A 72,089-nucleotide genomic window follows, 5' to 3' on the forward strand; every position below is an offset into this window, starting at 1 on the left:
AACTACGAAGATATTTGCTCTTATCAAAATTGAAAAAAAAAAGGTCATATATTAAATTTCCAGCTGGCTTGAATTCAAGCTTTTTGACACGGGTAGCTGGTTACCCTAGGAACTGAGTCTCTTTTCAGATGCACGCTCAGCATTTACCAATTTGTATGCTTCATTCTCTCTCTTGATATCTTAGAACCACACACAAACCTACTAGAATTATAGATGCTTAACAGCTGGACATGATTCAGGAATTTTTTTTGTATTACATGACTGAAGCCCCCACTCAGGAGACCCTTGCTTATCTAAAATTTAGTTCAGGACTCATAACTGCAGCTTTGTAGAACTATTTAGGACTGAGCCTTCCTAGCAACATGGCACATTCAGTTCTTAACTCTTGAGAACTATCAGCTGATTATCCCTACATCCTAGGGAAAGATTTTGCTCAAAAATGGGTAACTAAGAAAGCCTGGAAAACATCTCAAAAAAATGAGGTCAGAATCTTTGGCCTAGGGAAAACATGAGGAATAATAACTGTAGTTACCTAGAATATTGCAGGGCAGGTTTCTCCAGTGCGATGACATTAAAACAATAAATAACCTCAGTAAAGGCCATTTTCTTATCACAGTTCTTTGATTGGTTTAAAACATTTCTTTTAGACTTATTTTTAAAATTGTATGTACTTGTATGTGTTTATGTGGAAGTATGTGTACATGAGTGCAGGTGCCTAGGGAGGCCAGAACAGGGCATTGGACACCAGAACAGCAGTGTATTATTAACCACTGAACTATTTTGTCGTAGTGAGATGAAACAAAATTTTCCTGTTATCCTTGTCAATACATGAAATTAAGACAATTGTTTTGTTGTAACATAATTTTTGCTCTTTAAATAGAAGTCAATACTGTGTGGCTCCCTTGATACATAGTGCTTGCTCAGCACTCACAATCCCCTGGGTTTGATCTCAGCATTACATAAATTAGGCAAGGTTTTACATGTCAATAATCCCAATCCTAGGGGAAGCAGGAAGATCAAGTGTTCAAACCTGGGGCTGGGGAGATGGTTCAGCAGTTCAGAGCAATTACTGCTTTTCCAGAGTTCCTGGGTTCCACTCTCAGCATCCATATGGTAGTTTATAATCATCAGTAATTTCTTTTCCAGGGATCCAATGCCCTCCCTTGATTTCTGAGGGCACCAGGCAGTGGTGTGGTGCACATGTCTATGTGCAGGCAAAAACATTCATATATACAAAACAAATACATCAATCTAAAAACAAATGAACTGGCTGGAGAGATGGCACTGACTGCTCTTCCAGAGGTCGTGAGTTCAATTCTCAGCAACGGCATGGTGGCTCACAATCATCTGCCAGGGATCTGATGCACTCTTCTAGTGTGTGTCTTAAGACAGTGGTAGTGTCTCATATAAGTAAAAATAAATAAAAAAAACAAATGAACAAACAAACAAACCAAAAGCCAAAAGAAATAGTTCAAGGTCATCCTTAGCTGTACACTGTTGCAGGCCAGTCTAGACTCCAAGAGACCCTGTGGGGAAAAAAAAACTGTGAACAAAAAAACTGTGTCTGGCTGTGAACAAAAATAACAATAAACGTGGAAAAAAAAAAGTCTGGAATGAATCTTTGTCCTCAGAGACTGATGGATGAATTGGAATTTCAGTACTGTGATGAGGTTGGAAATTTATAAGTTCACAGGCTAGTTACTTTATCTTGGTCTAGTTTTAGCCTTCAGGAACAGCCAGACATTCCTTGCCCCACTGTGTATCTGTGATTTAAACTGACATGACTGCTCCACGGTGTGAGTAAGAGGAAAGTTTTTATTGTAGAGAGAGAGAACAGCCAGAGGCATCTATAAGAGTTCACAGGAAAGAAAGAAGACTGAAGATGGCCAGGGCTATCTGTGAGAAAGGGGAGAATAGCAGGAGTCAGAGAATAGAGAAAACTGTGAGAGAAGCAGGAGCAGCACATAGGGAAAACAGTGAGGATACCAGGGATATAAGGAGATTGAGTAGCTAGGGAGAGGGAAACTGGGAGCTGGAGGAATTTAGCATTGGGCAGAGGTTAGGATGCTAGCTTTGATTTTGAAATGTGTAACAGGTATGCTGATAGGCACCATAGGTAGGCATATGTCCTTTCTGCCAGAAGTAAGGGAAATAACCCCTTTTGGTAAATGGGGGGGGGGGGGGGGGGCCGCTTCACAAGTTCCTGAGGAATGTTGGCTTTTATTTAAGTGCCAGAAATCCTCCTATAGCCCATGTTGAATTCATTTCTGGATATTCAAACTACCCTTTGGAGTTGGGAATTGGAATTTCAGTACTGAAATTTCCTTTGGATGTGACCATCTGTACTAATGCCTTGTGATAATAATAATAAAGCCTCTTAAAAGCTATTAACATAGCAGACATTAGCTTCTTACTAATCCAAGAGCTGAGAATGTCATCAGATAAGATCTTGGCCCTATAGAATAATCTTCCCTTCCCATCTCAGTGTATCTGTCTTTTGGGTGTACTCATTAATGTATTTTAAGGTTGCCTTGATTCATTTATTGTTTTGTAAAACTATAAATAAATAAATAAATAAATAAATAAATAAATAAATATTTTACGAAGCTGCTTCCACTTGGAACATAGAATTTAGGGTCCTCAAAATCCAAGTTCCTTCGGTCATAGCCATTCAAAATAGCTCCAGAATAAACTCTTATCCCCTTTAAGATAAGAACTGTGGTTTTACTTCACACAGCAACAACAAAACCAAACAAATACACAAACATATTCAAATTCAGACTTCACAAGGTACATGGTGTGTGTTTATACTTCCATCTACTTCAGAGGCAGAGACAGGATGACAGACAACCTAGTGCTGGATCACCTCAGAAACAAAAACGGAACAAAGGAATCCATCTCCCTAGGCCATTTGAGAAAGTTTTACTGTAGGCAGATAGGGCTCATCTTCACTTGGTCATCTTTCTGATTCTAATAAACTCTAAATTTACATTCTTGAACACTGTGAAATACTACAGGAAAGTGGCTTTGTTTTGACTCCCTTTCCATTCCTTTAAAAGTAACATGGAATCATGGTTCGAAATTAGTTTTAATGATACAAAATACGGAAGCATAAGACTGTTATTTTGTATAAGTCCTTAAAGTGTACTTTAAAAAACTGCTCAAATGAGGTCATAGTGACATGAAACAATATTTTTATTCTGAAATTTTTTCATTATATCGTTGTATCACACGTGAAAATTGGAGGCAAAGGAAACTGGAGTCTCAGCAACTTTAATTTTACCTTTCGACTTGTAAGCTGAGAAACACTAAAAAGAACTAGATCCTAGCAGAGGTTGGAAAAAAAGCAAACAGCTGTTGGACCACATGTCACCTTTTAAACTCCAGACAACCTCCGCAGCTGGCACAGCGCATCGGAGCCCCTCCTCCAGAGGCGACGCGTCGTAAACCGCGCCGGGACCGGAAGTGACGCCAAGCCTGCGACGGCAGCGCAGGCCGCTACGGAAGCGGGGTTCTGTTGCTGCAGAGACGACCGGCTGTCGCTGATGATTGTAGCGCGAGGACCATGACGGGGAAGAAGTCTTCCCGGGAGAAGCGGCGCAAGCGGAGTGGGCAGGAGGCAGCCGCGGCGCTCGCGGCTCCGGACCTGGTGCCCGTGTTGAGCGGGAGCGCGGGTGGGTGCGGGAGCGGCGGCTGCTGCGGGGTCGCCGGCAGCGGGACGAGTGTGGCAGGTGGCGCGGAACGAAGCGAGCGCCGAAAGCGGAGGAGCACCGATTCGTCCTCCAGCGTCTCGGGCTCCCTGCAGCAGGTGCGTGCCTCGCCTCGCGCCGCCTCCCGGAGCTGCGGCCCCTCAGAAGAGCCGGGCTGCAGAGCCGCGCGGGCGCGGGTAGAAGCTCATTGTTAGTGCCGGAGTCCCTTGGGCCGCCGGTACTATTCTGAGTCCGTTTGAACCCGTTCCCATGTATTGAACTTCCAACTTTCTGGATTTACTGATCAGTACCCCTTCCCCATTAAACTTTCTCCGTTTCTTTTACTTGTGGGTTTTCCCTATCTCCCTAGAGGATCTGTGGGTCGGGAAGTAGTTACAAATGCTAGTGTAAGCATTGATCATCCTTACTTCTTAAATGGATTCTGATTATTTTCACATTACACACATATTAAAAAAAAAAACCCACACAACAAACTCCCGAGACCCAAGTTCAGGAGTTTTATTCACAGTCACAATCGCAAGAATTTCATAGTTCCTACATTTGAATTCAACATCTGGGACCAAAATGTGTTTCTTATGCATCATCAACCTGCCGGGATACCACTATTTAAAACAATAGTTTGTAACTTACTATAAAAAAGATGAATGTGTTCTTAAAAATCATCGAACACAGAAGTAAAGGCAGGAGTTGAAAGCCCTTCGTACTGCCACTTGGTATGTATACCTTCTGTGGATATATAGTCACTTTTCATTGTTTACTTTCACGGATGTAATTGAGTATTTGCCCGAATCGAATGGGTCTCCTACCATACATGGTGTGTTTTAGGTGTCCCAGTATACTTGTATCTTTATTGCTGAAATTTAGGTTTTCAGTTGTATTGATTTTACATACAATACTTAATGGAACACACTGTTCATAGATCTTGTGCAATAATTACATAGGCTTGGACTTACAGAAGTGAAATTACAGTGTCAAAATATATACATTAAAAAATCGATGAATTCCTCTTTGCATACCGGCAGCATATGCTATATTGGCCAAATGCTTCATGTTCGTGCCACTGGGGGCTTCACAGCACAAATGAACTAAACCCTAGATATGCGAATCCAAACTATTCTCTTAAAATAAAACAGATATATTTGAAATAGAACCAAATGCCTTTAAAGCAAGACTTCACTGATTTATAGTTGAAATAGTATGGATATTCATCTCTGCCAGTCTTCACAAGCATGTTATCTTCCTACCATCCCTCCCCTCCCCTACTCGTGTAGCCTTGGCTAGCCTGGAACTTTCTGTATGTATGTTCCATAGACTGTGTTGGCCTCAGACTTAGCATCTACCCTTCTGCCTCTGGCCTTGGAATGCCAACATCACAGCTGTGCCCCACCCCCATCCCTGTTTTTGTTTGTTTGTTTGTTTGTTTTTTGTTTTTTCTTTTTTAGAGAGCTGTCAGGCTGACAGACCAAGTAATTATTACTTGTTTGTTTTTTTTTGTTTTTGAGTCAGGGCCTCACTGGTCTGGAACTCCAAACAAATTTTTTTTTGCCTGCCTCTGTCTTCTGAGTACTGGGATTATAGGCATGTGCCACCGACACCACACTTGGCTAACATGTTTTAATATGTATTTTCCTGATGAATAGTGGTACTGAACATTTCTACATTTTTATTTACCCTTTGATTCCTTGTGTAGTTGTATAGATTCTTGTTTTCTCTTTTATTCAGTGTTTCACTGAGAAGTCTCATACATATTTCAGTTAAGTGTTAGTTTTAAACTTGTGTAGCATTTACAGCAGATGGTTTAAAGCAGTACTTCTGCTGTCCTCATGCTGCGACTCTAACAGGTCTTCATGTTGTGACCCCTAACCATAAAATTATTTTCCTTGCTACTTCATAACTGTAATATTGCTACTGTTATTGTAAATATCTGTGTTTTCCCATGGTCTTAGGTAACCCTGTGAAAAGGTTATTAGATCACTCCCCCAGGGGTCTTGACCCACAAGTTGAGAACTGCTGGTTTAAAGTGTGTTGGAGAGTTTGATTTTTTTTTTTTTTTTTTTTTGTAGCCAGAGCTGGTATTATTTCTTTTGTTTTCCAGATTTTGTGTTTTGGAAGATTGTAAAATTTATAAAAATTATTCTGTATTTTTTAAATACTTAACACATTATTTCACATTTATTCATTTGATGGTATGCATACCACAATGCATGTGGAGTCAGAGGACAGCTTGAAGGTATTCTTCTAACACATGGGTTCCAAAGGATTGAGCTCTCATGTTAGGATGGTGTCCAGCACCCTCACCTGCTGAGACTTACCTGCACTTGCCAACTCCTTTCCCATACGTTTTATATTTAAAACAGTTTAGTTTTTAAAAATGTATTCACCTTTATTTTATGTGCTTTAATGTTTTGCCTGCATGTGTGTATGTGTAAGAATGTCAGATCTTCGATTTACAGACAGTTGTGAGCTGCCATGTTGGTGCTGGGATTTGAACCCAGGTCCTCTGGTCAATTTCCTTAACCACTGAGCTATCTCTCCAGCCCCTTCTAATACATTTTTAATATTAAAATTATTTATTTATTTATTTTTTAATGTGCATTGGTGTTTTGCCTGCATGTTTGTCTGGGTGAGGGTATCAGGTCTTGGAGTTCCAGATAGTTGTGAGCTGCCATATGAAGAGAGCTCCCGTCCTCTGGAAGAACATCAAGTGCTCTTAACTGCTGAGCCGTCTCTCTAGACTCATACTTTTTAACATTACAACTTTAAATTAGGACTTGTGGATTCAACTACTTGTATGATTTTCTCCTAGCTAGTCACATTATGTGTTATTAGTCATTTTCTGTAATATTTCTGCGCACACTGAAGTTTGAGATTTTTAGCACTTTTTTGTTGTTCATTTTGTATTATCAAAGTCTAGGATAGTGTTAAATAGTAGTTAGGTAATAGGCATTCTCTTCCCATTTTGTTTTTAAAATATGACTCCCTCTTCCCTCCTTCTTCCCTCTTCCCTCCCTTTTCCCTCTCCCCTCCTTCCTCCCTCCTTCCCCTCTCCCTCCTCATCTTTTTCTTTCCTTTCTATATTGAACCCAGGGCTTTGAACCTGTTAGGCAAATGTTCTAGCACTGAACTACACATCCGGCTCCAGTAGGAACAGTAATAGTGTTGTACCAATAAGTGTATTTGTGATAGAATGTGAAGGTAACTTGGCTCAGGTCAAGAAAATTTCTTCAACTCTTGGTTCTATGGATTTAGTTTTCTCTTGTGGCTGCTTGACATGGTGTTGATGTGATTGTATCAGCTAGTTAGTGTAATTATATTGTTTAAGTATTGGTGAGTTAGTTGATAGTAAACTAAATTTGCTGTCTTGGGAAAAGCCCTCTTTGGTCTGTTGGACTTATGTGTTGTATGTAGTAGTCGTACTTTGGAGTAGATACTTTTGTTTATTTTTAGAGACAGGGCCTCTATTTGTGTTCCTGGCTGTCTTGATGTTCAGTATCTAGACAAAGATCTGCCTTCCTCTGCCTCCTGAGTGCTGGGGTACATCATAAGTTAGGTTCGCCTATAGTTTCAGTTTTTGTAGTGAATTGAGTTTATGTATATTTGATAAGTAGTTCATAATTTTTCCTTATATGCTTATCAAGGCTTTTCAGGCTTTTTAAATAGGTTTTTGTTTGTTTTTGTTTCCAGTCAGGGTATCACTGTAAACCCCTGACTATCCTGGAAGTCATTTCATAGGTTAGCCTGGTCTTGAACTCACAGAGACATATATCTGCCTCTCGCTCCCAAGTGCTGGGATTAAAGGTATACACCTTCAAGCCTATCCTAAAAAGAAGTTTTAAGAGTCTGAGATGGCTCAGTGGACTGCACAAACCTTACACCCAAGTTCCATCCTTAAAAGTGTTGGGAAAAGAGAAAATCTACTCTTAAAAGTTGTCCTTCAACCTCTGCATGTGTAAAACTCACACATGAAATACTCACCTAATAACAATAAACTAAATCTTAAATTGAAAAAAGAAAATTATAGATCTTTCCTGCTTTCCCACCCCATTTGGACTTTCAAATTTGTATCTGATAAGCATGTGCACTTGTTAATAGTGTGATGTAGTGTAGTATAGGGGAAGGAAAGAGAAAAGACTGTCTTACACAGAATGTATACAACATGAGACCTAGTCTATAAAATTCATCTTGCTAATAGTAAACAAAACTAAAATCTCATGCTGGATTCGGAGAACCTAGCTCCATGGCTATTATAATCTAGGAAAGGTTATGGCCAGCATTTTGATAGTAGATTTAGAAAGACTGACTAGTTATGGGAGATAGAAGTAAAATTGTCAGACATGCCTTAAATTATTGAAACTACTTGAATCTTTTGATATATGATTTAATCATATGACAGTTTGAAAATGATACCTTGTGGTTGGAATATGGCTTTGTAATTATGGTTTGTAACATTTGCTGCTGTTTTGTTTCTTTATATGAGTTTAAGTAGAATGACAAAGCATTTCTAGCTTTTGAATAAATGACCCATGAAGGAATCTCCTAGTTCTTCAAGTCTAAAATTTTAGGAAGTGGTACATTTGATTTGTGAATTCTGAGATAGGATTTTCTTTTATTACAACTCCTTCAGTTAACTGCAGTGTGGAGAGTAACATTAAAGAGTGATGAAAAACTAGATTTTCTTCTGACTTTAGACAGTTGTGAAAATAAAGAAATTTAGAAGTGCCTAATAAAGAGTGAATAAGTGTCATATGTGCATTCCAAGTGTTTAATGTTATTTAATGATTCTTTATTTCTTTACTTGTAGGAAACCAAGTATCTTTTACCAAGTCTGGAAAAAGAATTATTCTTGGCAGAGCACAGTGATCTTGAAGAAGGTGGACTGGATCTGACTGTCTCATTAAAACCTGTTAGTTTCTATATATCAGACAAAAAAGAAATGCTGCAGCAGTGCTTCTGTATAATAGGAGAAAAGAAGTTACAGAAGATGCTCCCTGATGTGCTGAAGGTACTTTCCTGCATTAGTAGGCTGCACACATGGAGAAACAGAACCTTCATTTGTAGCAGTCATTTCACTGAATGTAGTATGTGATTGGATGTTCTAATCTGAAACAAGTTACTTGAAAGAATTCAAGGAAGAAAATTTAGAGAGCCTTAAGTGATCTTATATATTTAAGCATTTTTTTTTAAAGAAAAAATGTTTAGGCAAGACATTTATTGACCCCATGGAAATAATTCAGTTATTTCCCAGTAGTGGTACTAATTGGAGTTATAAAGAATAGTATGCTACTGTGTAACAAACCACAATAGTTTGTAGTAGCTTATGTTTCATCATGTTGATAGATTTTTTACGTATATATTTCTGGAAACTTAAGGAAAATATGTGATATTCTGGCTTTATGGTTATACAAAGCCCAAACAAGCCTAAGGGCAGATATCTCATATGGTCCTGCCCTGAAGATTTAAATCTTCACAAGATTACACGAGGTAAATAGACTACATCTAAAGCTGTCTGGAAGACTGACTGTTAGTTCAGTGTTTGCTTCTAATAAACATGATCTTATACATCCCTTCAGATCTCTGAAATATTCATGTCAACTGACAGCTTTTCAGATTTTATCCCATAAATTCATGTGAATATTCTTGAGGCTTTTATTTGTTTGATTATAAGATTTTGCTAATTCGAATTTTTTTTTTATAATTGCAGTTTTCCAGTTTATATTGGAGCTATAGTACATAAATGCAATTTTTTTTAAATGTCATTTTCTTTAGAACTGTTCAGTAGAAGAAATTAAAAAACTATGCCAGGAACAATTAGAGCTCCTGTCTGAAAAAAAAATCTTGAAGATTCTTGAGGGTAAGAATGAATATTTCTATATTCTGCAAACTTATTAAGTGGTTCTGTGCATAAATACTGAGGGTTTCTTTCTCTTGCTTGGATGTGACCTTAGTTTCTTTATTGTGGAATCACTGAAGAATATCTTTACTTCTGTCTGTACAGGAAAATATAATTTACATATCAGAATAGAACTTCTAAGAAAACCCCAAATTTGATACATACTTTTTCCTTAACCAATATATAGATGAGTCCATGTTTATATAATAAAATGAAAATTAAAAAAAATTATCAGAAGTACTGTAAAAAAAATCACCAAGAAGTTATATTTTCTTTAAAATAAATAAAACATTTTCTGCTTTATTTTCTTTATAACTTATAATGAGCTATTGCATATTTCTCCTGTTCCTCCAACACCTAGATGCAATGTTAGAATTGTTTGTAACTTTCCAGCACTTATTTCTTCCAAAATAAGATTACTATTTGACACTGATAACTTTTAGAATTTTGAATTTTCAAGTATTTTTTGGTTTGATTTGGAATATTGAGAGGATTTTTTTCATTTGCCTCACTGAAGAAACAAAAAGCAGATATATCGAATTTCCAGAGACTGATTTGTTTTTTTAAATTGTAAATTAGTGGGGTTGGAGAGATTGGTCAGTAGTTAAGATTGGAGTTTGGTTCCCGGCACCAATGTAAGTCCAGCTCCAGGAGATTTGATATTATCTTCTAGCCTCTGTAGGCATCCTCCCCACTGTACACAAACACACACACACACACACACACACACACACACACAAATAAAAATACAATAACTGACTTAATGGAATTTGTAATTCTGGAAAAAATATACATATACACATATATGTATATAGTCTGTTACGCATGTACATATTCTTGTATGTATGTAATAGGTAAAGAGAAAATAATGGAAAAAAATATTTAAAATATAATACTTGAGGCTGGAGAGATGGCTTAGAGGTTAAGAGTACTTGCTGCTCTTCTAGAGTATCTGAGTTTGGTTTCCAGCACCCATATTGAATGGCTTACTGCCATCTGTAATGCCACTTCTGTGCTCTGTGGACTCCTTTAAGTGTTTACACCTATTTACACACAGGTTCACACACACATACACATAAACAAAATCAATCTTAAAAACTAAAAGTAATAGAAAAATATTTTGTAAGTTTTTTTTTTACTTGTATCTTTTTTAACGATGGCAATTTTTATATACTGGTAAAGTAATTTTATGAGTATGTTTTCAGTAGTTCATTTTTTTTTATAAGGTGACAATGGTTTGGACTCTGATATGGAAGAGGAGGCAGATGATGGCTGTAAGGTGGCGCCTGATTTAATCAGTCAGTAAGTTAAAACACAAACACTTTGATTTTCATTTAAATTTTTTTTGCTATTCCTTTGAAGATCCCTGTTTTGAAAAGAAAAGTGTGTGTGTGTCTGTGTGTGTCTGTGTGTGTGTATGTGTGTGTGTGTATGTGTGTGTATGTGTATATATCATGCATGTGTGTGTGTGTGAATATATTGTCACATGTGGGTAAGGGGAGGCCAGAGGAGGACATCAGATTTCCTGGAGCTGGAGTTACATGTGATTGTGAGCCGCCTGAAGTGGATGCTGGGAGCCAAACTTGGATCCTTTGGAAGAACAAGAAATGTTCCTAACTGCTAAGCTGTCTCTCCAGCCCCTTTTTGAAGATTATGATTGTTTTTCTGACTTTGTGTATGTGTGTGTATGTATGAGAACTTTTATATATCCATATATAAAAGTTCATTTGTCCTATTTATTTTTACATGTATGTTTATATGTTTATTGTAAATATGTATAATTAGAATATTTTAATGATAAAAAATACTTAACATTTTGAAAACCATTGCCAATGGGCTATAGCATAATAAATACTACATATTTAAGCTGAAGTCTAAGGAACTGAAACCTAAGAAAAAGATTTTTAAAGTGTAGAGAGGGCATCAAATCTGTGTTACTTGGCTGCCTTGAGAGGGATAGTCTAGTCACATTGTACATCTTGCTTTAAGTCATTTGACAACATAGAAAATGTTCACATTTTAAATAGTTTTAGTAACTTTTCTTTTAAAATACTTAGTGTTAGTCTTTTATGTATTACAGAATTTTTTAGTACTTTTAAATTTCTTCTCCCATATCCGTTTCTCTCTTCCTCTTTCCCCCTTTTCTCCCTTCATCTTCTGTTCCTAACTCGTTTTTTAAAATTTTAATGCCAGGAATTGAACCCAGAGCCTTACATATGCTAGGAATCTCTGTACCACCAAGGTATATTCCTAGCCCTTGATTTCTTTAATTGTTTTATTTCTTGATGTTACTTTTAGAACCTTGAATTAAGCTTTTGCTTGATTACTTTTACTTTCCTTTTATTCAGTTCCCTCCATTTTGAAGGTATTATTAAGGTTAAATTCTTTGCTGTCTTATACCTGAACACTGGTGTTATCTTTTTTTTTTTTTTTTAGTGTGGTAGCCATTTAATGATTGGTAGTTATAAAAGAAACTTAGTTCTCTTTAAAATTACAATAAGAGATTAGAGAGATGGCTCAGTGCTTATAAACACTGGCTGCTCTTCTAGAAGACCTAGGTTTGAATCCTAGCTCCAGGGGATCCAACATCCTTTTCTAACCTCTATTAATACTAGTCATACATGTGGTGCACAGATATGCATGCATGCAAATCACTCATATACATAAAAGGAAACTAAACTCAAAATTGGAAGAAGGGCTAGCTATTGATTTTAGTCTGGTGGTCGAGTACTTGCTTACTATGAACTAGACCTATAGTGTAACCCCTAGAACCAAAACAACATTTAGTACTTTTGAATTATTATAATAGGAAAGTTTTACATAGCTACAAAGCCAGAGTCATAAAGAACCCATTGTGTGATCTAGACAGATAACATAGACTTTTTGTTAAGTGCTATCACATAGACCAAGCAATTGCAAACACAGGCTGAGCACCTCTAACCCAGAAATCTCAAATCCAGGATCTAGAACTTCTTAATTTTTATGGTGGCTCTCAAAAAAGTTTTAATTTCTGGCTTGAGATTTTTAGTTTAGGGGTTTTCAGCAGGTGGCTTGTATATAACTGTTACTTTGTACAGAAGCCTCCAAAGCCTGGAATTCTGATGTTCTGAGCAGTGTGGACAGGGGACACTATACCTGTGTTTTCAAACATTGTCATTGTGCTAGCATCGGAGTTGGAGTTGACAAGGGCCATTATTGAGTTCTTTAATATTTATTACTGGTGAATACCAGCTTTTATTTTCATTGTTTATTTCTTTTATGGCTATTATTCTTAGAGTTATTTTTATTTTCGTATGTGTTTGTGCTTGTGTGAATGCATCTGTCTGCTGTGTGTATGCTATATGTGTATGGGTATCTGTAGAGGCCGGAAGAGGGTGTCAAATGGTTTGGAGGTGGGGTTATAGGCTGCCTGATGTGGGTGCTGGAATCTAAGCTTGGGTCCTCTGATAAAATTTTGTATTTTACACTAGCCCCTTGATTATTCATGATTTATTTTCAGATGGATTCTCATTATTTGACCAGACTGACCCTGAGCTTTAGGATTCAAGAGTTTTGACTTCTGCCTCAGCCTCAGCCTCTTTCTTAAATAGCCAAGTCCCTAGTTCTATGCTACCACATCCAGCTTAGTACATTTAATAGGTCAGTTTATCAGTGATATTGAGGCTCAAAGGCTTTGTGCATGCTAGGCAAATGCTCTGCAGCCCAGCATCCCCCCTTTAGTCAAATTTCCAAGCTACAGTAAACCAAAATTAACACTAATAACTAACATAGACCATTGTGTTGCAACATTGGAACAATCCAGTATTGTTCATGTGTCATCATTCATCCGTTAGCCTTGTATAACAACCTTACAACATACGTAGCATCGTTTTATGTGTGGGAAATGAGGCCAGGTAAATTATAGAAATTATAAAAATGCCTGTGAAAGTTAGTGGCAGAGTTTCTTAAGAAGTAGCTGTAGACTTTTTGATTTATGTTCCTGCCTTGGTAGTTTAGAAATACTTAATCTTCCATAATAGTCATTGCATTCATTTGTAAAGTGAAGATAGCCATTCATAACCATTCATAAGACAAATATTAAATGTGCTAATGTGGCTAACTTTTAATTAAGAATGATGGAGGGCCAGTGAGATCATTCATTGGATAAGGCACTTTCCATCAGATCTTATGACCTGAGTTTAATCTCCAGGTCTTATATATTAGAAAGAGAAAACAACTCTCCAAAACTGTCTTTTTGACCTCCCCACAGGTACTCACCACAACTCTAAACACATAAACACATACCTACAAAAATAAATGCATGTTTTATATATATATATATATGTTGTAAATGAGGGAAATATCTTAGAGTTTAAAGCAAAGGTGTCAGGAAGGGAATGGAAATGTAGAGAACACTGCTGTTAGCTCCCGATGCTGACGTTTCTTTCCTCCTGCTTCAGGAGCAGAATAACCTAAATAAGCAAACCTGCAGAGATAAGAAAGGAAACAGGTTTTCAGACAGAATGCAGGTAGGGCATTTCATTCTCCTTGCTGTTAAACAGTCTGAGGCACAGAGTAAGTATTTTCCTTTTCTCAAAGATTGTAAAAGCAGTTTAATAGGCCTTTGCTGATAGTATCCTTTTGGATGTTACTTTGTGCTTAGAAGGTCAGGGGTAGTGAACTAGTTGGTAGATTCATGTCACCATTTTTTCTGGGCTTCAGTAGAAGAGTCAGCTTGGCATATTTGGTACTTAAACTTCCATGTCTTATGATCTGCTGATAATTCATTTTGATGAGTGCTTGTCATCTGATCAGGCTGCATACAAAGAGAATACTTAGTCATGAGCAGACAAAAAAGGCTGAAAGGAACTTAGTAGCTTCTGTTGAGTACCAAGATAATAGAATACAGGAAAGAAGCTTCAACAAGATAGTGAGACCGCATGAGGCAATAGAGCACAAATGTAATTTTGGAACTAATGGTGTTCTTCATTTCTTTTTTCACTAGGCTAACTGATAAAAAGATTGGTTTGACTGGGAACTGAATCATTCCCCTGAACAGTGAACCTGGACAGATAAATATACATCACTACTGAAAAACCTCAAAAAAAAAAAATGTAACTCACAGTTTTAGGAGACCTGTCATAGATCTACTGGGCAAACAAAAAACTATATTTGAGTTTAAAATTTGCCTTAAGACCCTATAGGAAAAAATAATGAGAAAAGATCTTATAGGGTAAATTATGTCCTGGAGATTTCATTTGTTGAGGTCTTATCCAACAGTGGCTTAGTATGTATCCTTATTTAGAGTTAAAAAGGATCATAAAAGTACAATGAAGTTTTTAGCTGGGTGCTCATCAGATCTCACTGTGTCCTGATAATAAGGGAGTTGAGTACACTGGAAGACATGAGAGACTAATCTTTGTATCCATACATCCATGTCTAAGTAATGACGGGGCTAGCATTGACTAGGGGAACTTATGCATGGTGCTGGGATGTGATTAGGTTAAGGGTTTAAGTCAAGCAGCTCTTGACTGTCTGACTAAAGAGAATGGAGGAAGAGTCAGCTTTTCTCTTGATTCTGAATCTTCCTGTTGTAACTCCTCTTCACCTAATCTAGCAAGAAGCAAGCTGGGAGAGAGAGTGACTTCTGTTGCTAATACCACAAACCCTACTTTAAAGGGAACACTTGGACATGAGAGAGAAACACTTATAATTAGCCTAAGAACTTCCTTCACATTTAAAAGAAATTAAAAAGTAACAAACTAAAAGAACTTTGAGAAAATGAAACAGCAAAGGTAAAAGCTCAAAACTGAAGAGATAGCAAACACACAGAGCTTTAGCCATTCAGGAACTTGGTCTTTGTTCAGGCCACACATAGAGGTCTTTTTGAGTTGAAGGAAATAAATGAAGGACAGTTTTCTTGCAAAATATAAGTAAATCCCCACAGAAGTGGAAAAACATGGAAAGTTGGGTGAAATGTGTTAAAGACACACCAAAACAAGATGGATGCATTCACACTTGAACTGCTTCTCGTATAAATGAACATGTTTAATGTATTTACATCCAATGAAATGTTCTGTAAATGCCAGATAGTCATAGGCAAATATGTCTGTGTTATTATAAATACTATAATACCTAGAAAAAGATGAAAAGATTTTCCATCTACCTTACGATTTCTGCATACTCGTAATATACAAAATCTTGTAAGTAGTACCAGAAAAGTATATAGGAAATTCAGGCCATTTCACTTGTGAATATGTTTGTGAATGTAAACAAATAGAAATATTAGCATGTAGATCCAACAGTGTATCAAGTGAGTAATTACACTGCTGATCATGTAGGATTTATTTCAGGAGTTTTATAAGAAACCTTAATTGCAAATCTATTAGGATAATTTATACCACTAAATTGAAAGAGAAAAGTTACATGTTCACATAAGTATGTATAGAACAGGCCTTTGGTACTGTTGAACGATCACTTTACTTATATGTAAGGTATAGAACACACTGTTTGATCCATTATGAAATGACTATTAGGCAAGCAAATAAGCCTATCCATCACCTTGAATAATTGGTTTTTGTGTTTTGTAACAGCATCTAAAATCCAGTTCAATAAACTTCTTATTCAGTTCAATTCCCAGAACCCATATAAGGCAGCTCACAACTGCCTCTAATTCCAGCCCTATGAGGATCTGATACCTCTAGTCTCCACCCCAGATATGCATGCATATACATAATTAAAAGTAAAATAAATACTGATAAATGTTTGCAGAGATAGTTTAATCTGATTTAAATAATACCTATGGGATGTATATATGGAAATTTTATATAGTATACTATTAATGATGTTTTTGGTTATCAGTTAAAAACAGGCTTTGTTGTAGATTATTTTACTCAACTATTGACTAATGTGAATATTCTTAGCATGGTTAAGATAGACTAGGATAAGCTGTGATGTTCAGTTGGTTAGGTGAATTAAATACAGTTTTAGTTAGCTGTTTTTATTTGCCTTGTGTTTTTTGAGACAGTGTCTCATGTAGCCTTATATGGCTTCTCATTCTATGTAGCTGAGGTTGGTTCTGTATTCCTGATCCTCCTGCTTCTACCTTGTAGGTCCTGGCTTTATGCACCCTCATGCCATCCCAGTATTTTCAGTTTAAGTTGGGATTAAAAGCATCACTACTTGACAAGCAAGGGATAACATCCTTATACCAGGCAAAGATAGACTCCACAATAAATGTAGAGGTTATTGATGTGCTTTGAAGATGGAAGAAGCAGCTATAAGCTAGAAAAGATAAATGGCCTCATAGGGAGTGAAGAATAAACAGACTTTAGCGAAGGCATGCAGTAGTGTTTTCATTGTGGCTGCAGTTCCCTGAGGTTCCGATTGCCTTGGCAGCTTACAGAGCTGTTTGGGAGTAGATGTATCTTGTTTTAATTTTCTAAATACTTTGCTACAGGAGCAACAGGAAATTAATGCAGTATACTTGCTTAAACCTGGGCAATAAGCCAAAAGTTATATATAAAATTTTTTGAAATGGTTTCTGTCTTAGTTAGGGTTTCTGTTGCTGTGAAGAGACACCATGACCACAGCAACTCTTACAAAGGAAAACATTTCATTGGGGCTGGCTTATAATTAAGAGGTTTTTAGTCCATCATCATCATGGCAGGAAGCATGGAGGCATGCAGACAGACACAGTGCCCGAGAAGGAGCTGAAAGAGAGCTACATCTTGATCTGTAAGCAGTGGGGAAAGAGAATGCCATACTGGACCTAGTTTGAGCACCTGAGCTCTCAAAGCCCTGTAATCTACTTCTTCCAACAAAGCCACACCTACTCCATCAAGGCTATACCTGCAAATAGTACCTCTCCCTGTGAACCTATAGGGCCATTTGCATTCAAAACCATCACATTCCACACCCTGGCCCCACAATGACATACCATAAATTATAAAGATAATTGTGGAACTTTTACATTTTATGCATAACAATTTGTGTGTCTTTCCATATCTCTTTACAATAAGAAAACTAACAGAAACAGAGCATATTAAACACCACACACAGGTCCATGGATTCCTGCTGAAAGGTATTTGTGACATCTCAGTCTCAATTCTGTCAATGCTATATCTTTCTAATTAAACTTGTAACTGAACAAGGAAGATGTGCTGCCCTTTTAACTGCTTTTCAAGTTAGGTTCTGTTTTGTTTTGCTTTGGGCTTCTTGTAGTTGTGTTCTCTTTTCTCCCAATTCTGGGGAGTGAACCATGGGTCTCATCTTCATGAGAATGCAGTGCTTCATTCAGACATTTGAAAACCATGTTTCCTGAGATGAAAGCTTGGCATGGTGAACACACCTAGAATTTCTGCATTTGTAAGGTAGGAGACCAGATAACCAGCTTAGGGAACCTGAGTCTGTCTCAAAATTAAACAAATAGATAAAGCAATGGCTCAGCAGGTGAAGAACTGGCCATGCAGGTCTGATGACCTAACTCCAAGCCACAGAACCAACATAATGGCAAAAGTAGAGAACCTATTCCATAAAGTTTTCTGGACTTTTACAGATTACTATGGTACATGCACACCCACACTCACACACATTACACACTCAGACATAGTAAATAATAATAATGTTGATGATGATAATAATACAACATAAAAACAAACAAAATAAAAACAAAAAAAGGGTAAATGACCAGACATGATGGCACATACCTATAATCCCTGCACTTAGAAACAAGCAGAAGACTCAAGTTCAAGGACAGCTTAGGCAACACATTAACACTTTGACTCAAACATATACACACAATACACATACACACAAAAAATGTAAAAAGTACCAAACTACATTTTTTTCAATGACAATAATTCAGATATTGTACAGTCATGGTCTTGGAAAGTGGGATTGGAAAAACAGTTCAGCAGATTGTGGTTTTCTTGCAGAAGACTCCGTTCAGTTCTAAGCACCTACACATTGGCTCACAGTCGACTGTAACTCCAGGTCCAGAAGATCCAATGCCTTCTCTAGCCTCCAAGAGCACTGTACACATGCATATGGTGCATTCATACAATTAGGAAAAACAATCAAATAAGACAAATATTTTAATAATTTAATTAATTAAAAATGAGTCTCATAAACTGAACAAAGATATTTTATATCCTCTTTTCCTCAGTCACTAAGAAGCTAACAAACTGATACATTTTCTAAACTAGCCTCTGGCTTTTATGCATTTTTTTATTGCATTTAGAACTTCATTTATAGAGACCTCATACATTAAACATTTAGGCAAATGTTCTATGCAAGCAGACTGAAATATACATGTCATACAAGGATACCAACACTTAACTCCAAACAATGTTTGTCCTTCCAGAAAAGTTCTTGACATGATATTTTTTTTCCAAAAGAAGAAAAAAAGAAAGAAAAAGAAAAAAAAATCCAGATTTTGATAGGCTGCTGCTTGGAAACTGTAGTACCATAGGTTCATAGGGAATGACACAATTTGGAAGTGTGGCCTTGCTGGAGTAATTGTATTTCTTGTTTAAGGTCACCTTTAAAATGCTTTTCTGGTCCCAGACTTTGTACTCTTCTGCTTAAAGTTTATTATTATAATTTTTAAATATTTATTTATGTATTTATTTTATTTATATGAATACACTGTAGCTGTCTTCAGACACACTAGAAGAGGGCACCAAATCCTATTATAGATGGTTGTGAGTCACCTTGTGGTTGCTGGGAATTGAATTCAGGATCTCTGGAAGAGCAGTCAGTGCTTTTAACTGCTGAGCCATCTCTCCAGCCCCGTGCTAAAAGTTTATTTACTGTTTCTCACTTATGTTTTTAAAAGATTTTACTTTTAATTATGTATATGTGTGTCTGTGGGTAGTGTACACAAGTGCAGTTCCTGCAGGGGCCAGAAGCATTAGTTCCCCTGGATTTGGAGCTACAGGTGGTTGTGAGCAGCCCAGTATGGATTCTGGGATTATAATTCTTCTGGAAGAACAGAAAGTGGTCTTCACTTCCTATCCCTTTCTTCAGTCCTGCTTACTTTAAAGGGGGTTTATTTTACTTCCAAAGTAACAGCAAACTAGGTAATTACGAGGAAATTTGACACTTGGCTACTTTGAAATTCATAAAAATTTGAAGTTGGTAACCTAGGATTTGTATTTTTTGTCAGCTTGCCAGAAGCTCAAGTTATCTGGAAAGAGAAACCTCAGTTGAGAAAACGCTGCCATCAGATTGGCTTGTTGGCAAGTCAGAGCAGCATGCTTGTTGGTTGGTTTTGTGGGAGGCCTTTGCTCACTGATGGTGGTACTACCCCTGGGCAAGTGGTTATATAAGAAAGCAGACTAAGAAAGCTATGGGGAGCAATCCACTACACAGCACTCCTCCATTGTCTCTGTTTCATGTCCTGGCCTGACTTCCCTTTACGATGTACTGTGTGCAGCTAACCTCAAGCTGAAGTCAACCTTTCCTCTCCAAGTTGACTTGGGCATAGTATTTTGTCACAGCAATTGAAACCTAACTAGGACAGTTGAGTTTAATGGCAAATGTTTATAGTTCTGGCTCTCAGGACTCTGAAACAGGAAGGTAATAAATTCAGGGAGACCCTGGGCAATGTATAAGACCCTACCTCAAAAGAAAAAAAAAAGAATAGTAACGATGTGTAGGAACTCTGAGTATCTAATACCCATGGTTTCTAAATCACTGAAAGGAAGCAAACAAGGTAACTTATATTGCAGAGAGTCTAAAGTTTACCATTTCAACTTTCCTAATTAAGAATTGTGTCAAAACTTATGAAATTTACAGATTAAGATAAATTACAGAGCCCTAGAATTAACATTGTATATCCATCTGAGGATTGGCTAGAAGAGAAGCTTTATTACAGTTAAAATCACACTAAAGAGGAGAATAGTTGTTTGGCCTATAATGTAATATGATTATGCTCTAAAGAATGTGTTTGTAATGAAATTTAAGTCTTGAATAGTACAGTAAAATAATCAGAATGGAGATTTTTATGTGTAAAGGATAAAAGTACAAACACTTTAGGGAAATCATAGCATAGTTTTAGAATTGTTATTACAAAATACCTTTTTATGAATTTTAAATGAATGTGTTTTTATTTCAGGATATGTCAGTGGAAATGAATTTGTATTTCCCTATAGGTCATGAGCTAAGTGGAAATAGTATTGTAGTTTTAGAGAATAGGAAAATTTGAAATTCTCAGAACAAGAACTGTTGCAGCCACTCCTCATATTCTTTTAGTAGAGGGTGTACTTTGAATTAGCAATCAAATTCAACTTTTAATTTTAACTTTAATATACAGCATACACTTAAACTTTGGATATACATACATCGAATTGAACCTTTTTTAAAAAAACTAGAATTTGTAAAAAGACTTGGTCTTTTTAAGAATAACTTTATTGGCCATTGAGATGGCTCAGAGGGTAAAGGCCTCTGCTTGTCGAACCTGATTACCTGAGTTTAGTCTCTGGGACCCACAAAGTAGAGAGTAGAGAGAGTTGAGTGCTATAAGGTGAGCTCTGATCTCCATGTGTACATTGAGGCAAATTCATGACCCCTCCCACACAATAAGAAGGACCTCAAAGGCCTTCTTTGGGTAAGATGGTTCAGTGGGGAAAGGCCTCTGAAGCCAAGTCTATCAGCTTGAGTTTGATCCCAGAACCTACATGGTAGAAGTAAGACAACTGACTCCTACAAATTGTCCTTTGACTTACCTGCACATGCCTGTCATTACATACATGTAGACAAAATAAGATATTGTAAAAAATAAATTTAAAATAGCTTTATATCTTTTATTCCAGGAATGAGATACTATTTCAAAACAAAACAAACAAAAGTGTTACAGCAATAAAAATACATGGTACTGTAATTACCTTTCTTGTTGATGTGACAGTGGTAAAATATCCAATAAAAGCAATTTCAGGAAGGGTGTGTTATTTGACTTACACATAAGAAGTGCAGCCTTTGGTGACAGGAAGGAATAGCAGCAGTAGCATGAGGTCACACATGGTCAGGATGAAGACAAACAGATGCTGCTGCTTTTCTCCATTCAGACAGGGAACCAGCATGTGGGATGGTGCTATCCACCCTAGTGTGGGACTTCCTTCCTCACTTAAATTGCAAATATCCTCATCCACACACCCAGAAGTGAGCTTCCATCTTGATTCTATTTAGTCAAGTTGACAAAGAGGAGTAACTATGACACATGGAGACCCTTCCTCCCTCCCTCCCTTCTCCTCCTCTTCCTCTTCATCCTCTTTTTCAGTTTTTTTGTTTTTGTTTTGTTTTGTTTTGTTTTTGAGACAGGGTCTCATTGTAGCCCTGGCTGGCCTGGAACTCATTATGTAGCATTGAATTCCCAGAGATCTCAGAGCTCCTTTTGCTTCTACTCTGCCTCCTTGAGTGCTGGGGTTAAAGATATGCACCACCACACCCAGCTTCTCCCTCCCTCCCTCCTCCCCTCCCTCCTCCCCTCCCTCCTCCCCTCCCTCCCTCCCCCCCTCCCGTCCTCCCTCCCCTCCCACCCTCCCTCCCTCCCTCCCTCCCTCCCTCCCTCCCTCCCTCCCTCCCTCCTATCTTACTATTTCTAGAGGTCCTTAAACTTTAGCATGGTTAAAAGCATCAGTTGGTTTTATTTAGTTACTAGCTTTGCAGTACTGATTATTAGTTATCATGGATTCGTTTAATATATTAGTTAGGTTTCTATATATATTCTACCTTCAAAACAAGCTTCCTATCTATTTTTTTAATAATTTATTTATTTTTTCAAATTGTAATTCATTCACACAGGGGTTATAAACACAGAAAGGCAGGATGTGGGGAAGGGATGACACTGGAGTGTGAGTGTTCAGGGAGAATACAGATATCTTTCAGAATAGGGTATCAGCTGGGTGAAGGTTCAGGGGACAGGTCACTATGACTCTGCCTATGATTCACTTGTCCTTATCTAAGTTGGTATTGTCTGCCAAGGCTACCTATTTACAAGGTCTATGACTACTCAGGCTGGTAAATTTCCAGGAAAGCTGCCTGTTTACAATAGCTCATAGCCATCTGTTTCAATGTTTTTCCACTGAGACCCAAGACTTGGTGTTAGTATACATGTATGACAGGACTATTGCTGATTTTAGACCTATGGCTGACTTTAGGCCTTCAGTGTGTAATCAGGGATGCCCCTGACATCTCCTCCCTTCTCTAAGTATAAAAGGGCTGTGGCAATTCTAATCTTGCGAGGGCAGGAATAGAGGCCTGACCTCCAGTAAATGAAGGGACCTTGTAATGGCTCCGGTCCCCCTGTTGTTGTCCAGTGAGACATGAGGGACATACCCATCCCGATGTCTTTTTCCTGGAGAGGGGATACTTTTGACATCAACCCCTATGCAGTCAGGCTTGTCCCTCAGGGAACCCAGAGAAATATTTTTAACTTTATTTATATTCCCTTGCAGTGCTTAGCCTCGCAGCCTAAGCAAGAATTCAGATCCTATCTATTTTCTATAGTTAGGAAATACTTTGGAAGCTAGAACAAGAGGATGTAATGTATAACTAGTGAGGGCTTGATGATCACTTGGCAGTAAAGGTTTTAGTTTAGAAGTCATTGGGCTCTTTTGTCTTAAGAGCAGCAACTAGAATTTGTTTGTGACCACTTGTCAGTTGTTGAACCACGCAGTGATGTGTCGTGGAACTCTTGCTGTTGAATGGTTTAATAAGCTGTTATGTTCAAATCCTAGTCTAGTTACAAAGCTCAGTAGGAAGCCAGCCGTTAGCTGTTGGTTTTCCTGCTGAGCTCGCACAGCACAGCTGCTCACCACCTTACTGTTGATTTGTTGTTGTTGTTGTTATTTTTTATAAGAATGGTGATCTCTGTTTAGTGGTTCAGCTCAGCTGTCAGAGTTTGTTTTGCTGGGGAAACTTTCCTTGACTATGTTTATATAAATCTTTGAAAAGGGGAACGCTGTTGAGCCAGATGCCAAGCTCTGTCAGTAGCTTTTAACAAAATTTGAGCTTGTTAGGAATGAGGCTTTCAATAGCCACTTTTATTAAACTTAAATATTGAAATATTTGAGTACTATGAGTGCCCCTGAGCTTGATTAATAGGCAGCACAAATTTACACTACTACCAAATATTTCTATTAATGGATTTCATACAAAGGGGGGGGTCTAAAATAGACCTGAGATCTAGGCTTGTTGAGAACAATCCATTTGGAAAATTAATTTGTGATTTAGTCAACTCTTGTCATTACTGTGGAATGTATGGCATTGTTGTGTTTAGTTGTAAAAGTATGGAATAATTTAACACATAAAGACAGTAGGACTGTGGATGCTGACACGCCCTCTGCCTTAAACCTCCTCTCATCTTTTCCCAGTCTGATTATATTGAACCAAATGGTGACCCAGTTGTTTTAAAATGAGAAGCAGATAGAAACTTTTCCAGAATCTCTCAAGAATTTTTCTTAGCATGTATATGTGCTAGTTTTTCTGTCAGCTTGACACAGGCTAGAGTCCCTCAGTTGGGAAATGTCTCCATCAGATTGGCTGTAGACAAGCCTGTAAGGGCACTTTTTTGATTTTGATTAATTTGGGAGGTCTTAGCCCATTGAGGGTGATGCCACCCCTGAGCAGGTGGTTCTGGGTATATGCAAGAAAGCAGGCTAAGCAAGCTGTGGGATGCAAGCCAGTAAGCTGTACTCCTCCATGACCTCTGCTTCCAGGTTCCTACCCTGAGTATCTTCCCTGATTACCCTTAGTGATAGATTTTGACCCGGGAGCTGTAAAATGAAAATAAACTTTGTCTTTTCCAGGTTGCTTTAGGTTGTAGTCTTTTAACATAGCAATAGTTACCCTAAGACATCATGCCAGTGACCTTTTCAGAAGCTGTAGGCGGGATCCTCATTTTAAGGGTCTGTATGGGCTCACAGTTGATTACATATAGAAAACTTTGGAGGACTTGAGATTGTTTGTTGTTTCAGTAGTTAAAATTTATTTGTGTTCTGTATCACCGAAATCTTATTATTATACTAGATTGTCATTTTTCTTTTGTCAGTATAATACATGTCTAGTTCTGTCACTTAGTTCTAATATTTGATACATTTTCCATTATCAGTTCATCTATTTTTTATAGTTTTAATAAATTAGATACTTTGAAAGTAGTATTTTTTTTAATTTTCTAGAAAATTCCCACAAAGCTCTCTTTGTGGGAATATAAAATATAAAATATAAAATATAAAATATAAAACAAAAACTTGGGATAGTTTTTCAATATCTGTGATACGCATTTCATACTCTACTTACACAGTCATTTGGAAATGGCCACTACTTTTCTAATTAATATTTTAATATATTGGGGAATAGTAATTTATCCTATATTATCTTCCTTGAGTTTACCTGAGTGTTCCTTTATGGTTTTGTCTGACTTGTTTCTGTGTTCTTTGAATGTTCTTTTAAGGTGAAACTTGTTAGTACTATATGTATTAGCTTCCTTTTGCCAGTATGAAAAGTTACAGATGGGGTGATTTAAAATAACTCGTATTTATTATCTCCTTCGGTGTGCTTTGTTTTGTGTTGTTTTGTTTTGTGGAGGCAGGGTTTCACTGTATAGTCTAAGCTGACCTGCAGATCACAATCTTCTTCTCCCATCTCCTGGATGTTAGGTCTGCTGGCTTGACTGTAGGCGAGTACTGCCACTGCTCGCGTGTCCTTGTATCTTACAGTTCTGGAATCAGTTTTACTGGGCTAATGCTGTGGAATCAGCAGGTTAGCCATTTCCATGACTTCATGGTTACTAGGTGCTGCTTATCCCCTTTGGCTCATGTACCCTCCTTTATCTTCCAAGCATGTGATACTGCCTTCCTTTCTGTCTCTGATTCTTCTTGGCTTCCTCTTATGGTATCTGCTGTAATTGGGCTCATCAGGGTAATACATGAACTTCTATTTCTGCATTTTCAAGTACATCTACAAAGTCCCCTTTTCCATGTAAACATTTATGTATGTGATAGAGATTAGAAAGTAGGTGTTTATTGGTCCCTACCAAAAACAAAAACAGAGTATATGCATGTATATTTTTATGCATGTAATATACAATGTCCAGGAGTATAAAATCATAGTAAGAACCATTGTATTTTATCTTCTCATCTTGGAGTATAAAGATGGCACAATGGGTGTGCAGTTAGAAATATGTTGGTTTTGCCAACTTTTTATTCCAATCCTTGAAAGTATATTGGCTTTTTGATTTTGGTCATATGTCGCCTTTACTGAAAATTTCCACTTTTAAAAATAATAAATCTATTATGACTTGAGAGCATACACTATTTTTTATAATAAGAAAGAAACATTTTATTGCCTTGTAGTCAAATTCTGGGTAAAGCTAGGTATGGTAGTGCAAGTTGGGAGGCTAAGGCAAGAGGACTTAGTTGTAAGCTACTGTGGGCAGTGGAGCAAAAGCATTTAAAAGAAAACAAAAACAAACTTCTGAACAGTAGCTCATTTTCTACTCTGACATTCTATGCTGAGCAGTTTTATGTGGTGCATTATATTTGGTGTTACTACTTAGAGGACTATTTTTGTAAGCTGTAGAGTTTGTATAATGATACAAGTGGGAACTCATGGGTTTAAGGTGGCCTCATTTTAAAGAGACACTTACTACCAGCCTGACATTTGGCAAACTGTTTAACTTTTTGGCCTCAATTTCCTCATCTGAAGAATAAAATTCTACCTCATAGAGCATTATGATGATCACATGGGGAAAGGATTGGACGTCCTTAAAATTGCCATATGGTAAGCATTAAAATATTACTGTATTACTATATAGTTTTTTTTTACTATGAGTCTATCACAGTAACTTTTAAAATTCCAGTTTGCATGGATAAATATTGGGAATTTCCCCAATTCCTTTTGTTATGAAACCCAAAGAAAGCTGTGAAATGTCTTTTTATTATTTTTTACTATTTTATAAAACACAGTTCATTGCTTATGTGTCTTTTTTTTCCACTTATTAAAAAAAATGCAGCTATGGCTGGATATGGTAGTGTATGCCTTTAATGTCCAGTTTGGCAAGCATATTTTATATAATAAGATTGCCATGAGCCTGTGGGAGGTAGACTAGTATGTTCTAAATGCAAAATGTCTCCCATAGGCTCACATGTGAATACTTGGTTCCTAGCTGGTGGTATTGTTTTGGGGGGCTGTGAAACCTATAGGAGGTGGATTCTAGCTAGAAGGAAGTGGTCACTGGGGGTTGGGTTCTAGGGTTATAGTGTGGCCCTGCTTCCATTTTCATATTCACACACCTCCACCCTCAGTTGTTACCTAATGAGCCACTATGTGCGATTCTGCAGCTGTAGTCATGAGTCATTTCTGCTGCCTGTCTTCCTTGCCATGTTGGACAGGGTTTTTGTTTGTTTGTTTGTTTATTTGTTTGTTTGTTTGTTTTAAAATCAGATATTTGATAACAGCAGTGAGAAAAGTAACTAGTACGAAAGGTTCTATTTATTACACTTAAAATAATACTTTTTTTTCCACAAATGAGACCACAGCCTTCTCTGAGTTTAATTCTTCATATCTGTAATAAAGAACTTACTGGCAAAGAATAGTAAACTGGATATTTACACACATTTGTGTTCGCATGTACTTTAAAAATTGTTTTTATGGTCTAAAAATTAGAGTAGTCTACCTAACATAGTTTACTCTGAAAAAACAGAGTAATACATTCAGAAAACCTCTAGGGAAACTATTATGAAATCATTGACAACATTATGATTTATAATGTTTAGATACTATCTCACACTTAAAGTAATGGTACCTGGTGATTTTACTTCATGTTTGCATATTTAGATAACTTCTAAAGTTACATCTTTTTAGTTTTTAATTATTGGAAAAGACATGAAAACAGGACTATGTAGACATAGCAAAAGAAGACACTTTGTTGGTTCTGCTTAGTTTTTATATAGAGGATTGCTTATTACAAAAACTTGAGTTGCACACAGTAATTTATGCAGCATATTTTCAGAGAATCATAGGCCTGAGAAAGAACTGGAATGTGGTAACTCTTGACTCTGTGAATTACATTATTTGGGAAAAGTAGATGGAAATGAGCATCCCTTTAGTTAGGATAGGATTGAATGTTGGTGTCTTGTGCAAGGGATGCAGTAGAGAGAAAACAGTTTGTTACTTGGAAAAGCTTTATTTAAAAAATTGGGTTGTTTGCTTCTTCGTTCAGTGTTTGAAGTTGACTGCCACTTGAAGGATTTATGAGTCACTGATGAGGGTGCTGGGTCTGAAATCTGGTACCTCATAGAGCAATGTGCACGCCTAGTCAGTGAATCATTTCTTTAGCTCTGTATGTAGTCTTTTGATGCTGGCTTTATTAGCATAGTGTATTTGGGACTCAAACATGTTTTGAATTTCAGTAGTTTCTTCTCATTGCTGTTAGTTCAGTTATTTCAGCTAGTTCCTCATCCTGTGGGTGTATCAACTTTTAATTCCCAGTTGGGGTACTTTAAGAATAATGGCATCTCAGTGGTATTGACACCTTAGTCTCCAGACCCTGAGAATATATTGCTTTATGCAGCAAAATTGACTTAGATTTAAGATTAAGGACCTTGATAGGGTTCTTATCCTAGATTATCCATGTGGACCTGCTATAATCATTGGACCTGCTATAATCAATCTTCTTAAAAGTTGAAGAGAGAGAGGAGAAAGAAAGACATGATATCAAAGGTTGAGGCTGGTAACCACCTTAAATTTTCAAACAAGGAAACAGATTTTGGTTCTACAACCTCAAGGAACATTGTTCTGTCCAGAACCCCCCCCCCAAAAAAAAAAAACAGACAGTGGATTCATACCTAGTCCTCCACATCCTTTGGATTCTGACTTGCAGAATATGAATATAGTGAATTTATGTGTCTTTTGGTTTTGTTTTTTTTTTTTTGAGACAGAGTTTCTCTGTATAGTTTCTGCTGTCCTTGAACTTGCTCTGTAGACCAGGCTGACTTCAAACTCACAGAGATCTACTTGCCTCTGCCTATTGTGTGCTGAGATCAAAGGTGTGTGCTGCTGCACCCAGCAAATTTATGCTCTCTTAACCATCAGCTTTCTCATGATTTGTTATGGCAATGATAAAAAACTAATAAGGGCATAAAGTAGTTTCTCATTTTTAATGATTTTAAGCAAAGCCACAACTAACATTTAAATGCAAGCTTTTGTGTAACTGCCGTTTCTTTTGTAACGGCCGTCAGGTTCTGTTACTTTGTAAAGGCCGGCCGGTTCTGCTGCTCCGGTCCGCAGGTCAGGGTCTAGCAAGAGAGAAAGTGGGGACGGAGGAAGGGGAAAAAAGGGGCGAGAGACGCAAAAGATAGATACAAGCCAGAGTCCGGTGGAGTCTCTTCAAGTCTTCTTTATTCTCCTACTACTTACTACCTCTACCTCCTACTTTCTATCTCTACCTCCTCGACTCCTCTACTCCTCTACTCCTCTACTCTCTACTCCCCTATAGAAGGGAAATCCTGGGTATTTATACCCTTTACCACGTGACTTGCCCTCGTGGACAATCTCAACTGAAGCCACTACGTCACGTGTCTTGTAGCCATGGATACCAGGAGCACCTGGCAGCTGGCGGCACTAAACAGTGTAACAAGATGTTTATCAGAGTGCGCTCAGCTATTGCAGGCTGTTGAAACAAGTCTCTTGTCAGGGTATATGGCTCAAGATGGCTGTAATGATGATAGCCACTTTCGGCTAAGAGTCGGCTCCCAACACTTTTGTGTGAACAAACCTTTTTTTTTTTTTTTGTATTAAAGGAAGCACGTAGGATTAGGATTGCTGTGCCATTTCTGTGTCCTTGCTTGTCAACACTGAGAGTTCTGTTTGTTGGTTGTTTTGGCCTTCCTAACATGTGGAGTGTATCACATTGCAGTTTTAATGTGCATTTTCCTAATAACAAAGGATGTTGGATTCCAGTTGTTTTGTCTATGTGCTATGTACATGTCTTTCTCAATTGAAGGCATTTTAATGTTTTGTTTCCTATTATGCTTTTATTTTTTTATTGATTATTTTATTTATTTACATTTCAAATGTTATCCTCCTTCCTGGTTTCCCCTCCACAAACCTCCTATCCCCTCTCCCCTCCCACCTGCTTCTCTATAAGGGTGCTCCCCCTACCCAACCACCTACTCCCACCTCACTAAATCTCCACAGGACCAAGGGCCTCTCTTCCCCTTGATGCCAGATAAGGCCATCCTCTGCTACAGCAGCTGGAGCCATGGGTTCCTCCATGAGTACTCTTTGGTTGGTAGTTTAGTCCCTGGTAGCTCTGGGGAGTCTGGTTGGTTGATAATGTTGTTCTTCCTATGGGGTTGCAAACCCCTTAAGCTTCTTCAGTTCTTCCCCTAATTCTTCCACTGGGGTCCCTGTGCTCAGTCTGATGGTTGGCTGCAAGCATCTGAATTGGTCAGACTTTGGCAGAGCCTCTCAGAGGACAAGAGCTTCTTGGCATCAGCAGTAGTGTCTGGGTTTGGTGCCCACCATTGCCTGGCTCTTTTCTAATATTTTTATTTGTATTAATTTTATTTGCTTGTTTATTTTTAGACAAAGTCTTCCTTTGTAGTTCAGGCTGATCTCAGACTTGGAGATCTTCCTGTCCCTGCCTCTTTGAGAGCTGGGTTTACAGGTGTATGTCACCATCCCCTGCTTAATAGTGATTTTTAAATTTTAAATTATTCAAAGCCACTTTTGGTCTTAAAACAATTGTGTCTTTTCATTTTTTTGCCACAGGGTGGCGTGCTTTGCCTACTTATAGAAATTCTGTTTTGTGACTTCAACAGCCTGATCAAACCCAACTTAAAGTAGAATTTTATGCACGCAAATAAATTGTTTATAACAGTAGATAATCTTTATAGAGTCTTATTTGAAGGATATTTAAGGGGCTTTGAACAGTTTTTGTTGCATTTTTAACTTAAACATTTTATTTGGAAGTAATTTTAGACTTAATACATTTGTAAAAATCAGACTAGTAAAGGAGAAATCTCTATAGCATATGTCTAGATTTACTTTTTATTAGCATCTGATCCTGTTACATACCATGTATATATATGTTTGTTTACTTTTGAAAAAACTAATATTACTGTGTATGTGCCTGATGAATCTATGCCTTCACACACGTGGCTGTCAGAGAACAAGTCTTTCTCTCCTCTGTTTACATGGGTTCCAGGGACTAAACTCAGTGTCAGGCTTGGATGGCAAGCACTTTTACCTACTGTACCATCTCTCTGGCCCTACTTGTGCAATTTTTTTGTGTGTGAGTGAACATTCGAGGCTTAAGTCACATTATGATGTGACATATTATCCCTAAATGCTACATTGTGTTTTCAAAAGAACAAACATGGTCTTTCTATAACCACGGGTATCAATTTCAGGAAATTTAACTTTCACAAAAGGCCTTTATCCAGTTTTACCATCAGTATTTCAATTTCTCTTTTGATTCAGTTCAGTTTGGCCTTTACTCCCTCTCCAGTCAGGTCAGTTGTTATATATAATTGTCATGGCCTTTTAGATTCCTCTGACGTGAAATATTTCCATAACCTTTTGTATTTCATAATATTGACACTGAACTCACTAAAAAGCATCACTCATTTTAGTGATGGTTTTGTTTGTTGCTTCGTCATAATGAAGGCTACACATTCTCAGCTAGATTATACAGATTTTGTTGTGTTGTATTTGGAGTGTGATATATGTCCTATATATCTTTTACTAGTGATACTATATTGTCACTTGTTGATAACTTAGGGTACATTGATAATAATTAAATTTAACTGTTTCTTAACAGCACAAAAATTACAGATTTTAATGAAAGACTGTCAATATTTTGACAGTGTGACAGTTGCGCACTTTTGTGGTTTTTAGGTACATGTATGTATAGATAAAGAATTATATGCCGTTTGAGGACACATAAAAGGAAATGTTTTCTTTAAATGTTAATCCATGTTTGGAGTATATACTATCTGAGTTTTCTGGAATGCTTGAGGTAGAACATTTTAACTATTCCTAGCAAAGCTCTGTATTTTGCTCCTGGATTACCAAGGAGAATGTTCTGATACCCTCCTTGGGACATGCCAGTCATTGTAGTGAAATGAAAGAATAAAATCTGAATAGGTGACATTAGATAGCAAATAAACATTAAAAAGTGGAGTCAGGGCAACTACAAATCTCATAGAAATTATTATTAGTACCAAAGCCAAATGAGTTTCTTAAGATCGATATTGCTATTTCTGTTTCTCTTTCCTGCGTGGTAGAATGACTGATGTGCATTCCCATGCATGGCTCCAAAGACGTGATCTTAGAGTCCTTGAATTTGGAACATACACTTGCCAAGTACTTGATTATAAAGAATAAACTTGGCAAAGATATTTAGGTTACTTGAAAGACTTGCTACTGTTAACTGGATGAAATAGGTTTGTGACTAGCAACAGTTTCCAAATTGTTCCTGTAATGTTTCTTTTAGGACAGGATAAAATTCTCAGAGGGAAATAGTTATCTGATTTGAGAAGGTCATTGCTGATCTCACTTGAATATGTATTGATCTCATCTTGACAGTTGGAAAGGGGCTTGTACCATCAGCAGTGATGGTACAACACTGTGTGCAGCTCTGCTGCAGGTTGGGCTGTGAAACTTTTTGCACGCTCTTACATTTAATCTGTTTACTTTGATTACATGTGTATATTACATATCAAATGTGTTTTCCATATATAGTAGACATCAAAGCATTTGAGGTATGAAATTAGATGAATATAAAGTAATTTGAATGTTAAAATGCCCATTACATTTAACTGTGAAAACTGAAAAAATTATTGGATACTGCTGTGAGTTGTGATTTCTTCCATCAGCTACCCTACGGAGTTTGGGAGAAAAAATTGCCTCCAAGTTCCCTTAGGTTTTCCCCTTGATTTTACAAAGAAGTACATTGTATAAATTAAGTACACATTTATAATTGCTTCTTCTGACACATGTATACAAGGTTCTGAGTCTCCCAAGTATTAAATTATAGCCTGGGGCTTGGAATTCATTGTGTCTCCCTGGAACCTAAAATAATTCTAAGAACTTGAACATTAAATGATTGAATACTATTTTAAAAGTTTTTATTTTTATTGCTTAGGCAAGATGCCTGTATAGATTCTACTTCATCCCTGAGAGAGAACAAACAACCAGAAGGTTTGGAATCAAAACAAGGTATGGATCAAGTACTTAATTTTATATAGCTTTTACCTGTGGTAAATTTCCAGTCTGAAAGTCCACCCTGTTTTACAGAGAGGGAAATGGAGTGCTGTATTTGTCCATCATCTTCCTAGCTACTTGATGACCTGAGTGTTGTGTGATTGGTTACAGGTGCCACCAGAAGGTTTTACCATCTTGAAATTCGTTTTTTTTTTTTTTCACATAATTTCTATTATGTGTTTTAGGTTGCAAAACAGAGGTGAGTTAGTTGGGTACCTTTGGGCTATATGTGCAACAAAGATGATACCCCTAATCCCTGTGACAAGATATTTTTCCTTATTTACTTTCTTCCGTAGAGAAGAAATTCTTCAAGTCAGTTTGACATAAACCATCTATCTACTTTATATAAAGTGGTAGTATTAATTTATTTAAGCCTTATAGTTCAATGGGGCTAATTATTTAAATGCTTTAAAAATTCTCGTCTTTACTAGGAAAAAATGGAAGTAATATTTTTTTATTCAAATGTCATCTCATTTTTTTTTCTATTTGTAAAATGATGACTTCAGAAAATTTCTGTAAAACTCGAGGTGTAGGAACTTTTCACAAAAGAAAAACAGATTTTTATTTCTTTTAGGGAGAAGTACTGAAGCTTCACTTTGTTACTGATAATTGATAACAAAGTAGAAAATGTATAATTTTGTAATTTGTTATATGTATTTAACATATATGTATATATAATCTACATTTTAAAAACGCCATCATGTTTATTAATATTCCTGATGCTGTTGGAAAATTTCCAATGCTTTTTAGAAATTCTCTCATATTAGGCTCTTAATTTGCCAGAGAAAATTATATATTTGTGCTGTGACTACTGAGCATCCTCACTGATAGAAACAGATTTGGTTCATCAGCATTTCTTTGTCATAGAAATACAAGTTATAAACACATTGTTTTCAGTTAGTATAATTATTACCTTCTAACTCTCTCTTCGTTTCACATATAATTAGACCACAGTGCAATTGTGGCCTTTTCTTTTCTTTTCATTTTGAGACAGGGTCCCACTTTGTAGCCAGGCTGACTTTGAACTCATGATTCTCTTGCCTCTGCCTCAGGAGTGTTGTGAGTAGGCATATAACTACCACACGCAGCCTTCCTTTATCACTTTCCTTTGTTCCTAAAGTTCTTAGTATTGACTGAAAAGTGTATGTGAGTATGCTAAATAGATCATTTAGGGGAAAGTAATATTGTATGAAGAATAGAAAAGGCTAGAATGAGGCAGGTTGATTCTGATTCCAGTAGAAAAGAAGCCAGAAACTGCACTGCACAATTTATGATAAGGCTAATTTTCTAAGGGAAGATGTTTTTTGGCTCCATGTTCAGAAATACAGAGTTCTTAAAAACTCCACTGCAGTATCAATAGCCTGTTTTGTTGTAATTTTCGTATAGTAACTTTAATCATTTGAAAATCAGCTATGGGAAAGCCAAGAGGAAGAGAAAAGACCCAAATAGCCATATACCAGAAAATGTATTCATTTTGTATTTAGGAGCCTGTAGACTATGCTGAGTTTCCCACATAAGCACAGGAAGCACAGTGTTCTCCATAGACAGACATAAGAAAAGAGAGATTAGAGCCTACAAGGACTGCTGTCTCAGATTGTAACTAACCTGTAGGAAATGGTTACATTTTCAAGGGGTTTTTTTTTTTTTTTGTATGTGTGTTGCTGTTAGTTTTGCTTTCCCACAGATGAGCATGGAACTTAAGAAGGAATTTCTGTGTGCTAGGCAAGTGGTCTACATTGAATCAATCCAGCTCCACCCCTCTTAAAAGAAAACATAAGTAAAGGTTTTTGTTGTTGTTTAAGAAAATGTTCTTCAGTGAAATATAAAAGTCTTTCCTGCCTAGTAAGATGAGAATGAATTATCTGGGAGTTTTATTTATGCAGAATATCTTTCAGGTAAATTTTAAATGAACAAATTGTTTTCTATTTGTAATTTGCAAAACTCTGAAAATGTAATGCTGTTTCTGTAACATAGCCATTCTGCTCACAATAGTTCTAAAGTTCAGTAGACCAAAATATAAAGCAGCACTGAATTTTCTGTTTGTTCTTTCACTATGAATCTTAGTATGACGTATTATTTCTATATGGAAAAGACATGTTATTTAAATTTCCTTTTCAATTCTTTTTTTTGTTTGTTTGTTTTTCAGTTTCAGTAGAAGGCTCAAGTATGATTTGAGTAGTTACCCAGGGAGGACTCAGGTGTCCACTGTCAGTTAGTTAAGGTGATGTTTCTTTGTCAAGTACTGATGGAAAGTACCATGTCTGAAATTAGCAATGCTAAGGGTGGATATTGAGTTCATACACTAATTCAGACATAGTATTGTTTGGTTAATTGGAATGGTAACAAAATTAAAACTCTTGTGTTAGGAATCATTCATTTTCAATGAGAGGGTAGTATGAGCAATATCAGTTATAGCTTTTTTTTCATCACAACTGTGTGTGTGTGTGTGAGTATACATGAGTATGCACACATTAATTAAATTAAACTACACATGTATGAACTTGCTGTGAGCTTGGGACCTTAAGGTTTGCCCGAATATCAGTGATTTTACTGTTGATAAGACTTAGAGCTACGCTTAAAATAGTTATGGTGTATTTAAATTTAAAATCTGGTCATTTGTGCTATAGATTGAAAAACAAAAATTTCTGTTTGCTGAAGGTAATATGTAGGAAACATTTTTAAATTTTAAAATCCATTTATGCTAGTGTGTAATAAGTTAATTTTCCTACAGACTTATTTATGAGGACATTCAGCAGTATTAAAATGCAGATCTGTATTTAAATTATTTATGTCTTGGGGATAAGGTGTAGATTACAAATTATTGTAACTTAAAAATTGTTAAAATTTATGATTGCATTACATCTTCAAAGTTGTAATGTTAATGAAATTATACTACACTTGAGAAAGTTTGGATATTTAGGTTAATAAGAAGAGTTGAGAGGTTAATATATATATATAATATATATAAATTATACATATAAATGATTAGTGTGTTTTGTATTGCTCATAAGGATGAAAGCAGAGTAGAAAATATTATTTTTAGATAAAACTTTGGAGTTTTATTTCTGATTTCAGAGATATCAGCAGATGCATTGGTTGCCCCAAGTTCCTATATGGAAGGTGCTTGAGTGAAGATTGCATGAACCACCACCTGGTGGTGCTGTTGTACAGCAGACTTAAGCAATGTTTGGCTGTTTGGCTTTGATATTGAAGTTTCTTTGAAATTGTCAGGTTTTGTAAAGACCAGTGTCCACTGCATTCTTTTGTACTTGGGCAAAGTGTTTTCTTACTTTGTTTGTTTGTAGAGGAAACTATACAAACTTGGTTTTTTGTTATCTCCACATTTTGTTTTGTTACAAAAAAGGGATTAATAAAAGGATGCTTAATTGAGTCTGTTTGAGGATTCTTTGTAATGTATTCACTGTCTCATCAGTGTCAGGCATTTGCTGTATTTTACTTGGAATCTTATATATTCATGTTTTTCATATGAAATTAGAGATAGGCATATGCACATAAAATATGTACTTAAGATTTTTACCTTGGTTAGGCTCAAATCTTAGCATTAAAAGTTAGCTAGTTGACTCACATAGCTACAGTTTAGCCTTTGAATTCATGAGTTAGTGAATACTACACAGCATTAAGGAGTGCTTAGATGTACTAGGAGTGAGTATGGCTCAGTAGTAGAGCCCTAGTCTAGCATATGTAAGGTCCTAGCTTTGATCCCCCACACTGCCAAAAAAAAAAAAAAAAGTCAATGCGAGCTTTATAAGAGCTTCAAGAATTTGAAAGGCAGGCTTGAGTAGCAATAATACGTAAGGAAGACTCTACTAGGAACAAATGTCAGTGGTCAAGCTGTGTGATAAAAGCTTTTATTTTTAAATAAACTTTCAGCCGTTCGGACCCATACATGCTAGTCATTTTTCCAGGGATATGTGGGCAAATACCACAATTTACAAAGTAAATCAGTAGCATAAGCTAATTATGTTTTAATTCTTTCTTTCAATCTTTTTGATTATGTATGTACATACATACAGTATCTGTATAATTATAGTAGTATAAACTAGTTTTTAAGAATACAAAATATATGTACTGGTATAGGTGTTTTAAAAATGTTTTTCTTTACAGATAAGCTAACAGGCTATAGGCTGTTAAAGAACTGCAGGGCCTAGAGAATGGAGAGATGCTAGCAGTGGTTCTCAACCTTCCTAACGCTGCAACCCTCATGTTGTGGTGATCCCCCAACCATGAAATTATTTTATTGCTACTTGATAACTGTAATTTTGTTACTGTTATGAGTTGTAACGTAAGTATCTGATATGCAGGCATCTGACCCCAAAGGGGTCATAACCCATAGGTTGAGAAGCAGATTGTCTAGCAGCTAGAAAGTGTCAGTGCAGCAGTTTGAGTCTTAGATTAAGTTCTGTAGTTCTTTAGTATAACATCATGATTATATATCAGTGTGCTGATTGGACTCTTGAAAGCAACTGAGAAAATAGATCTCAAATATATTTATGGGGTGTGATATTGGTTAGTTTAATTTAATTATGCCACAATTCATAGGTACAGCAAGTTGGATCCGTGTGTCCTGTCACTTTTACTTGCCAGTCATACCTTTAAACTAGAGGAAAATAATTGATAATGGCTTATTAATTTTGTATTTCTAACATCTTAAAGTTATATAAAATATCTTTTTTATTTAGCAGAAGAATTAAGTATGGATCTTAGTGAGGTCCTTAGAATTCTTAAGATGACGGTAGTTAGAAAATCTCAATTAATTCTTGTTGCTATCATTGATCTAATGTAGTCCTGCATTGAAAGAAACTAAAATAGGTAGAGGGAGATTAAGATTAAAGATAATGAAGAAGTGAATTAGCAGCTGCAGTGGCATTCAAGAATCAGCTGAGGCAATGCATGTCTGTAATCCCAGTACCAGGCTGAGGCTGGAGGAGAATGAATTCCAGTCCAGCCTGGACTAACTAGTGGAACCCTATCTCAGATGCCACCAGAGGCATTTATTACTTAGACAGGAAGAGAAGGGTCATCAGCTAATGAAGTAGCATTTGTTGCCTGTAAGTTTTAAGTGTCTTCCTTGTATATACTGCCACAGAAACCTCTGGATGGGCAAACGAGCTAATTCTACCTACATATATTTGTGGTGTGAGAGTTAGAGAGTTCAGGAGACCAAGAAGAAAGTTGTACAAAGAAGTCTAGAGTAGGGAGCAGAGGCCCCCGCTCATGTGTGTGTGCTTGCTTGTGTGTGTGTGCATGCACTGTGTGCCTTATGCTGTTTTTAAAAGCTGCTCTAATTCCTTTTCTTCTGAGCTCTTGTTTTACCCAGCTCTTGTTCTTATCCAGCTTTAACAAAGTAAGTAGCCATGAAGATTCTGAATGTGAGTCAGTGTCTTTAAAGGTTTGGCCAAGTGAGAAGAGATTGCTGTGTAGGCCAGCCTGGCAAGACCCATATTGGCAAGATCCTGTTCCTTCCCACCACCAGAAAAACGAACAAATAAACACACAAACCCTTCTTTTCCTGTGTCTTTGAGGTTTTTTTTTAGTCCATCATTACCAGAACTAAACAGTATTCTTCCTACTTTAAAAACATTACTATTGTTATTATTTTTCCGAGATTTTTGTCTTGGCCCAACCTGGAACTCTATATGTAGACCAGGCTAGCATAGTATTCATATATATCTAACTTCTTTAGCTTCCCAGATGCTAGGATTAACAGTTTATGCCACCATGCCCAGTCTCCGCTAAATTACTTCTCATTTAATTTTTTGTATAGTATATGTGCATATGTGTATGCACAGTGTATGCATGTATCCATATGTGCATGGTCACATGTGTATACCAGTGTTTGCATACCTGTGTGTGTGTGTGTGTGCACATGTGTGTATGTGTGGAGGCCCAGAGTTGATGTCTTGTTCATTCCTCTATCACTTTCCACATTTTAGTTACTGAGGTAAGGTCTTCTTCCAGTTGAACCTGGAGCTCACTGGCTAGACTAGCCAGCCAGCTTATTCTGGAGATTGCCTCTCTCTGTCCCCTGTATGGTTGCCATGTGTGGCTGCCAGGTTAGCCTGGCTTTTACATGGTTTCTGATGATCCAAACTTTGGTCTTTGTACTTGGTAAGCACCTTCTTACTGGCCCCATTTCCCACTTTGTAATTCATCTCTTTCTATGGTTAATTGTTGAATGAAATAATGAAAATTACAGTTTGTATAGCTTATTAGGTTTTTTTTTTAATCATTTGAAGTGTAAGAATTATCTATATTACAAAAAAAGTAAATTGTCAAGAATTTTGGAAGCATGATGTCTTATCTTTTTAATATGGAAGGCAGGGTTATGGTATATAGTCCAGGCTGGACTTGACTATAGTCCTCCTTTTTTTGCCTCTGAATACTGAGATGGCAGGCTTGGGCCACCGTGCCTGATGTAGTGGTTTGAATTGTTTGGCCTAGGGAGTGGCACTATTGGAAGTATAGCCTTTGAGTAGGTGTGTCACTGTGAGTGTGGATTCTCCTTCCTAGCTGCCTGGAAGCTTGTCTTTTCCTGTTACCTTTGGATGAAAATGTAGAACTCTCAGCACCTGCTATACCATGCCTGCCTGGACACTGCCATGCACCTGCCTTGATGATAATGGACTGAACCTCTGAACCTGTAGGCCAGCCCCAATTAAATGTTGTTTTTATAAGAGTTGCCTTGATCATGATGTCTATTCACAGCAGTAAAACTCAAACTAAGATGGAAGTTGGTACCAGGGACTGGAGGAATTACTAATACAGGCCTGACCATGCTATTGTTTGGAAGAATGTGGATTTGGGGACTTTGGATTCGGAAAGCCATTGAATGTTTTAAGTGGGGTTTAGTGAGCTATCCTAGTAGGAATATGGAAGACTATGTTGCTGTGAGTGATTTGAATTGTGCAGACCTGGCCCAAGAGGTTTCAGTGGAGGAGAACTTTAGTATGTGGCCTAGAGGCTGTTTTTTTGTGGTATTTTGGTGGAGAATAGGCTGCCTTTTGCCCTTGTCTGAAGAGTCTGCCTGAGACTAAGGTGAAGAGACTCAGATTAATTGCATTGCCAAAGGAAGTCTCACAAAGACCCATTATAGACTTTGTTCTCTGGTTATGTCTCATGAACAGTGGTTTGAGTAATAATAGCAAGCTTAGGGAGGAAAAATATAAAATACATGGCTCAAGTATTAAAGGGACAGCAGGAAGTGAAATGGAGTTGAATCCTGTGTTCAAGGATATTAAATTGAATTAAGGGAGTGGTGACCTTGGAGCAAGATCCTACCCAGCAAGTTTATGTCTAGGCTTGATGCTGCACATATTTAATCCCAGCATTCAGGAGATTCATGCAGATCTCTGATCAAGGCCAGCCTGGGAAAAAGCAAGTTCTTGGTAGAAAAGCTTAAGTCCAAGCATAGTAGTACACACTTTTAATCTCAGGAGACAGAGCCATGCAGATCTCTGGGTTTAAGGTCAGTCTACAGAGTAAGTTCCAGGACAGCGAAGCTTAGGCAGTGAGGTAGTTGGAAAACAGAAAGCTGGTAATAGAATAAGGGGGCCATGTTCCAGTCACAGCAAGCAGCAGAACATGGTCGCTTCGGCCACATGGTTCTTGTGTTAGAGTCAAGAATAAAAGGGACCACTGGGAAAATTGATGCTGCTTAGCTGGAGCTAAGAAATTAGTGGTGAAATCTTCTGGGAAGTTATTTTCTGAGAGCATGCAGAAGCTGTGTTCCAGAGATAGCTAAGGTTGTACCTCGTGCTGGAGCTGTTCTTAGTAATGTGTAAGAGTCATCCAGGTGGTACTGGTTTTGAAGGCATGAAAGGGTCATGCAGAACAGCTGAGGCTTTGCACTATGAGAGGCAGGGAAGGCCATTGGTGAAGAGGAGCCTCAGGTGTAGTTGATGGCCCAGGACTGAAGGGTTCATGCAAAGAAGCTGAGGCTTGTCACCATGAAGAGAGCCTATGAGAGGCTATTGGTGAAGCCTTGCAGCAGAAGACCCCAGTGTATTGGATAACCAGTACCATGGGACAGCCACCAAGAACTGCAGCAGCAATGGAGTGGAGTTAATCTGAGCCTAGAGTGCTACAGATTGTAGATCTGGAGAAGTGATCCTTTGGAGGAGCCCAGATCATGTGTGGATCCCAGACATTGGAACAAGAAGCTGTAAAATTGAAGTTGACTTGGAGACCCCAAGATTTTAAAGATGCCAGCGCCTTGGGATACCTGCTGAAGAATTCCGCTAACAAAGAGTGGAACCAGCCCAGGTGAAAGAAGTGTGTTGTAGTTAACACGGATGAAAAAGGAGTGGAGATCTGAAGACTGCATTTACATCAGACATGGAGATCCAGAGTTTGGAGTTTGCCCGTCTGGTTTCCTTGTCTTGCTTTGGGGATTACAATGAAGTGATTAGACGAATCTCAGAAGAGACTTTGTACTTTGGTCTTCTAACATTGTTGAGACTTATAGACTACGGGATCTTTTGAAGTTAGACTAAATGCTTTAGCATTATGCTATGTTTACTTATGGCCCCCATAGACTCATGTGCTTAAACAAGACTATGGGGCCCAGGGAGTAGATTGTAGTGGTGTGAATTGTTTGGCCCAGGGAGTGGCACTATTTGGAGGTGTAACCTTGAAGTAGGTGTGTCACTGTGGGCGTGGGCTTTAAGACCCTCTTTCTAGCTGCCTGGAAGCTGGTCTTTTCCTGTTTGCCTTTGGATGAAGATGTAGAACTCTCAGCTCCTGCTGCACCGTGCCTGCCTTGATGATATTGGACTAAACTTCTGACCCTGTAAGCCAACCCCAGTTAAATGTTTATGTATGAGTTGCCTTGGTCATGGTGTCTGTTCTTAGCAGTAAAACCCAAACTAAGACACCTGGCTTCTTTCATGGAGAATGAAATTGCACAAGGTTTGATTCAGACATTTTTGAGAAATGTCTAATTCTTTGCATCTTTCAGTTTTGTTCACATTAAGCATTTGATTCTGGGATATGTTTTTTAGGATGAAAGCCATATTCTTAAGGCACTTATTTCAGAGGCCACATAACAGGATTTTTCAGCAGATATTTGGATCTTGTTTGGTACACTAGGTACTTCTAAGTCAGTAAATACTTCCCACTTCCGCCTCCTGCATAGATAGGACTACAGCTGTATACATTGCCTGTCTTAGAAGTTTCTTAGCCGGGCAGTGGTGGCGCAGGCCTTTAATCCCAGCACTTGGGAGGCAGAGGCAGGCGGATTTCTGAGTTCGAGGCCAGCCTGGTCTACAGAGTGAGTTCCAGGACATCCAGGACTACACAGAGAAACCTTGTCTCGAAAAACCAAAAAAAAAAAAAACAAAAGAAAAAAAAAGTTTCTTGGTGTGTGTGCACAGGTGCATGTGTGGGTATATGAGGTGAGAGGTTGACCTCAGGTGTTGTTTTTCAGGTGCTACCCACTTTGTTTTAATGGAGCTTGTTAGGTTAGGTTGACTGGACAGGAAGCCCCCAGGGACTCACCTTCTCTGCCTCGTTAGTGCTGGGATATAGGTGCATGTGTTATCATGACTAGCTTTTTTTTTAAAAAAAAAAACAAAACAAAACATGGGTTATTGTAGCGTGTAATAATAAAAAACAAGCCATGCTATCGCCAGCTAGGCACCGGCTGGCCAGTGGTCTCGATCTGTTCCCAGCCCAGTACCGAGCCCACATGTTTCCCTATTGCCATAGCCTGGCAGAAGTTGCCTCTGCCTCTCCAGAGCTCCGAAATCACTCTCTCCTCCCTGTGGCTGACTGCTACCAAACCCGATCAACACTCTCAACTTTCCTGCCGCTAGCTGGGGCACACTATGGCAAACTAAGGGTCTGCCGTGGTTACCTTTCCCTGGAGCTCAGTTGAATCACTGTGGAAGGAAACCACCAATCTTAGTTTAGAATCAACAGATAACACAATTGCTGGGCGCAGAACCTAGCATCCTAAATTTACCAACTATTCTACATTAGAAGTCTTCCACTAGGATCTGCCACCTGAACTAACAGCCTCTGGCCTACACCATATCTGCCTTGCTCCAACCGACCAAAAAGAAGTCACCTCCTCTTGTCTTCCTTCTTCCTCTCTTGGACCCAGAAGGCCCGCCTCCACCTTGCCCAGGCTTCTTGTCTTTATTATCTAATCAATTAGGGGAAAATTCTGCTACAGGTTATAGGGACCTAGGTTGTAGGGATAGAACATAGGTGCCCATGTTTACATGGCAGTTTACCAGTGGAGCTATTTTCCAAGTCTGGCTGTGACTTATTAGATTTTTTGAGACTTTTGGTTTATCAAAAGAGCACAATAATTAGTAACCTAATACCAGTTGTCAGCCCTGAAAACATACAGACTGAACAGGATATGTTCATGTATATAGGAGTATATGTGTATATACATATTGCATAGTGAATGTGTGTGTGTGTGTGTATGTGTAACAACAAATAGTGAAAAGAGTTCATGAATCTGAAAGAGATTAGGGAGGGACATATGGATGATCTTGGAATGAGGAAATGGAAAATAGAAATGAAGTCATTTTAAGATAAACTTTAAATGTAGTTTGGTTGTATCTTTTCAAATCTTGGAACTGATCTCTTCATCTAACATATTGTGGTTTAGTGCTAGGCATTAGGGCTAAAGAGATGAATAAAATGTCCCTGGCCTGGAAAGAACCTAAAAAAAGAAACAGGCATATACCTTTTCCCATATTCACCTGTCCCTGCCTCTGTATGTGCCCCTTCCTCCTGGTAAGGCTGAAGAGCTCTGCACTGTCGGGGTCAGCCTGCTGTTTGTGTACAGGTTGTAGTCTCTGACAATATATAGTTTTTCCATCTCATACTAAACCATTCTCTTCCATTCTTGTGAATTGTTGCTACAACTAAGTCTCTGTTGACTGCTTTTCCTGTCTTCCTGTCTGCATTTGACCCATTGATGATTTTCCTTTTTTCATAATTATCCTCCTTTACTCTTTCTTCTCGGTCTCCTCTTCTTGACTTCTAAAGAGTATGTGGTCCAGGACTTAATTTTTGAACTTTTCAACATTCCATAGATGGTGATCTTAAGTAGTCCCAGGGCTGACTGGAAGAAAGCCTGGCTTGCTTTCAGCACTCCAAGTACTCTTGTCTGCACTGTTGGATTTTGCTTCCTAGTTCATACATAACATGAAACTTCTTTTTTTTGTTTTGTTTGTTTTTCAAGACAGGGTTTCTCTGTGTAGCCCTGGCTGTCCTGGAACTCACTCTGTAGCCTTGAACTCTGGAACTCAGAAATCCACCTGCCTCTGCCTCCCAAGTGCTGGGATTAAAGGCATGCACCACCACCACGGCAACATGAGACTTCTTACATGCCAGTTATATCTTGATCAAATGTTATCTGACCTGTCCAGACTAGGTAGCACCCCCACCCCCTCTATTTTCCAGAGCTTATAGCCCTCAGCTCATACTTCAGCTTTCCTAGGAATTGGTGTGACGTTTTTTGGGCTGTAGTTTAAAGGAACCATCATCATTTGATGACTGGCCCTGCACTGCTCTCTTACGTCTAGGTCACAGACTGTCTCAGAGTTCTGATGGGAAGCTGTCAGTTGTGACTGGGTTTAAATACTTGTGATCCAATGTCTAAATCTGAGATTTGAGTTCATTGATGTGAATAGAAAACTGTAGGTAAAACCAAAACCAAACAACCAAACAGTTCCAAATCTGTGATGCTACCCTAGACTACTGTTTGTCTCACCTCTTCTTGATATGGAACTAGTCAGCACTTTCAGCACTTGATTCCTACCATCCTTGCCTCCCAGTTACTGTTTATAACTTGGCAACCATTTAGGGATACTCAGGTGTTAACTGGACATGGTCCTTAATCTTACTGCCTACTGTATTTTTTATTTACATCTCACTATCTCCTTTAAATAGAGTGTTTCATTCGGTAAGGGGTTATATATGTCTTTGGTTCCTTTAAGTCTTTGATACTAGTCCATAGAAATTGGACTTAAGTCAATTTTTTTGAATAAGTAAGTTGTTGTGAGTGTGCGGATGTGTTTCTGTGTGTATTTCTGTGTGCACATGGACCATTGTGGATATTTGGGTTAGAGGGCAGCTTGTAGGTATCTTTTCTCCCTTTCCACCTGTGAATGTTGGGGATTAAACTCAGATCATTAATCAGCCTTGGTGAAAAGCTTTGATGGTTTGTATATGCTTGGCCCAGGGAGCGGTACTATTAGGAGGTGTGGCCTTGTTGGAGTAGCTGTGTCACTGTGGGCATGGGCTTTAAGACCCTCTTCCTAGCTGCCTGGAAGCCAGTATTCTGCTAGTGCCTTCAGAACAAGATGTAGAACTCTCAGCTCCTCCTGCACCATGTCTACTTGGATGCTGCCATGCTCCATGCCCAGGCATGGACAGACTATATCCTGAATTATTCCAGGGTGGTATAGTCTACACTTTCTGCAGGGCTGTGGGCTGGCAATTCCATCATCACTGTGGATCAGGGGCTAGTATCATAGTCATCCATGACACCCAGATGGGAGACAAGCTTTTGTAGAAAAGCCTTTCCTTCCCCTTCCTCTTCCTTCCCTTCCCCCTCTTCTCCTTCTCCTTCCCTTTCCCCCTCTCCCCCTTCTTTCTCTTCTTCCCCTTCTTCCTCTTCTCCTCCCCCTTCCCCTTCTTCCCCTTCTTCCCTTTCTTCTCCTTCCCTTCCCCTTCTTCCCTTTCCCCTTTCTTTTCTTCTTCTTCTTTTTTTATTCTTTTCTCATTTTATTTTTACAGTACCAGGGCTCTACCCATTCCTGCATGGGCTAGGCCAGCACCTGCGACTGAGCTGTACCTCTAATCCTAGGATTTTGATCAAAAAACTTCATTGTGGTTTCTTTGTGAGTCTCTCATTTTTCTTTTTGCTTAGGAATAGCTCATATTTACTTGCCTTCTCTCCAGTTAATTTACATTTTTGTGCTATTATCTTTTAGGTATTTCTCTCCTGTGTGACTAGTTGACTTTTGCAGAAATTTGGACAGCTGTGTAAATACTCCCTATCCTAGGCTTGTCTCTTGGCTTTATGTACGAATGTACAAAAGGTGTTACAGACAGGCTAGCTTTTTATGTTACGAATAAGAACTGAATTAACTACAATAGTATAAGCCCTTATGGGTGTTAAATATGCTAATGTAACTTAAAATAGCTTTTTATCTTTCATGAGCTATACTGTGATGTCATCAGTGTTTTTGTGTTTATTTGCTTTTCTTTCTTTTTTTTTTTTCTTTTTGGTTTTTCGAGACAGGGTTTCCCTATATTTCTCTGGCTGTCCTGTAACTCACTCTGTAGACCAGGCTGCCCTCGAACTTAGAAATCTGCCTGCCTCTGCCTCCCAATTGCTGGAATTAGAGGGGTGCACCACCACTGCCCGTTTAGCTTTCCTATCTAAAATACTTATGAAAAATCAAGTTTATGACATGAAATATTTTCCCCTTACCTAATTTATGGAACCTTGAAGTTTTCAAGCAGTGAAGTTTGTTGTAGATTATGGTAAAATTGCGTTTTTGCTTTTCCTAATCTGTAGTACATGCCCTTTTATTTACACGCTTGGTATGTTACTTGTGTGTGTCTCTCAGTGCATGCACAGCATTGGAGATTGAACCTATAACCCTTGGCCCAGAAGTTTATTTTAAAGTGAATGGATATTGGTTAGTTTTCTTTTCCTTGGCAGTAAAATGTTTGAAGAACATAAGATGTTGTGTTTAGTTATTAGATATTCAGCCTTTATGCTCTTGTTCCATGCTCATATGTGTAGCTCCTCAGATAATGTAAACAGGTATTTCTCTGTTAAATCAGACGATTCACTTTGTCAGCAGTTAATTTGAGTAATGATTGATTCATATTTCTGTCTAGATATCGAGTCTAGATGGATTGGTTTATAATTTAAAACTCTTTAGTACCTGTGTTCAGAGTTTGGGATATGAATCAAATAGGTAGGACAGAAAGAAGATAGCAAGAAAATGAACAAAAGAGAAATGGTGAATCATGTGGGCCAGAGGACAATGGACTAGAATGTCATCGGCACAGAGTTGGCTACAGCATCAGCCGTCAGGAAAAGATGCTTAGGGAGTCCCCGTGCTCTTCATTACTTTTTACTCCTCCACTTCCACTTTGTCTTCCTACCACTGCAGCCTAGCCAAGTTCTGAAGGTGTGTTAATCCTTTCCCACAGTCAGTTTGCTTCACTCTATCTATACTGTGCCTCTCTGAAGTGTGCTATATGGTCTGTAATGTGAGGCATCACCATCTTCCTGGAGGAGCAGAGTTAATATAAGGAATATATTACAGACTCCTGGTTCCTGTGAATAAAGTTACTTTAATTAGTCTGCAGCTCCATAACATCAGCAACTTGGGTCCAATTTTTTTTCTTGATTTCTTTCCTGCACTGTTTTTGATGATTAGTCTTTAATAGTTTGAATTTTTATTCTCATTATTTTAATTGCATATTTGATATTTTAACTCAGGCTTACTTTAATTTTATATTTCTTGTTGGATTTTAATATCATTGGTTTATATCATGCATACATCAAACCTTTTTTTTTAAAGATCTTTAATAAAACTTGAGTAATTAACTAGACTTAAGTACTAGTGCTTTTATAAAGTCCAAATATGTGATTAGCTTGCAAACTGAGTTTTGGGATTCTTAAAAACATTCATGGTACATGAATATCTTCATTATGAAAAAAGTTTGAATGTAAATTTCTGAAAAGTAATTCTAAAGCTTTATTAACACATTATCTGTTCAAGCTCTTCCTACTTAATAGAATTTTTTCTATTTTTAATTTTTTCTTCCTGTTTTTTTCCTCGTTTTGAGACCCCTGTCTCCCAACCCCCTCACACAAACACACCCTCATCCCCCCCCTCCCACCTGACCCCACCCCCATCATCCTTCTTGGGGGGCCGTGTGGCAATCAAATCTCTACAGGATTAGGCACATCCTCTCCCACTGAGGCCAGACAAGGCAGTCCTCTGCTACGTATGTGCCAGGGGCCATGGACCAGCCCCTGTATGGTCTTTGGGATAACCAACCACTTCTTTGAAAAGAATATATAACTTTTGCTTTTTCTGCTTTGTGAGACACAAGAACAAATCTTTAAAAAGTCTTCATTCATTGTTGAGAAACCATGGGAGCAAATTATCTTGGAAATGTATTCTCATGTTTAGAGGTGGTGATTTTAAAAAGTTGAGTTACTTACTGATTCTGCTGAAATGATGAAACTTAAGAAATAATGAAAAGGCTAAAAATGATTAATATCTTCACATAATAACTTCTACAGGTCACTTGCTTTTAATTGTGTAAAAAGTACATATGTAAAATCATTTCAGCTTTGGTACTTGTGGTGTTTTTATAATGGACAGATGTAACCTAGGAATGCCTCCAGCAATATTGTGTTGTAGATAACTCAAGTTACTTGAATTTGATAATTTTGAATGTGAGCAGAGAACACCAAACTTCTTTAGTGATAGAATAGATGCACTGTTGTTGGAAAAGCACAAGTATAAAGCAGTATATCTTTTGTCTATTTATATGTTTGAAATACATTTTCTTGGTTTGTCCTTTGAGATATTGGGTATGAATATATGAACATTTTTACCCTGAATCTTTGGTGGTGCTGACTTTATAAAGCATTTCACTATGTCAGTTCAGGGCAGAGTGACTCTTGAGCTGTAGCTACTTCGTAAGTAAGCCATATAAACAGGCTTTGAAAATTATTCAAATTAAGTGAAAGTATGTGTAATTTTGTGCTTCTTAGTCACAGCAAGGTGTCTGAAAGCTGTCTATCCGCTCAAGGGGGAAAAAGAAGATACAATTTGAGTATGAAATGTCCCCACAGACTCATGTGGGTGGTTTGGTAGGTTATAGAATTTTAAGTGCCCAGTCACTAGAAGCAGGCCACTGGGAACTTATCCCAAGGAGATGTGTATCCCTGGCCCTTCACCTGTTCCTCTCTTCCTGTTTGCCATGTAACCATGAACTGAAAGCTAATGAATCTTTCCTCTCTTCCATTGTTTCAGGTGTTCTGTCAGTCTGATAGACTTAGTTCATGTTTCCAGGCATGCTGGGAGACAGAGCATTGTGGCAATGGGAACATGTGGCAGAACCTGTTCATGTGGTGGCAAGGCAGGAAGCGGGGGGGGGGGGGGAGAGGGGGAGGGAGAGATGGGTGAGGAGAGAACAAACAAAAGAAGACAGCAAAGAATAGAATGTGATGTCAAGACAAGATACCCCCTATAGCATCCCCTTTGCAAACCATTCCCATTCCCCCCTCTGAAGGGCTGCTCAGAGGGATCCTAGCCCTGCTACACAATCCTTGGCTGCTCAGACCTCTCTTGGTAGAAGCCTTCATGGCAATGTAATTCATGTGTTCTGCACAGATGTCAAAGCATGCTATCTGTTTGGTTATAAATGGCCCCAAATCTTCTACATGAGCATTGACTTTTTGAGGCTTCGAACAACATAGCACATGCTTTCTTATGCTTTTTTTTTTAAATCTCAAGCTAGAATATTTTTATCAACCGTTTTGTACAACAGAAGAGTTATACATTTTGCTGTAATTATTTTCTTACTGATTGTAAATTCTTACTTTTGGGGGGAGATACATGAAATGCTCTTTAGAATCTACTAAAGTTGGAACCTTTTTACACATTTTATTTGTGGCAACAAAAGTAATGTATTGATTGGTTTTCTACCTTAATTTTGGAATTGGAAGTGCTGTTTTAATTAAAATGATTTAGGGTAAGGTCAATAGAGTATCTGTTATAAAGCAAATGAAGTAGAATTTTTTTCCTGTTCATTCTATTAACAGTTGTTTTCATTTGCCAATCAATTTCATTAATAAGGTTCTTCCACTATAGGAAAGGTATCAAAGCCAAAGGTTTGAGAATTAACTTTTAAATAATAACTTAAAATAAATTAGAGTAATAAATGAGAACTCAGAATTGTAAAGATATTTGAAGTTAGATAATACCCAGTGCCAAGGCCAAGATGGTACTGGACCATCATAATCTTTATTTAGATTAAATTCTTGACATCAGCGTTTTGCAGTTATTATTAAAATAATTGTATACCAACTTTATTAATTTAAAATGAAGACCCATTTTTAATTTTAGTTAATAGTAGCTTTGGATATTCTTTAATTTACTGATTTAGAATCAAGTGCTTGAATAAGTATATAAGAAGATTTAAGTGATGTACAGAATAGCTAGCTTCTTGATGATAGTTCTTCCTCTTTGTAGTCTACAAAGCAAAGTGTTTTAAATATCCTTTAAGGTATTTCCCCAATAATGCTCGATTTAAAAGGATTTCAACATGAGCCTTGATTTTGTAATGTATAAACTTCATTGTGGTATAAGATGTTATAGCATTTTAGTTAGGATAATCGATCAAGGGAACTCCACATGATGAACTAAGTTTCCCAATGGTCTGTGTTTCATGAAGTTGAGATGAAAACTACTCTTAGATTTACATGAGATATATTTGTTTTCAAGTTAAAGAGTTAGGAAAGAAATAAGTGCAATAAGGATTACAGATGAACTTGGGCCTTTATAGTGGGGGGTAGGTCAGGGCAACCTCTTCATCTTAAGTAGAAGGAAATGTTGACCCAGGGCTTTGGGTTACATGGTTCTCCCCCACCCCCCTTTTTTTGTTTGTTTCAGGCAAAGGGGAAGATAGTGATGTACTCAGTATAAATGCAGATGCTTATGACAGCGATATAGAAGGCCCAAGCAATGAAGAAGCTGCTGCTGCCAATGCCATCCCTGCTGCTACTGCTGCTGCTACTGCTGCTGCTTCAGAGGTCCCAGAAAATACAGTCCAGAGTGAAGTTGGCCCGATAGATGACCTGGAGAGAGATATTGAAAAAAGTGTCAATGAGATTTTGGGACTGGCAGAGTCTAGCCCAAAGGAACTCAAAGCGGCCACCCTGACTGTTCCTCCACCGGAAGATGTTCAGCCTTCTGCACAGCAGCTGGAGCTTCTAGAACTTGAAATGAGGGCAAGAGCGATTAAGGCTCTCATGAAAGCTGGTGATATAAGAAAGCCAGTCTAGTTCTCTGACTTGAATATTATGTGTGTTTGAATGAAGCCATGTCATATAATTTTGTATCTGATGTTTATTTGGGTCTCATGTGATATTTCTCATGTAAAACTTATTAGGTAAACTCATCTTAGGCTGAAAGTATATATATTTTTTACTTTTATATTCTAGATTATAGATGAATATTTAAATTCATGACAAATATGATTGGGTACCCTGATACTTCTTTTAGTTAGTGTCTGTAAATTGATATCTTAAAAGCCAACAGGAAAGAGACAATATTTTTTTTCCTTTGTTTTTAAAAGTTTTGGCAACAAACTCAAAAGCTTTAAGAAAGATTGACCAAGCATGTTTCTCTTAAGGCTACCTGTATTTTTCAATAGAATATTAAATTATTGCTCCTAGGTTTGTTAGCAGTTAAGAACTTTAGTTTTGTGTATATATACTTTTAAGATATGTACTGTTGGAGGATGCCTTTTGTGGATGTGAATTTCCTAGCTAAAACTAATGAACTGTTTTGTTGTAAGGCTCAGAGATCGAACTTGCTTTAAAAGCTTTTTTAATAAAGAAAAAAAATCAACTTAAGGCTATTTTTTTAACAATGTAAAGTTAATTTGTTCATGTTAAATTCCAGCAACAAGCCATTCTGACATATGTTTGGTCTTTTGTTCACATTTTTTTCCTTCAATAAAACAAAACAAAAAACAAAACAAATTTTCATTTACATTCCAAGCTATCAGGAAAGGGATACTATGATACAGGGTTTTGTTTGATGTCATTGTTAGAAGATCTGATGTATAGTTCCATAAATCAAGATGATAAAAGGCTGTTATTCTGGATATGAACACTTGATACTTTTCCAAAAGCAAAATTGACTTTAAGAACCTTTGATAAGTTGATGTTATAATTAAGCTAATTTTGTATACTTTTTAATAAACAAATTAGCACCTTGCCACAATTACAGATATCTTTGCTTCATTACTAGTTATACTTGTTTGATAACAAAATACATTTTGGTAGGGTCCCTTAAAATAAATGACTTATTTCTAAAATAGAAATTTGATAGCAAATGCTTTGGTATCATTTATTTATAAACCATGCTCTAGAGATGTAATATGGGAAGCCTCTTTTCACACAGTTTGCAGGGATTGTGTTTCATTAGCTGACTTAATTATATGTTGATTTTGAGAGGTTTTAGGGACACAGAAGACATATTTATGAACTATTGGTGTTACAGATATATTTATTGCTCCTGAACAGATATATACATATACATATACATATACATATACATATACATATACATATATATATATATATATATTTGTTGCTTTAAATAATCCTCTCATTTTTTGCCCTCTCTGAATTTAATGAAGCATGGAAGCCTTCGTCACATGGAAGAGCCTTTGGAACTCTTAGGCCAGGAAACATGGATATGATTTTAGTAGTAAGTGCTCATTCTTAGTGCTACAGTATGAGGAAGCATTGGTTATAGTGAAATGATTTTTCTACTCTAACCTAAATGTTAAAATAATGAAGCAGTACAGAATAACTATTACTGTTTACTGATTATAAACACAGCAGATTGCGTTTGTGTGACTAAATATACAAGCATAGGAAAGGCTCTAGTTTCAGTTACTGCTATAAAGCCTTGAGTATCCTGTTTGGTATATTCACTATAGAGGAAATTTGAAGTAGAATATGTGTGAGAGAGATTGAACTGGACATATTAAAGATTATTAAATGCCTGCTTTAAGAAAGAAACTTTTTTCCATGTTGAAATCTTAAGAGCTTCCTGAAAATGATTGAAAATAGGAACTTTTGTATTAGAAATATGTTGTAATGGAAAAATAACATGTAATTATACTGCTATCACATAACCTCCAACTCGGGGACAAACAGTGTCTCTAGGATTCTGAACATGAGGTAGAGTGATAATGAAGATACATGTACAATATCTTTATACGTGTACTTCTTTTGTTAAAGTGAGGGGAATCTTTGGGTGATATTTAACTAGTAATTTAGTTTTTAAAAGTCCCAAATTTCCAGGCTGGCCTCCGTCTTACTAGCCTTCTGCCTCCAGTTATACGGTTAAACCTCCAGGAACTAATGGTGTGTGCCACCAAGTCCAGCTTTGATCCAGAACTTGAATGCTGTGTGGTAACTGATGATGGGTTCTCAGCATTAATGAGCCGATGTCCTAAGTACAGTGTCTGTAGAATGCTACCAATTCCATAGGGTTTCTAGGCTGGATAGTGCAGATCTTTTGTCAGAACTTGTTTTGAGTTGAATATTAGATCCTAGGTTATGATCACTTACCTGAATAAGGGAATTCTCTATAGTTTGAGCAGTATTATAAATACAAATACAATAACATATGCACTTTTTATTTCCATTTTCAAACTGGACAACAAATGAGTGAGTCTGTAATTTGGACAGAGTAAAGATGTTAAAATTTCTCAGTTCAATTTTTTTTTTTAATAAAAAGTAGGAAAAGAAACTTCAGTTACCCATTTCCTTGATTATGCCTGATTGTCTTACAAACTAAAAGATCAATACTTTCATTAAAATTTCATATTATTTTTTTACTTTTTCCCATTTTACTTGTCAGTTTATTCCAAGATAGTATAATAAGTTACAAGGGTAAACTATAGCTTGGTCATTTTAGCCAGCAAGTTGCTGCAAATTGCTCATTCAAAACTAAACAACTTCAGATGCAAAACAAGGATCAGACATACCTGACTGGACAGTGGGTTTAAGCCACTCATTGAATCTTGATTGTTGTAATTTCAGTAGCCAGAGGCACAGGAGATACTGTTACACAGATCAGTTCTCATTTAGTGAACTCTTTCTGGCTGTCTCAGTTGAGAGAGACTTGGCACTTGGCAGTTGTCTCCTTCCTTGCTGTGCAACAGTGCTCTACATCATGTTCTTCGCCCAGTCTGTCATATATTCTTGGTCCCTTTGCCACATCATGTCCTGACCAGAAATATGGTAGTCTAGGTGATTCTTTCCCTCCTATCACATGTAGCTCATGTACTACCCTATAAAATTGTTGCCAGTAAGTGACCTCCAAAGCTACAGTGATGTCATTTTTTCAAACTATAGAGGTAGTCCTGCTTCTGAATTAATGTCTGCTGTGCCTTCTCTATGTCAGTTATATCCTAAATTCCTTTCATGGTCCTTAATTCTAGTTGAACAGTTTTTTGCTTGCTAAGTTTATCAGTAAATTCCCCCATAGAGTTACTATAATTTTTAATCCCATAGTGGACCTTACTACTGTTATGTACAGTAAGTCTCTGGGTTAATTACATTTATTTATTTGGATAGAAAATAGAAGATAAGCCCAGGTCTAAGTATCTAGGGTCTTGTTACATCAGTTTTAGGATAAATGAACAGGAAGAACTCCTCAGGGATCAGCTTTTTCTTCGTATTCCAGAAGGGGTGGTAGAGAAGCAATATACCTGGTCGCAAGATGGTTATGCTCTTCAGACACTGGTAGCAGACAGTACCACCCAGAACAGCATAGTTGGTCAAGTTGGCAGCCATCTTCCTATTTTTACAGGTCATCTTCTATTCAAGTAGACTTTAAAAAAAATGATTTTCTGTTTCCAGTTATGTGTGTTTGTGTGTATGTGAATGCTGGTTCCTGCAGAACTCTCTGGAGCTAGAGTTACAGGCAGTTGTGAGGGGGTTTCTGTGGGTACAGGGAGCCCAACCAGTATCCCTTTCAAGGGCAGTAGCTACTCTACTCACTCTGCCACCTCTCTAGCTCCAGTAGACTTTTTGAGATGAAAATTTTTAATTAAAAATCAATTTTACTTATTTTTTTTTCTGTGTGACACCTCACATTTAAATGTGTGTGTGTGTGTGTGTGCTTGTATGTGTAGATCAGGGGACAACTTTTAAGAGTTACTTTTCTCCTTGCATCCTGTGGGTTCTGGGAATTCAGTTATGTCTTTGGGGTAGAGGCATTTGGTTTTGCCCAATCAGTCATCTTGTTGGCCAGAGGTATGGCTTTGCTGTGTAGCTCATGTTGGGCTCATCTGAACCATTTGCTCAGGCAATGACTGGTGGTAGGCAGGCCCCCTGTTGCTTCATGTTCCTAAATACTGGAATTAGAGTCATGTGTTACCACACCAGCCTGAATTCTCCTTTTAAGTGAAGTGCTAATTATTACTAATAAGCACTGAATGTACTTAATACTTAGTAATTAAGATACATTGGTAGGGACGTAGGACCCTGGATAAAGCATCTGTCACACAAACATAAGGACTTGAGTTTGGATCACTCAAACCCATGTAAATACTGTGTGTGTTTGACATCTGCCATCCAGCAATTGGAAGTTGGAGACAGTTGATCACCAGAGCATACTGGTTACTTAGACTGTGTACAGGTGAGCTTTGGGTTCAAATTGAGAGGCCTGCCTCAGTAAGTTAGAGAATAATAGAAGAATTCCAATGTTAACTGCCAGCCTCACATGAACTCGAATACACATACTCATAATATCACGCACACACGCTTTACAAAATAGACACTCTGTGATGTAGTGAATATGAGGGCTAAGGAACAAAGCGTTCAGATTCTGCACTGAGCAGCTGTGTAATCTTGTCCAAATAGCCATAAATGAGGGAAATAGTTAGCCATGTGTATAATTTCTTGCAGCTACAATAGTCTGTAACTCTAATATAGTAGACCCTACAATTTATGAAGCAGAGCTGTAACTTCAATTGTTTCTTAGCTCCTCCAAAGCAGTTGTTACTTTGTTTCTTGCTACTCTTTGGTATGAACAACAGTCTAGTTGTGATTTTTTTTTCTGTACCCAATTAATGTCTTCATTGTCAGAATCTCTTGGTATGCATACTGCTCATAATTATTCAGGTTTGACCATAAACTTAGATGATTTTAACATACTATTTTATTTTAAGTAATTTCAAGTTGAGATTTTTATTTAATTAAATTTTTTTTCTCATGCATTATATCCTGGTCACAGTTTCCCCCTTCCACAACTCCTCTCAGATCCTACCTATCCAGCAAACTTAGTAATTAAGATGCATTAAGAAGGATGTGGGACCATGGATGAAGCATCTGTCATACAAACATAAGGACTTGAGTTTGGATCACTCAAACCCATGTAAATACTATGTGAATGTGACATCCACCATCCAGCACTTGCTAGTTGGAGACAGGTGATCACCAGAGCAAGCTCTCACTAAAAACAAACAGGCAAAGAACGATAACAAAAACAAAGAGCAGAATATAGAAAAAAAACACAAGATACATGGACACACACACATACACACACAGAGATAGGGAACAGAACTCATAAAAACACAAAATTGGGAACTACATATACGTGGTATTGTTTTTTCCTCCCAATGCTTTTAGTGAAAAGAACAGTTTCAATTTTTTTTTCTGTTATCCCCATCTTAACTACTCAGAGATAACCACTTTCAAGTCTTTCACTGTCTTGCACTATTTGTCTCTATATCACGAGATACCATGATTCCTATACTGTTCTCTGATTATTTCTGCTCTAGATGTTGCCTGTTCCTCTACTATGGACTATGGAGATTAAACTTTAGTTCCTATACCTTTTCCCTAAACACTCACCTCCCTTCATCCTCATACAGAAGATCTTCTGCTAAAGTTAGCATTTGGTATTTACATTACTTTGTTTGCATAATTACTCTATGGTAGGATGATATGACATGCATGGTATTTCCTTCTTTGGTCCAGTTTTTGCAATTATTTTGGAGCTAATATGATTGCCTTATTGCCTCTCTTTCTGAGGGTTCTGTATAGCAGACACTAATTTAGACCCAAATATAAATCTGAATTGGATTCAGAGACACATCGGATTATCTTTCTTCTTTTCCCTTTTCCTTTTGGCATTTCGACTGACTCACTGTTGGGAGATGATTGGTTGGTTATACTTCCATTTTTCGAGCAGTCTGTCTTTAGTTTTTATTTCCCATTTTGATGACACACCTATTCTGGTAGCTTCCTTTTAAAGATAGCATGAGCAGTATAATGTTTTGGTTCATTGATGTAACTTAGTATGGCACAGTCTAAACAAGCCTCACCAGAACTTTATAAGGAAAGGAATATAAAATTGAAGTCATCAGGAGCACCATACCAGTGCCTGTCAGCTTATTCTGAAGCTCTTAAGAGTCCATTTGTCACCTCATTTTTGATTCCCTAATGTGTATTGTGTCTGTTCCTTCGGGAGTTTTCAGAGTCAGATCTTTTGTCCCCTGTTCTGCAATTGCCTGATGAAGTGTCAGGGTGTGGATTTTCGTGCCATTCAGCTCTTGGAAGCTTTTAAAGTATTACTTCTTGGGTAAGTGTTTCTTCTCTGTTGTGGCCTTATGTTTTGCTGGTTTACCTGATTTAAAATTCATTTTCTTACTTACAGTTTTCAACTTTTTCCTTCACCTTTCTCATATACTTTTCAATTTTCTTTCCCAGTATTCTCTGTAGTGAACAAAAATCACATTTTTAGCTTCCTAGAGATGTGGCTGCTATTATCTGGTGAATATTCTCATTTTAGCCTGACATGAAATATTTGTGTCTATAAGGTTCCAGAATGGAACTTGTGTCCTGGTTGGCCGTGTTGGTTGAGCTTGGACCTCAGCCTGACCTTCATCTAAGTAGAGTAGCCTCTCAGCCTCTCAGGAGCATACCAAGACAGTCACATGAGGTACACATATGTAATCATTATCAATGTCCTTGGTTTATTCTCTGCTTTTAATGTTTGAACTCTAATATGTTGTGGGGAATTTCTTTTCTTTGGAGTTTCCTATCTCCATTCCTTCGCACCCTATAAGCTGCCTTTTCCTTCTCCTTCAGAATCCAGTCTTATTTAGTGCTCAGTGGGTCTCTGGTACCTAAAGGCATCTCTCTGAATTTTCTTCTTTGATTTTACTGAAAAATTCTCTACATCTCCATTGTTGTCTTAGCCTCCTTTTTCTAGGCACCTACTTTGAAGATTAGGTCTTTTCATGGTGTCCCAAAGCTCTACTGTGCCCCATTCATAGTTTTAAAAGAATGTTTGTATTGGGCTTTACTGAGTGGTCTGGTTCCTCCACATTGTCTTCCAGCACTGCTTTCCACATAATCCATTCTGTTGGTGAGGCCGTCCACTGGAGTTCCCATTTACCTAACATATTCATTTCCAGCATCATTTCAGTTCGCTTTTCTTCAGCAGCTATAACTAGCTTTACTGAATTCTGTTTTTCCACCTTGGATTAGCCTACACATTTCACTTAGCGTATTGTTTTTTGTATTTTTATATACTCTTTGAGGTGTTTGAACATAGTTAAAATCATTCTTTTAAGGTCTTTGTCTGAAAGATCTTCCACAATATTACTTGGGACTAACTTTTGGGGGTGACAGTTGTGTACATGTTCCTGTGCCTGTTTGTGTGTATGTGTGTGTTTATGGGTTACTTTGTTTTCTACCCTGAGACTTGTATATCTGAACTACTTTGTAAAGTGCATCTTTCTTTTGCTCTAATATCATGTCTTCTTGCATTGTAGGCATCCACAGTGTTCTGGAGGGGGATTAAGTTATAAGAGGGCTGAGCTGCTGTGTTTTCTTGTGGAACTGGTACTGTAGGTTGCAGGTTGCATCTCTAGTTTTGTTATGAGAATCGACTACTGTCTGCACAGACATTATCCAAGAGTTAGCACATTCTTGGCTGTGTTCTTCTGCGCTTTTGGTGTGCTCTCCAAGTAAGTGGGCAGTTGGAGCAAGGAGATCATGGGAAGCTGGATGGATAGTAAGGAAAGCCTTGGATCCAGAGGGGCAGGGCCTGTCTGGGAGATCTGGAAAGCAAGATTCTGAAGGAGAAAGAAAAGGCAGCTTATAGAGTGGGGAGGAATGGGGATAGGAGACTCCACAGTATCGAGGCAGCAAGCAGGTCTTTTGATTATAAAAATAGAAACTGCTTCACATTTAAAACCTATAACTTTATAGATTTAAAGGGACCAATATTTTAATGTTACTTTAAAAAATTAAGAGACTAGAATCATTGTTGCTAAAAGTATGTTATTTTTTATACTTCTATATTTTAGCATATTTTCTCTGAATAGAATATGTTTGTATCAAAAAGATCAAGAAACCTTGTAATAGATTTGTCCTAGATAAACACTTTTAGTGTGGGATTTTAAAATAAGGCTCAATTTCTTATGTAATATTCAGGATCAACAAAATAATATGTTTATATTACTGCCTATAATGTTTGTAGACTTTTTAAAACATAGAAGGAAAACTAAAGGCCATCCAAACAAAAACATTCTCAGCTTAAAGAAATTCTAGAAGCATCAGAAAATGTGACGTACTTTTTAATCTCTATCTCTTATTGAGAAAGATAACTTCAGAATGATTGTCTTATTAATAAACATTGATGTAGTAGCTTTTTGCAAGATTTTGCTATTAGTTAAGGTGGAATAAAATATCAATAACACTAAGATATCAAATTATAATTTGAATATGGGGACTTTACCTTATAATTTTATTTCTACAAAAAATTTTCAATGTATAGAAAGAGAAAAAAAGCATTTATTGTGATTCCTTATTTGCAGCTAAATCTAAACATTAAAATACTGCATTTTCTTGTCAAATTTCATATTTATAGTTCTTCCCTACTATTAACATTAAACTATGTAAACTGAGTACTTATGTATTCTGCAGCATGTTAAAAAAAAAAAAAGGTTTTTGTTTGCACTAGTTTATCAGATTGTTGCTCTAGTCACTGGAGAAAAAACCCGACCAACTAAATATTGCATGGCTGCATGTGGAAGACACTAATCTGCCTCCAGTTGTTGTAATGCTTGTTCTTACAGTTAACATCACTACCCACTTTAAGATTCATCTTTCCCTTTCAGTCTGTAGGTGGGAAATTGTCTGACTTGAAAATCTGTTTTGTCAGAATATGAATTTTAGTCTATGTGTCAAAAAAGTCTCCTGTAGCTTACAGGTTTCTCTGTTGCATAAGTGAAATGCATCTCTGCCAGTGGCAGACTCTGTTACATGGACATCTGACAATGTAAGGGCTTGGTTTTCTTGACTCCACTGCTTCATGAACAAATGCTAATTGTTTTCTAAAGCTTGATAGTCCTTAATGAAGGATAAACATGTTGTTGACAGTTAGTTTTGAACCTTCAAAATTAACCTTTAATTAAGCATATTGTTGTGAAATTCAGGAACTTCCAAATTATAGTTTCTCTAACGGTAAATATGTAAATCATCAGTGTTAAACACATTTTATTGCTAGTTGGTTTGAAATTACTGGCCTTTTATTTCTGAGCAGTTGTTAGAAAATAAAATTTTGACTGGTTCGTCAGTGTATAGAGCTTACCGAACTTTGTGAGCAGGAGTTTAGGGTGATTAGTTAATCACACTAGCCTGCTGTGAAGCAGCCCTTTCTGAACAGTTGTATTGTGTGCTCTTCTTCTGCCTTTCCTCACCCCACTAGTAACTCCTTTCTTCTACATTTTCTTATCTTTCACTTTTCTTTTTCCTCACGATAGGATTTCTCTCTGTAGCCTTGGCTGTCCTGGAACTTGCCCTGTAGATAAGACTTGCCTTAAACTCAGAGATCCCACTCTGGCTCCCTGGTGCTGGGATCAAAGGCATGCACTGCCACCTATGCCTGTGCCGCCGCCGCCACCACCACCACCACCACCCCCACCCCCACCTCCACCACCCCACCACCACCACCACCCGGCTCACTTTTTCTGCTTAATCAGTTATTTAAAAAAAAAAAAAACCCTTAATATCTGCTTATAAGTGAGTACATACCATGCATGTCCTTTTGGGCTACCTCACTCAGGATAATCTAGTTCCATCCATTTGCCTGCAATTTCATGATGTTTTTAATAGCTGAGTAGTATTCTATTGTGTAAGTGAACCACACTTTCTTTATTCTTCAGTTGAGGGATCCAGTTCTGGCTATTATGAATAAAGCTGCAATGAACATACTGGAACAAGTGTCCTGTGGGATGGTAGAGCATCTTTTGGTATATTCCCATGAGTGGTATAATTGGGACTTGAGGTAGAACTATTTGCAATTTCCTGAGAAACTGACAGATTGATTTCTGGAATAGCTGTACAGTTTGTACTCCCACCAGCAATGGAGGAGTGTTCCTCACTAGCATGAGCTATCTCTTTACATTTTTGGTCTTTAGCCATTTTTGTGGGTGTAAAGTGGAATCTCAGTGTTGTTTTGATTTGCATTTCCCTGATGACTAAGGACATTGAACATTTCTTTAGGTGCTTCTCAGCCATTAAAGATTCCTATGTGGAGAATTCTCTATTTAGCTCTGTACCCCATTTTTTTTAATCGGGTTATTTGGTTTGTTGGTTGTCTAACTTCTGGGAGCTAGGGGGATCTTGTGGAAGAGTTGGGGGAAGGATTGTGGGACTTGGAGGGGATAGGAATTCAATAGGAAGCCCAACAGAGTCGACTAACCTGGACCCTTGGGCCTCCCAGAGACTGAACCACCAGCCAAAAAGCACTCATAGGCTGGACCCAGGCTCCCTATCATATATATAGCAGATGTGCAGCTTGTTCTTCATTTGAGATTCCCCCAACAACTAGACTGGGGCTGACCCTGACTGTTGCCTGCCTGTGGATCCTGTCCCCCTAACTGGGCCGCCTTGTCTGGCTTCAGTGGGAGAAGATGTGCCCCATCGTGCATTGACCTGATGTGCCTGGGTGGATTGGTACCCAGAGGGTGCCGCCCCCTTATCAGAGAAGAAGGTAAAGAGGAGGATGTGGGGGAACTGGGAAGAGATGAGGGGTTGTGGTTGGGATCTAACGAGAATAAATAATGGGAAAAAAACTTTAAAAAAAACTTTGTTGTAGTCTCAATTTGTAAACATTAAGAAAGGGGCTGGGGCGATAGCTCGGTGAAGAAGAGGATCTGAGTTAGCTTCCCAAAGCCCATATTTAAAGGCTAGTTGTGGTGATGCCTGTGATCCAAGTATTGGGGAGGCAACACTAGGCAGACCCCTTAGGCTCACCGACTAGCCAGCCTAGCCTAGCCTAGTCTAATCGGCAATCCCCAGACCTATGAGAGCTCTTGTGTTTAAAAACAAGGTGAATGAGTGACCTCTGGCTTCCACATTCCTGAAAATATATGTGCATGCATACTCATACACACATAACATCCACAAGGACCTTCATAAAATTGTTAAAAATATAACTGAAAAAATTTTTAAAGTTGTTATGAATTTAAAAACTTGTCTTTTAAATTTTAGACAGAAAATTTATAATCATAGAACCAAAACAGGATTTAAAAAAATCAATTGTTTTACATTTATTTGTGTGTGTGTGTGTAGGTCAGATGACAGCTGGTGACAATTGATTCTCTCCTTCAACCTCGGACGTGGGAGGAGATCGCTTATCAGACTTGGTGGCAGGTGCCTTTACCTGCTGAGACATTTCATAGGCTTTGAGCCTAGGAATATTTTTTTCTTTTTTTAATTATACACATTAATGTGTGAGTGTGGGTCTGTGCACTTGAGTGCAGTGCCCACAGAGGCCAGATGTCTGATCCCCGTGGAGCTGGAGTTACAGACAGTTGTGAACCTAACTCTGCTCCTAACCACTGAGCCATCTCTCCAGCACTCAGGTTTTTTTTTTTTTTTTTTTTGGGTTAGCTGAGATCTAGTTTCAAATATTGCATTTAATTGGTTTATGTGAATAGACTAAACTCATTTTTAACATTTATTTTGAATTGCAATGAAGAATCTAAGATTTTTTTCAGCCCACAATCATTTCAGTGCATGTAGTTACTCAAATGTAGTTCTTTGCCTTGTTTTGTTAATTTCTAACTTCTTTGAAGCATTATGGATTTTTGTAATGTACTTGGACAAAAGAGAATACTATTGGGCAGATTCCCATCTAGATATAGTTTAATAGTTGTAGTGCTTTTCTTATTTCTAAATTATAATATGTTAATTAAATTAATGGTATGGAAACTTTTTCCTTAGTAAACTATGCAATCTTGTGTATCCATACACATACTGATTCGTATATGAGACTCCATTTTCCAAGGATATAAGAAATAAAACAAAGAAGGCATGCTACAATTTGGAGAGAAAACATCTTCACAAATAAAACCAAGGGGCTGGTTGAGATTCTTAAGATATCAAGATATCTACATATAATTAAGAAATTACAAAGTCTTAGAATTCTGAAACATTTGCTAACTATGGTTGCTTATTCCTCAGGTTCAGTGAATGTTGCAGGTGAGAGGTATTGGGAGAGACACAGAGAAAGCACACACAGCAGGGAGAGGTGATGTTTGGTAGTGAAAGAGTGACAGTATGATGATGGTGGTTCTTGGAAAGAAGCAAAGGCAAACAACATTCCACAGGAATGCTAGTCACTCTGAGTATCATAACATGAATCATATGATAATTGGTGTTTCTAATGATGAAGTCAGTCTGCAAGAAGTGGGAGCAATTTTGGCACTTAGATTTTGTTGTAAAAATATATTGTTGAGGAGACTTTATTCAGGATTCTGTTCTTGATTTATGAGGTAAAAGTAGCCTCAACCTCAGACAACTATTTGAAAACACATTATTATACACATTTACATATATTTGGATCTGAATTGAATCTTAGTTGCAATCACAGTCTCTGAGCTTGCTGGAAACAATGGGATTCTTTTTCATTGAAACAATAGAATGAAAGAAATGGATTTTGCACTCCTGGTACTTAGTCCCTTGATGTCATTTAATGCACATGTTTATCACTGAAAGCTCCTAGAGACCCAGAACTAGTGACCTGGATTTGGTGCTTTCCAGGTATAAATTAAGACAAGCATAGAGGCTCATGCCATTAACTTCAGCACTCAGGAGGTAGGGACAGGTGAACCTAAGTTCAAGGCCAGCCTGGTCTGCATAGTGAGCTCCAAGAAAGTCAGGCCAGATAGTGTGACCCAATCTCAAAAACAAAACAGAAAACAGGGTTAAGGAGATGGCTTAGTAGTTAGGAGCACTTGCTACTCTCACAGAGGACCCAACTTTAGCTTCCAACACCTATGTGGTGCTTTACAACTCTCCTTAGCTTCAGCTCCAGGGAATATAATGCCCTTTTCTAACCTCCTTAGTTACCAGGGACACAGGTGATGCACACACATACATGCAGGCAAAACATCTGTATTCATAAAATCTCCAAAGAAAATCAATGCTCCCTTAAAAGAAACCTTCCAAGTAGGTGGGGTGGGGGTGGGTAGTGGGTGTGGAGGTGAGAAAGTTGGGATGGGGGAGGATCTCTATGAGGGCATACTAGGAGGAGAGGGAGGCTGATATTGGGATATAAAGAGAATAAATAAATTTTGAAAACCTCCAAGTAAATAAAGGTATAAATTCAATGAAGAGCATCATTAGGAATGACAGGCTGTTCAATCTAGCAGATAAGTGACAAAGCTAACAAATACTGCTTACAACTCTTGCTCTCACAAATATTTTTTCCATGGAAATAGTTATTATAGGTCTGGTATTTATGATGATATAAATAAGACCTTTGTGTATGTGTGAATGGTTTGGAGGCCTAGACAAAGTGAAATTTCATAATGCACTTTTCACATAATAAGTATGGGCAGAATACTTCATTTGCAAGAGTTTGTTCTCACAACGGTTAAGTAATCATAATTTTCATTAGGCATGAGTTTCCTGTCTCGGGCTTTCAACAAACATTCTATCAGTGCATTGTTTTAAATTTTGGGGGGCTTGTGTTATCTTGAAATGGACAGTCCTTGTGTGTGTTTTCACAGTGGTCCCTGTAAGCATTTAAATCTAACAAGTCTGAGCAATGGCTATTTCAGGTGTGTGATGGCACCTCAGCAAAAAACAAAAAGCACAAGGAACTTAAAATATGATTTCCATGTTCTAAATTTGTCCATTCTTTTATAAAAGGTGGAGTTATAGAGAGGAGAGAACTTCAGATTTTTATGTTTAATTGCACTAACGGCTTGTGTTGACAAATCATAAATAACCCACTCGGAGGGACTAAATAAATTGGTTTCCACCAGCAGTGATTCATCTTCTGTCTTTCATTGCCATCAGGCTAAGAGACAGCTTCTTTCTCAGCTGATAGGGAAAATATTTGATAGTTTAACAGCCCTGTTTCTATTCTTACAATAGCAATCTCACCTTCTGTAGCAGTTACATTTCAAATATTTAAGTGCAGTAATTAAATCTCGTTGTTCTTTTACTTAAAACTTTGCAAATTTATAACTGCTCATCCTGGCATTTCTGCAGTATTCTGGAGTCAAAGCGCATTGGGCTAGCAGTGCTTCTTGGTGTATCTCAGTCACGTTAATCCTCTCCATTTTGTTGCTATGCCATTCACATATGTAAAGTTAATCCTTACAGGTGTATAGCTCAGTGACTATTACAGAATTGTGGTTTGTCATTATCTAAGTCCAGAAAATAATCATACTCTGAAAAATATGCATTTTACTGATGAAGGCATTTCTTGATCATTACTTCTCTCAGCCCCTGGCAACACTGATACAATGTTTATACTTGGACTTGCCTACCCAGAGTAGTTCATATAAGTGGAAGCCTATAATAGACATCTGGCTTTGTGTCTAGCTTTTTAATTTTATTGTTCATCTGTCCATATTGTCACATGTATCATACTTCATTGTATTTACCCCCAATCAGTACCCCATCATCTACAAGTGTTAGAATTTTATTTATTACTAATTTTGAATGAGTTGACTTCAGTGTGGTTTTTTTTTTTTTTTTTTTTTTTTTGGTTTTTCGAGACAGGGTTTCTCTGAGTAGCCCTGGCTGTCCTGGAACTCACTCTGTAGACCAGGCTAGCCTCGAACTCTCGAACTCAGAAATCCGCCTGCCTCTGCCTCCCAAGTGCTGGGATTAAAGGCGTGCGCCACCACCGCCCGGCCGACTGCAGTGTGGTTTACTGAGTTTTTCTTCCATTTGGGGTCTCTGAGATTCTTAGATTTCTCCTTATTTCTTAGGTCACATTTGGAAGTTTTGGGGCCATCCTTTCTACAAATATTCTTATTGCCCTACATTTTTCTTTGAGCACTCCAATTATACACATGTAACATTGTGTTTTTAGCAAATCTTACTAATGCCCTGTTCATTATCTGCCTTTTAAACTTACCAACCTAGACTGATGTTGATCCCATTCAGTGCATTTCTCCTGTTGGAGTACTTAAGAACTCTCACCGGGGCCTCTTTATATTGCCTACCCGACTTTGAACGCATCAGAATCAGTTCTGATACCTCTTTTAAAACAGTGCTTGTCCTCCTAACTCTAGCAGCTGTGTCAGTTCTAAGGCTTGTTTCAGTTGAGTTCTTTTTCTCCTCACATGGAGGGAGCCTAGTTTCTTTGCCGGCCTAGCAACTTTGGATGGAATGCCACTCATTCTGAACATTACTTTGCTGCGTGTGCACCATTTTAGTTGCATAAGTAGTAATGAACCTTTTTATCGAAACAGAGTCTTTATGAAGAGCTTTGCGCTTTCTGTTCTTGCTTTTGAGATCTGGCACCCTCTGTGTCTAATCTGTAAACTCTCCACCTGGCTAAGTGAGCAGGCACTGTGCCTGGTCTTGTGGGGGCACAGCCACTCCACCCTCACCCTCCCCACACCCCTCGCCTTTTTTTGGCCTCAGGTTGCTTTGATGCTCAGCTTCGTATTTGTGGGATGGGGCAGATCTTGAGTTCTCTCTTTATTGCTGCTCTCTTTCACCTCTGCTGCCCTTTCCAGGGGACTCTTGCTGCTCTGGTCTTTCAGGACTTAGACTTGACTTCCTCAGCTGGGGTCAGGGGGAGATCTGTGCTCTATCTGAGGTTCCATTGCTTCCCTGATCTATTTATTATCTAGACAATCTCAAAACAGTTGTAGGCCATACCTTGTTCAGTCTCTTCTTCACAGGGATCTGTCTTCTGTCCTGCCGTATCTGGTAAACTCAGGACACTTGTTTTCCACGTTCTCTCTGGGTTTTGGTTGTTTTTGTGGATGAGCAAATCCATTTCCTGTTACTTCATTTTGACCAGAGTAGAGCTTTCTTCATTTTTGGTATTTTCACTGAGAATAAAATCCCGAGTTGCCCCCATAGCTCTGGGATGCTGTTCTCCTGTCATCTGTTCGTCATAGTTTCTAAATAAGTTAGTAAATAAGCTGTTACTCTCTAGTGGAAAATATGCCATTATTTTACTACCATATTATTGGGTTTATTTTTTGTCTCCTCGTGTTCTGCAACTCTAGCTACTTGTGCCTTAGGCTTTTTGACATTGTCACAAAGATCCTTAAGGATTTGTTGGAAATAAAAAGGTTTCTTTTGTTCTGATTAGATCATTTACTAGATTATCTTAAAATCTTGACTAATTCATCTCAATTTTATCTCAGTCTTTCTGTTAATCCCATATAGTATCCTTTAAAGTCTTTTAAGTTGTATATATTTCAATTATTAAATCTCCATTTGGCTTTTTTTGTTGATGTTGTTTCTGTTTTGTTTTTCTAATGTCTTTATTGAGACACCTGTCACTTCATTCATCCACATAGTACTTTATTTCACTAAGCATGGTCAAAATAGCTGTTGTTATTATATCTTTAATAGTTCTAATGCCCAGGTAATGTAAATTGAACATACATCTTACTACCATCTCAGTTAAACAAAAGAACATTGTCAGCATTCCAGAAACTCCAGGATTATTTGTATTTTGTTTATTTATTTGTTTGTATTGATTTTTGGTTTTCTATTCAATGATGAAAATACTTAGGTTATGTTTATAAGGGAGTCAAATTCTTGAAAAAGGAGAAGTAGTAAGGTGCTGTATGATATGAGTCATCACAGCTTCACAAGTTAAAATTACAGTGAAGTGCCTCGACACTGCCATCAGAATGCAGACCTTCACCTTTAGCCAAGGACCCATGGGGAGCTGGGTCTCTGGGAGCCATCTCAGAAGCTCTAACACTGGCCTTTGCATGTAGCCAAGAAAATAATGTGTATAACTTTGCCTTAGTGTACACACCAGAGTTTGTCCTCAATGCAGATTTTTTTTTGTCTACTTTATTTTGATTTCTGATTTAGAGGACATTACCCCTTAAAAAGTTTGAGCCAAGCACACTCTTTTCAGATCTGTAGCCTTCATTTAACCTGATTTTGTCTATGTTCCTGCTCCCCATAGCAAAGAATTGTCCTTTTGTTTTCAAATTTATGTTTTAATTATTTTTTAATACAATATATTTTGATCATGTCCCCCTCAACTCCTCTCAGTCTATCCACCCAACTTTATGTTCTTTGCCTTTTTTTCCTCTCTCCAAACTAGCCCACAAATTGAAAACCAAAACAAACAAAAATAAAACAGAATAAAACAAAAGCATCCACTGCTTCCTCCATCCCCCAAAGGAATACCATGAAGTCTATGTTGTGCTGCTCAATTAATTATTCCCGGACATGGGACCTGGCCTTCAGTATGCTTGATATACCCAGTGACACTCCATTGGAGAAAACTGGTTTTCTCTTTCCCAACGGCTATCAATTTGCAAATACCTTCTTGATTAGGGATGGGACTTTGTACTAATGTCCTCTTTTTTATGCTAGGATTTTGTCTAAGTTTTAACCTGTACAGGTCTGTATTAGTTATGGTTTCATTGCTGTGAGGAGATACCATGACCAAGGCAAATCTTATAAAGGACAACATTTAATTGGGGCTGGCCTACACTTTCAGAGGTTCACTCCATTATCATCATGGCAGGAAGCATGGCAGCAGACCTGGTGCTGGAATTGCTAAGAGCTAGATTGTCTCCCAGGCAGCTAGGAGGAGGATTTCAAAGTCTCCCTCCTACCCCACCCCTCCTCAGTGACACATTTCCTCCAACAAGTCTACACCCACTCCAACAAGGCCACACCTCCTAATAGTACCACTCCCTGGGCCAAGCATACTCAAACCACCACAAGGTTTTATGTATTCTGTCACAGTCTCTGTGCATGCATATCAGTCCTGTTGTGTCTGGAAGGCACTGTTTTTTTTTGGAGTCATTCACCATCGCTGGTTCTTGTAATCTTTCTGCCTCTTCTGCATACATCCCTGGTCCTCAAGGGGAGGGTTTTGATGATGACATCCCATTTAGGACTTAGTGCTCCAAACTTTCCCTTCTTTCCACATTGTCTGCCCGTGGATCTTTTTGTTAATTTGCATCTTTTTCAAGAAGAAGCTCTTCTGATGTGGATAGACAGATGCACTGATCACCTACAATCAATGATTTCCACTGCGGTGCAATACAGGCTCAAGCAGGGAGTCTCAGCAAATAAAAGGCTACCTTGTTTGCTTGATAGAATACATTGCTTACTACACTGATTTATTCATCTGTATTTTGTTTTTATGTACAGAGATGTTTACCTTTGTTAAAAGTGTTAATGGCCTGTCACCTACCAGCCAACTTGGCCACCCTTGCTTCTTTTGACAGCGTGTTTTGACTTAGCTCATCTGTTTTCCCTATTCAAGTTTTTCAAGAAGAAGTATGCTGGTATTAAATTTAAAAATTTCTTTTGGGACATTTTTATTGACAATAAAATAGTATCCTAACATCTTGTTTTTTTTGTTTTTTTGTTTTTTTGTAAGTATTAAGTAAGATTTGATACATTTGGAATGATAGCTTTTGGCCCTTGTAAAACAGCAAAAAAAAAAAAAAAAGAAAAAAGAAAAAGAAAATGAATGTACAATTCTGTTTTATGCTTTAACAAAATGTTTTTTTGTTTTGTTTTGTTTTGTTTTTCGAGACAAGGTTTCTCTGTGTAGCCCTGGCTGTCCTGGAACTCACTCTGTAGACCAGGCTGGCCTCGAACTCAGAAATCCATCTGCCTCTGCCTCCCAAGTACTGGGACTAAAGGCATGCGCCTCCACTGCCCGGCTAACGTAATGTTTATATTGTAGTTTGATAATACAAAGGCAGATGCTAGTAATTTCTACCTTAAATTATAAAAGTACAGTAAGTTCATTTAAAGTAGAAGTTCTCAGCCTGTGAGTTGGGACCCCCAGGGGGGGGTCACATAGCAGATATTTACTATTTACATTATAAATAACATTATAACAGTAGCAAAATGATTTTATGGTTGGGGGGGTCACTACAGTATGAGAAACTATACTAAAGGGTCATAGCATTAGGAAGGTTAAAAGTCACATTTCATTTTATGATTTTTTTAATTAAATGGACAGGTAGGCAATGATCTGCTGCTATCTTCCTGTAAGAAATAATTGAATTAAAATAATGAAGACTATTCAGGAACAGTTTCCTAGTTATGAAACACACTTTCTTATTTTAATTCTCATGTGTTACTTATTTTTCACTGTAGCTTAAGCTAGCTTGGATCACTCTGTGTAGCTAAAGGATGGCCTCAGACACATGAGCCTCCTGCCGAAGCCTCCCAGATGTTGGGATTGAAACATGAGCACTTCTCTCTCTGATCTCGAAAACACGGAAGTGTTGAACTCCTTCTCATCTTTAACAGGTGATACTTCCTTCTACCTATGAATAGATTCTATGGCCAATCAATAATTCAGCAGTTGTTTTGGCTTTAAACGAAAGAGATAACATTCCTAAGAATTTATAATGTATGCTTCTTGCCACTGAGTGAGCAAGACAAATACATACCCATCAGTGCTGACTGGTTGGTAATTTCTGAAACATGAAGGCACGGCTCCTCATAAATAACAGAGTAACAGAATCATGGAGAACTTGGCAGAGATCAATCTGTAGATGGATGAGTTAGTCTGTAAGCAAATAGCTGCTCAGCTTCTAACTTTTTAGGATGCCCTTGTTTCTAACCTAGATGCTTGGATATCGGTAGAGATGGTGGAATTTTTTTACAACAAAGGCTAATAGGTCAGCAGCTGAGCACTGAATATGAGGGCACATTATGTTTTAAGTGGGGAGAAGGGAGGAGAATCCTACCCTGTTAGGTCTAGAAAACCACCTTTCCGTGCTATCAGACAAGTTAGCTATGACTGTTCAAGTTGAATTTGACTTGGTGTCTTGGGATGAGAAACTGTATAATTTTTGTTGATAACCCTCAAAACTCTGCCATTAAAGCATTTGGCAGTAGCTGAACATGGTGGAGCACACCTTTAATCCCAGCTCAAGTGGCAGAGGCAGGTGGATCTCTGTGAGTTTGAGGCCAGTGTGGTCTACAAAGCAAGTCCACGACATCCAGGGCCACACAGAGAAATCCTGTCTTGAAAACCAAAGCAAAACACCCAAAACCAAAACTTTACTAAAACAACCCAAAACCAAACAACAACCACCACCACCACCACCACCACCAAAAAAGGTTTGACAAAAAAAAAAAAAAAGAAAAAGAAAATGAATGTACAATTCTGTTTTATGCTTTAACAAAATTTTTGTTTTGTTTTGTTTTGTTTTTCGAGACAAGGTTTCTCTGTGTAGCCCTGGCTGTCCTGAAACTCACTCTGTAGTTCTTCCTTCTTCTCTCCTCCCTCTCTCCTTCCTCCCTCCCTCCCTCCCTTCTCCCCTCCCTCCTTCCTTCCTTTCTTTCTTCCTTCTTCTCTCTCTCTCCTTTCTTCTTCCCTCCCTCTCTCCTTCTTTCCTCCCTCCTTCTCCCCCCTCCCCACCCCCCCACCTCTTTCTTTCTTTCTTTCTTTCTTTCTTTCTTTCTTTCTTTCTTTCTTATTCTTTCTTTCTTTCTTTATTATTTTAGCCATATTTATAAGGCTATGTTATGTGACATGTACTATGTATATGTCAGTTAATGTGTATAAAAGCATACATACGTAAAGCATACATATGAACTTGTGTGGTTCAACACTATCACTGGGCAGATGTAACAACAAACCAAAGTAATGATCCCACTAAGAGCCAATTTGGTGAACCAGTAAGTCTTACTGGGGTTATGTACAGGAATATGCATGAGGAGTTACTTAAAGAAGAAGAAATGACTCAAAGACAGTTGCATCATCAAGAGCCCACCTCAGCATGGTTAAAAACCTAGAAATCTGGAGCAGGCTACACAACTTGCAGGCAGCTTGATGGGTTGGAGAGTACTTACAGATAGCTCAGCTTGCCTGAGTCTCTTCCAGGCAGCTTGTCTTATTTCTGAGCTGCCTTTACTATTTAAGTTGCTTTCAGAGTCAGGGACTAAT

At 37.8% G+C, this 72,089-nt stretch overlaps 1 protein-coding gene across 2 annotated transcripts; it reads left to right on the forward strand.

Moving 5' to 3' along the window:
- The first annotated feature begins 3,479 nt into the window (after positions 1–3,479).
- On the forward strand, positions 3,480–51,892 carry Caap1 (caspase activity and apoptosis inhibitor 1). 2 transcript variants are annotated; one of them, XM_028773385.1, is made up of 6 exons: positions 3,480–3,808; positions 8,512–8,712; positions 9,477–9,561; positions 10,827–10,902; positions 32,732–32,805; positions 50,550–51,892. In XM_028773385.1, the coding sequence occupies exons 1-6, from the start codon at positions 3,566–3,568 to the stop codon at positions 50,939–50,941; spliced, it is 1,071 nt and encodes a 356-aa protein (XP_028629218.1). In that variant the 5' UTR covers positions 3,480–3,565; the 3' UTR covers positions 50,942–51,892. The 2 variants fall into 2 exon arrangements, with proteins under 2 accessions (XP_028629218.1, XP_028629219.1); XM_028773386.1 differs by having other exon boundaries at positions 3,550–3,674.
- The last annotated feature ends 20,197 nt before the right edge of the window (positions 51,893–72,089 follow it).

This window comes from Grammomys surdaster, unplaced genomic scaffold (genome assembly GCF_004785775.1).
Source record: "Grammomys surdaster isolate TR1022 unplaced genomic scaffold, NIH_TR_1.0 225, whole genome shotgun sequence".
NCBI classification, from domain to species: Eukaryota; Metazoa; Chordata; class Mammalia; order Rodentia; family Muridae; genus Grammomys; species Grammomys surdaster.

Bases quoted from the DNA above. Each gene is read 5' to 3' on its own strand.
- Caap1 (XM_028773385.1), top strand. From the start codon at position 3,566: ATGACGGGGAAGAAGTCTTCCCGGGAGAAGCGGCGCAAGCGGAGTGGG. The intron at 3,809-8,511 runs GTGCGTGCCTCG...CTTTACTTGTAG, and splicing joins TCTCGGGCTCCCTGCAGCAG to GAAACCAAGTATCTTTTACC. The intron at 9,562-10,826 runs GTAAGAATGAAT...TTTTTTTATAAG, and splicing joins AATCTTGAAGATTCTTGAGG to GTGACAATGGTTTGGACTCT.